General features: G+C 40.0%; 1 protein-coding gene across 1 annotated transcript; it reads right to left on the reverse strand.

Annotated features, from left to right (window-relative positions):
* Nucleotides 1–4,798: 4,798 nt before the first annotated feature.
* Nucleotides 4,799–58,495, reverse strand: DAP (death-associated protein). The gene is made up of 4 exons (XM_014941046.1): nt 58,302–58,495; nt 50,688–50,784; nt 10,784–10,826; nt 4,799–7,648 (listed from the first exon to the last, which is right to left on the reverse strand). Exons 1-4 carry the CDS (start codon nt 58,354–58,356, stop codon nt 7,529–7,531), a joined length of 315 nt encoding a protein of 104 aa, XP_014796532.1. The 5' UTR covers nt 58,357–58,495; the 3' UTR covers nt 4,799–7,528.
* Nucleotides 58,496–72,089: the final 13,594 nt, after the last annotated feature.

Raw genomic sequence — 72,089 nt, forward strand, 5'->3', positions numbered from 1 at the left:
CTGATGTAGAGCACTGCATAGACAGGTGCTCTTTCTTCCAAGGAGTTCTGAACTCCAGCCCCCTGTTTTGGAAATCACGGGACCTACACTACAAGAGGCTGGGGTCACATTTGGCATTGCACTCCCTGAAGCTAGGGCTTTGCAACACATTTGGGAGTCAGCAATAAGCCCACACGCAATGTTTAAAAAAGTGGCTTAGTAGCCACCAAGCTGCAGAACTGGAGACGGGACATTGTCATCTAACACTGCAGACATTCCTCTGCAGAGCTCCACAAACACAACTCACACAAAGAAAAGAATCTGCCTGCAAGTCTTCTCTTCCACCATTTTTCAGGTTGATATGCTTTACAGTGTTTGAGAAGAGAGACATTTGGAGGTCTCCATCTCATGAAATGTATCTAGTTTGATACTCCAGTCCTGCAAAATAAGTCTGAAGTTACCTTAATTCCTTGGAGAGTAACACTGAAGTTAACAGGACGCTGTAAACATAAAGTAGAAAACCTCTCTGAAAGACTGGTGGCCTGCATGGGATGGGAAAATAATCTGCCTTGAAGGAAGCCATGTCTGTATGAATCCTAAATCTCCCTGGACAGATCTGCTTACATGCCATTAGTAACATTTTCTGTACCTTTTGAGGTATAGACTCTGCCTGTTAACCTGCTCCCACTGAACAAAGCCATACCTGTTGTGAAGGACCAGCCATCAGAGTGACGCACGCTGCGCACAACGTCAGTCAGGAAAAAAACTGTGTCTGTAATCAAGCTGAACATACAAACCTAGGAGAGGGCAATATTTTGAGTCATGATAAATAGTCAGATCATGCTCTACACTTTCCGTAAATATTTATCTTAGCAACAATTGGCTAATGGTGAACTGGCTATTAGCATGCAAAGCAGAGCTCTCATACTAGGAAGTGTAGGTTTCCAGCCTGTATGTTGCAGGAGCTATTTGGCCTGGTGAAAAGCGAGGCTGGGTTTAACAAACATCCTCATAATAAGCTCAATTGAAAAGGTTATTTAAGGCTTCAGCCTTTCATTCCAGACCCCTCCAGCTGTCACAATTGTCACATTAGCAGTGGGCTAATGTTTATTCTGTTCTGGGTGATAAATCAGGCTCTAAAAGAGAATGCTTGCACTTGCTATGCATTATCTTTTATCCCGAGTGTAGGAATTAGGTAAGGAATCAGCTTCTAATGTGGGGGTTTTTTATTACCAAGCCAGATTTACACAGTGAAAAGCTACCTGCAAAAAGAATGTGAAAGGTGTTCACCCAAACTGTGTGTTCCAAGGAATCTGATCTCAAATTGCTTAATGTCTCTGAGATGAATAAAATTGTAGATTTTAGATTCTAAGATTGACTGTTTCCCCTCTTTGTAGGGACACACACATGAATATTAATTAGGTCTCAGTTCAGCTAGAATACGTCTCAGTTCCACATCCTACATGCACATCCACCCAGTGCTGCCTTTTGCAGCAGAGAGATAATATATATTTCTTTATGCTAAACCTTGTAGGTTAAAAGAACCAGAAGCATGTTAAAATACGTTTGCATTTGCAGATTTTCCTCATCCAAAGCTCTCCCCCATGCAAAAAAGATCCAAGGACATGTAGATTTACAAATGAATGAATTGTACTTTCAGTATATAATTAGGCAGTGGAAATTGAAGTCACTGAGCAGCGTAAGAAACGGTCAGTATCCAGTTCTGAAATGAAATGACAGCTCAGTTTCTTTTCTTTCATCTTCTAACAACAGTTATACAGAGCACAACTGGATCCACTTCTGTGCTGATCCACTTACTATTCTAGTTCTAATACTTGAGGGTTTACTGCTTCAGTCACAGCTCCTGTTCACTGCAGACTTAAATACATCAAAAAACAAAAGGAAGCGCACAACATTCCACCAGCACTTGCTTCAGTCTGCTGCTCTTCAAGAGACAAAGCTACGAGACCTTTAGCTTCCTCAGAGTTCCCCATAACCATGTCACAAAGTGAGCTGACCCATCCTGCTGCTGGGCACAGACCTGCTTGGAGCAGCAGCTTGGAGCTGAGAGCCAAAGCTCCACTCAGCCCATGCTTCTACAATACTTCGATAACTGACACCAGGACAACAGAGGGAGGTGGAAAAGACCAGGTCCATAGGTCTGCTCTGTCCTGCTGGCTCAGGACTACTATCTCTGACATTGTCCCCCACCTCCTGGGCCTTGCCTGGCAGCTGAAGGCTCACCTCCCTCCCTCCTGACACACTTCTGTGGGCTCTCCCTTTACTCCTTGGCCTCCATCAGCATTAGGAGTCTCTTAGCAGGAACCCGCTGCCCATGGCTGCTGTTTGTGAAAATCAGCTCCGAGTTCACAGAAACAATCACAGATTAGAACAGCTTTTTAAGATTAACCCTCTCTGCTGTGTGATACATCACTTGAAAAATGAAATGAAGCCTCAGATTATGGGTACATGATTTTAGAAACAAGGCTTTTTGAAAAAAAAAAAAACATTAAGAAAAGTTTTCAGATAAATATAGTAGGTTCTCAAGTAAAACAAGGCGAAAACTGATTGCCTCTCTTCCTTCAGACCCGAACACTGGCACGCTGGTGCAATTTTACTCAGAAAGGTGTTGAACATACCTGTGGGTTCAGTCATGCCTGAAACACGATGAGATACTAGTTATTTCAGTCGCTGGTAGCACACAGAGACTAGTCACTAACTTTTTCTTTCCATTTTAACTAAATCCACCCTTGTGCATTTCAAGAGACACTTGTGGCTACAGAGGGAAGCCAGGTGAGTTGCTGTGCTCTCCAAAGTGATGTCGTTATCCTTCCTAACATGGTGTCAGACACCCACTGACACCTGAGACAGCCCACCAAAGCCAGCTTGTAAGAAGTTATTTTACCTACTTTCATAACCTGCCACTTGTTTGTCAGCCATAAAGAAGGATGAGAAACATTTTGCAGAACCAGCTTTAGCCACAACAATGTGAGAACGCACCAAAGGTAAGACGCGTGTCCTCATCGCTGGCCGTAGAGAGCTCACAGCTCGTTAACAGCTAAACAATTTTTATAATCCTTAAAATCACTGTGGATTACAAATGCTTTCCTTTTCCTAAAGCCTCGAGTGACCTACAGGACGCCAGCCACTCGAGTTTTCTAAAAATATCTCCAACGCAAGCTGGGCAGCAGAGATTATATTACAGGGCTTCTTTCAAGGTCACTTGCAAGATCTGCGCTTGCAATGGCTTTAGTATCAGTGTCTCCACTTGGTCCCTGGCGGCGCTGGGAGTGCATTTTGCAAGAAGTCATCAGCATCCATGCATGCCTGTCAGCGCCAAGCAGTAATAAATCATACTCTCAGAAAATAGTATTGTGTTCTTGTCAGCATCCTGAGGGGAAGGGAAACGGTCTTTGCAACTGAACTGACTTCATTCATAGAGAGCTTTGTCAGATACAACCCATCCCACCTCTCCTCGCAGGCTTCCCAGCTAAATGCCAGTGCTACCATTTTATGGAGAGACTCAAAAAATAGCACACACTAGAGGCAGTCTCTTCTCTGATGGGGGGTAAGGAAAGCAAGTAAATACACATTCCTGAAGGAGACCCAAGAACACAGCAACAAGCAAAATGCAAACTTCTACCTTCCTAAGAAAAAAGCCTGCATGCCAGAGATGGGATAGAGAAATTCTGAGGAAAAAAGGAATTCCTTAGCAAAGCAAATTAGGTACTTAGTAATTACCTTTAGTAATTATCCATAATACAATCATTCACAGCACTTACCAAAGGCTACAGCTACAACGCAGATTTATTTTACTCATCTGTTGAAGTCAGATGAAGATTTACTCAGTTTTTCTTGACTCAGTTTCTTCTCATGAGGCTCCTCCAGTCACCATGACCTGCATTCCTCTTTTACTGACAGAGCAGCTGAAGGTAACTGGCTACAGCTGATATTAAGTGTCTTCATCTTCTGAGGGATGAGGTTGGTATGCAAAGAAGTTAAATTAAAATTAAAAATTTCTCTTCTTAATTCTTGACATCATTGCAGCATCTGAGCAGCAACATCTCTTCCTGCTGCAAAAGTACCTGTTCCCCCTACCGACATCCCTGCATTTTCTAAAATGCAATTAACATATATTAATCCTATAGCTGAAGGCATTGGCCTAGACAATATAGTGCATCGTTACGTGCCTGCAGAGCCTAAGGACGTAACTTTGCAGGTGGCCCAGAGCTACAAATCAATCATTTGCACTGTGAGGTAGCACATATATTTGTTGTATTGTATACACACTACACATGTACTAAACATAAAATACCCTAGGATACCAAAAGTAGCAGAAAACATTCAAAAACACTGCAGCCATTTCTTCAAACTCTTTTGTGAATTACTATAACACAGTATCACACACTGTAATGTTAATGGCAGTGGTACGAGAAGCTTGCCACCCCTTCTGATTACAGAACTTTCTTTTTTGGAAAGAAGATTAGGGGGGGAAAAAAAGGCAATGAAAAGTGTTACATTTCACTTCCTTTAACATAGTGATTTATTACCAGGCTTAGATTCCAAACCTTCACAGAGATCTAGTGGGGATCGCCAGTTTCATAGTGGAAAACAGTAAATCCCATTCCAGTTGGTAGTGTCTAGTTTTATTTTAATGAGATCAGACTATCCAAAACAGCTCATCCACTGTATCATAAAACTTTCTAATAAATTTTGCTAGCTATAAAATGTTGATTAGTTATGTGACATTCTGTAATAAAATTCCATAAACCCCAACCCTGCTGATTTACATTGTACTTACAGAAAAATGAGCCCAATATCCAACTTCATGCTTTATTGTTGCATTATTGCCACATATTGACAATTACAGAAAATTTCTTTTGCCATCATTTCAAGTTAACATTTGAACATCTTCTGTGTTTGTATGTTATTGTAACATATTTCCAAAGTATCAATAACCATCAATTGGCAATCCAGATCACCAGTTATAATTCGTTATTTTGGGCAAGGTAACGCTTTGGTAAGGACACCTGTGTATAAACATGGATACCTCCCAACAATATAGAATATGCTTTTAAACAGAGACATTTTCTAACCATATAGGAATTCCCGCACTCTAAAAGCCACTAAAGCTATCCTGAGAGTTGTACTCGATTGTACAAACTTACATATCCATCTAAGAAATCAAAGACAAAACTCAGGTCTATATATGCTGTATATATTGCATTAACAACCAGGAGCAGCAGTTTGTAATTCAAAAGCGCTCACATTCCTAACTTTTAGTATTTGAACGGAAATGTGGTGTTGCTTGAAGATAGAAATATGCATTTCTACCAGCCATCCCTAGACACAGAGTAGAGGTACCCACCTAATTGTGTGGTTCTACACTGAGGTACATTTAGTTTTCCACAGCTGTCAAATGGAGTCAAGAGTGATCCAGCTCATCTTGAAAGACAGTTCCATTTGGTCAAAAACGCGATACCTAAACTCTACTGCTGTCTTGACTACCCCATTGTCTACCGTTGGGGTTCTAGATACTACTTCAGCTGTAGGCAGAAGAGTAGGAGAGCTGAATCCCACCCTTCCCAGTACCAAGTGACTACGATGATCTGCTTCATCGCTGACGCAGCTCATTGACAGCTACTGGCTGCACCATCAATGAGATGCCACCACTTTCTGTCCTCAATCTGCAAATGCTCCTGCCAGCAAATTACCTCATGCAAATATTCCACGAGGATCAACAATGCTACCCTTATGAATGAGTTACTCATGTGTGAATCACTTGTACACTCATGAGTGGCTATGAACAAGGCCTCAGACGTACCGACATCAGAAACAGAAAGCATTTTTAAAAATTATACATATTCTAAGAGAATAATTTTTATAAACAACGCTTGTTTCTTAAGGCAAGTACGGTTATCTAATTAACTTGAAAATAAGGACTACATATATAGGTTGTACATTCTTTCTTGGGTGTAGAGTAAATATATCTGTGCATATCCCTTGCGAAACATCATTTCCATTTCAAGCCTATGAAGAGACAGAAATGCCAGGTCCTTCTCACCCATATGAAGTGAGTTATTCCACTTGTGAAATGGGCCATATTTCACGTGATTTTGTTGGTTGTTGTTGCTTTAAACCAGCTGCTCAGGGAATAATTATTTAATCTGCAGAAATTTTAAAAAATAAAACTTAAAAAAAATTAATTTTTTAAACTCTCCTCACTGATTTTTCCATACTATTTGATTTTAAACATCAATGAACAAATAAAGCCCCAGTGATCCCAAACCTTCACTGATTTGCCAGGTGAATGTTTGCAGTACTAGCTCCAGTACCCACTTTTTTTTTTGAGGTTATTAGAAGTTTTATATACCTAGAGGGTACTAAAGCCTGTACTGTATTTGTAGTCAGTTAAAAGCAGAGTACACTTTAAAAATGTAGGTGGAATGTTTAAAAAAAGTATTTTCCTGGGTTTTATAGAGATGAGTTGTAGAAGGAAGATCACAGAGCTAAATGATTTTGAACTGCATAATCAAAGGATTTCATTATGTGGCCAAAACTAATTCAATTGTTCTATTTGAAAACTAACTTTTTTTATTCCCTCATATCCCTTATTTGCAATAAGATGACTATGAAAAAAGATATGATATGGAACAGAGATTAGGTCATGAAGTTAAACACATTTACTAATGGTATCTTAATTTTCAACAGTGATCTTAAACGGAAAGTCAAAAAAGAAAGACAGGTTTTTCTCCAGTTTAAGTTCAATTCTGTCAGGTCCTGAGCTCCTTCAGCTTGCTATTGGAATAAAAAAAAATTTTCATAAAAATAAAGGCCCCAGTGAGATCCATGAGATCACAAATCAGTTGCCTACAGCAGCAGTGTTCTTGTGACTCTGATTTCTCTCCCTTCTCCATACCCAGAGATTTCCAAATGGAAGAACCTCTGCAAGACTGTGTGTGTGGAAAAGGGTGTAAAGAAGCTTCAGTTGGACTTCTGCCCACTGGGCAATGTTTTTGGGCCCATTTGTTATCTCACTAGTTGAAATCAGAGGGCACAGCCACTGTGGTGACACTGTAGGATACTGAAGACTGCAAAGGTTCTACATAATCAAGACAACCACCAATTTCGGTCTCACCACAAACGACAAACTTCCTCCAGGTAGTAAAGGTACCAGTACAAAAGGGCTATTCTTCTTACCAGCTTAGCATAAAAACTACATTAACTATCTGCTATTGCGATGCCACAGCTAAAAGTACAAGTTTTAAGCTTATTAATCACATTATTCATACTAAAGTTTTATCTTGGCAGTAAGAAAATCTTATAAAAAACCCACCCTTAATCAGCAAATACTTAATAGAGAATTTTCCATCTGGGATAAAACTGAACAATGTCTTCATTCTTATAACCCTTGAGAATTAAAGTAAAAGAAACAGCTTATTATTTTAGAGGTCAATTTTACTGATTCGACAGTGTGAATCCTAAAGGGTTGTCTTCTCTTGAAAACTTATTCACCGATGGCAGTTTGGCTGAGATTTCGATGGGGAGCTCACTTGCGAGGCTGGTGGATGTGCTGTTTGACATGTTGCGGGTGAGGAAGCTTTTCCACAGAAGGATGTGGTTTCTGATGAGCCACCTGAGCCGCAGCTGGAGGGAAGTCCTTATCACCCTGTGCAAAGAACACATCAGGAAAAATTTAAAAAATCTTAAAAGCATACTTTCCAGTTCAAGCGGACGTAAGTTTTTAAAAGTGTGAAGAGCAGATGGAAAACAGCGATGCGTGTTACTCTGAAGTCCCCCTGTATACATCTGATCTTGCCATTCTTTTAGCCAGCTTCAAAATTTCACTTATGTTTGTTTCATTTCTTCCAATTACACACACCATCCAAGAATGTAGTATCTTAAAGTGACCCAAGGGGAAAAAACCCACATTCCTATCTTCAGTGCTTAATGGCTTCTCATGCTACACCAGTTTCACTGCCTTTGTACGGTCAGTTCTAGTACACCTAGTTGGTTTTCACAAAGTAGCCACAAAGAGGAGACTACTTTACAAATAAGGTAAGGCAGAACGAAAAACTGCGTGCACAAGAAAATCTACTGTAGGAATGCCAGTTCTGTGGAAAGAAAGGCAGCATCTAAAACTACTTTTGACTCAAATCTTAGCTGTGGGTGGCTTCTAAGTTTAACGTACTCTTTTAGCCAGGTCTGCTAGTGTTAGTTCTCACGTGCTGCTGTTGGGCAGGCTCAGCTCAGGTGTAACCCTTATGCCACCCTTTTACATCTGTCATTTCTAAGGTCAGTCCCATGAGGTTTTCAAAAGGCAATGGGAAACAGCTACTACCAGTGCTCAGTGACAGGGGGAGGGGAATAGCACCACAACTTCCCTCTTCAGAAACCAAGACAAGCATATCATAAACCAGAAACTCCCTGAATTTCATTGGCTCACGGGGTGACAACCCTACATGGAGGTATTTTATATAAAGCTGATGTCTCAGATGGCCTGTTTCACACCTGACCCTGTTTCAATATACTCCAAATTTACTTTCTGTTCTGACATAACTTTTTTTTAAAATCTTGATCACTAGTTTAACTTTTTACATTTTTCCACTTTTCTCTGTACTCCAAGTGGCTTCCAGTTATCAAAGAGCTTATCTTCTCAGACTTGACGTGATGCTGCTGTTTGCCTTTTCCAAAACTGTCTCACCCCTCTCACCTTGTTGTCTCAAACGGGTGATGTGAATGCAGCTCTATGACTTGTGGGTACTGTAATGGTTGAGCAGATGACAGAGTCAATCTGTGTTAGCAGGAAATGCCTATCTTCACATCAAAATATGAAGGGACCTCAGAATGTCTCTAGACCAACCAGAGCTAGCTATGAGATCAGAGCAACTTACTCAAGGTTTTTATCTGGTCTGGTCTTGAAAACCTCTAAGGACAGAGACTGAATAGCCCCTCCAGGCAACCCGCTCCAATGCCCGAGTGTCCTCACAGTGAAAAAGTCGTGGGGTTTTTTTCTGTCTAGTCAGGCCCTTCCAATTCAATTTGTGTCTGTTGTCTCCTGTCTGCCTGCCACACACCACTACAAACAGACTAGTTCCATTTTCTTGATAACTTCCTTGTAGATGTGGAAAGGCTCCTGTTGGGTCCTCCCAAACCCACCTCGTCTCCTTCCTAAAAAAGGCCTGTTCCCACAGCCTGTCCTCCCAGGCCATGTGCTCCAGCCCCCAACCACCTCGGTGGCCCTCCAGTGGTTTATCAACACTTTCCATACACTGGGGTGTCCAAAACTGGATGAACTACTCATACGTGGTATAAAGTGTGCTGAGTAGAGGGGGATAATACCCTCCTTTGATCTACCAGCCACCTTCCTGCTAACGCAGCCCAGGGTGTTGGCCTTCTTGCTGTCCCGTGTGTGCCTGCCTTGTGTCCAGCTGCTGCTTGCCATTCTCTCAGCCTGTCCAGATCCCTCTGAGTAGCAGCCCTGCCCTCAAACTTACTAACTTCTCCTCTCAATTTGTGCTGTCTCCAAACGTGATGAGGAATCTTCAATCTGATCAAGGTATTAACCAGGAAATGTCATGGCATATAAATCTCCACTTGACACCCATAAGAACTATCAGGAAACTTAAAAATATAATTAAAAATTACTCTGGGTTCAAGAACGCATTGCTATGCTTTGTTTTATTACATAGAGAAGAAATTTTGATACGTATTTTGGAATTACAAAGTATCAGAAAATGATAGAATAATTTTGCTCTTCATACCTTAATAAAGTAACCTGGAGCTGACAGCTTACTGAGGATAAGTATCAAGTAACTGATTAGCTAAAGAAGAGAGGAGTTACAAAATCAAGAAAATAATTTCTTTCCATTTTGAATCTTTTGCATGGCTACTAAACTGGGAGCGTGCGGTGGTGGTTTTTTTTAAGTGCTGTAGGAAACCTCAGACATACAATATGTCTACCCTACAATTGTTGAAGTGCTATCAAAATTACTAAATATTAACGCAATAATTAGTTAGAAGTAATTAGGAATCTAAATGACTAAATAGGTATCCACCTTGGTGCAGATGGAGATCCAGGAAAAACAGCAGTGCCTGTCTACTGGCACTACTTCCCTGTGAGCTGGGAAAAATTGCATCAGCTTCCTCTTTCCACCTCTGGGATCTGACCCAACCACAGCACCGTACAGGTAAACCAGCCCATCACACACCCCAGTGATGTAAGGCCATCATGGTAAAGGTACCCATCACGTTAAGCCAGGGTAAAAACCCTGTCACGACACACAAGGCATGAATACGATTAATGTCTAGTTAATACTTATGATTTAGCTTATGGATTTCCAGGTCCTGCCTGCTGTTAAAATCCAGGGAATAGTGCCTTCAATCCCAAGTACTTCAAGGCACACATTGCAGCTGAAACATGTATCTTCAAAGACGTAACCTCACAGGCAGGAGTGTCGCTCCTCATCACTGATCAAGCTACAGCAGCAGTCTTACATGCAACCACTTTCAAAAGAAAATGAACGCAGTAATATCTAGCTTAGAAAAGAAAAGAAGATGCAATAAACTTGGAGTGCTAAAATTCAAAGTAAAATGGTGGAAGTAATTTCAATAAATAATTTCAATTTCACACAAAACTAAAAAGAATGTTCAAAGGGACTTACACAAATATACAAAACATAAAGCCTGTTCTCATAAAAAAGGAAGGGGAATGAAAAAGATTAATTTTGCTCTGATCAGTGATAATTCTGAAAAGCCTACAATCATTTTTCTATGACTAAAAGAAATTTAATGGTAATCTTACCCTAGCAATGACGCCAGAGATGAACACCGTTGGTTTAGGTGGGCTGAAAAAAAAAAGAGAGGTTACTTGTACAAATTATTTAGAAGGTAAACGTGAAAAGTACATCACACATACAATGCAAAAAAAAAAAAAAAAAAATTAGCATTTTTGGCAATTAATGAATGTTGCAAACAGACAAGACAAATTTTCTCTTCAGGTAAGTATTGCCTTATTAGTACTTATTGCAGCCAAGAACAGACCCGTAGGTTTTGTCTGTTACCACTTCACAGTAATTGTGACGGCAGTAAAAGGCTACTCCAACAACACTCTGTTCCTTACAAAGAGTCTTTGTTTGCATTGGTTTCTTAATCCTCAAATTTTATATATAAGCTGCCAGCAGTACTTTAGGCTTAGTGTATTTGTATTGCAACAATGAAAATTGTAGTTGGACTAAACTTACTGGTGTGACGGAGAATAAAATAAAATTCAAGTTTATATCTGCCAATCAAACGGATTAAGAGTCTGTCTCAGAAAAAACAACACCCAGTACTTTAAACAATAGATTTCCAAGCAGGCATTTATCTGCTCTGTTACACAGAAGGACAATCATGTCTGCAATAAACAAATGTTAAAAAACATAAAGCAAAGTCTGTCCTGCTTTTTCATTTTCAAACCTCCACCCATGCCAATAGGAACACTCTCCACAGGTAGAATTAGACTCTGAAGCTTGGTCAGCACGAGGAGTCAGTTTCTCTGGGCCACCGATCAGTTTCCCTGGGCCTACTCAACTGACCATCTCTACACAGAGGCCAAATCACAGCCATGTCTAACAGTTCACCCCTGGTGGTGGCTGTTGCCACAGTGTCTAAATTATAAATACTCAGCAACTTCAGTGGTCTCCTGGGCCAGTAAAACCACACATCCATATGGAGTCTGCAGAAGGATTGAGCCCAAGTGCTCCAGAAAATCTCCATAATAGAAGTAATACTTCTGTAAGAAACCCGTGTGACCTGAGGCATTGCAAAGGGAAGGAGGGTGTGAAGTTGTGCCTCCCTCTGAACATGTCCGTAACTGAGGGCTCGGAGCAGGTGGTTCATTAATTGGACCATGAGTAGGGCCCCCACCCTGTGATGTTATGGTTGACAAGGTTGGAACAACACAAAGCAAACACAAATCAAGTGATTTATTAGATGAACGATACTGATTATTACGATGCGCTTTACAACTACACAGCTTGTAAAGATTTATTAATATGATGTTATGTGAAGTTAAATTAACAAGCAGCACAGTATTAGACCTTGATATAAGGGTCTAATAATTATTGTCTGAGCCCTGCTTAAGTCATGGAATTGCTATATAGTCTCTGAACACCCTAGTTCTTTAACAAGACTCATCATTCCTTCAAAAAAAGTCAGAAAGACATGATTAGGAAAAAAAAGGAGAAAGGGAGGAAGTTCTGCTCTAAAATACCTCCATTTAAGAATACTAGTGATACTTCCTGAAACGAGAAAGGATATTTTAATACCATATTAGACTTCTTCAATCTAATTTTCTGTTAGTATGAATTAATAACAAGCCAAGATCAATAGCAAACCACTTTCATTTTATCCTAATTGTACCAAGCCAATTAGTATGTTACAGTCTACATAAGATTTCTTGGATGCTGAGTAACAAACTCAAAGAAATAACTCTGACTGAGAGAACACAGATGTACCGCAGTCGTTCAAGGTACCATTCATAAACTAACACCATGACATTCTAAAGGAAATTAACAGTAAATGGAAAAAAAAATGTGTGGCAAGTAATTCTTCAACTATACATAGAATCTGGCATTAGTCACACTCAGAGAAACAGTTATTTGTTTGACATTGTATTATTAACAATATTGGACAGTGAGAAATCCAAATCAGATGGATTTTTTCCTTATATTCTTACTATGACCTTTCAGTGTTCATTATGCTTGGATGATGCATGAAATTCAAATCAACATTTCCCAAAAAGAGCCTGAATTTGCTGAACTTGTCTGCCTACCACCAGAGTGTATTATCTGCTCTCTGTTCCTTACTTCTTGCTTTAAAAACAGGTTAAATGCTCCGTGGCTTTGGCCAAAAATGACAACTGGAAGGGATCTCTAGCATAATGGCTGTTTCAAAAACAGCTTTTCTTGCTGCAAATCATAAAAGTCTTCTCAGAAACTCTGGTCTCCTGTTCAAAATGTCATGCTATTCATGTTCAAAGGACCCAAGCTTGCAACTGCCAAGTTCCCTGGGTACACAGTAAAGCTGGATAAAGTTAGAATATTTGGTACACTTTTGTGCTTGTTTTTACTTAGTTGTATGTTCTTTTGTCTAAGCAACTAGGCTGAAGATCCTGCAAGGATAATTTTCAAGAACAGTTAAGCTAAAGATCCAGTCTGAAGTTTGTGTTTCAACTAGTACTGCAGAATTAGCTAACGTATCTTTAGAAAGATGACAAAAATCAGCAATCCTATTTTACTGGTAAAATTATGCCCTCCAGAAATAACATATTTAGCCTTGTTTGTATGAATTTTATTCTGGGACTGTCTTCAGTTGCACTGTTTTAGGAACATGACACTAATGAGGTCTATCCCATGGGTGTGTGGGAGGCACCAAAACGCCTCACACTAACTCGCCTAAGGTTAACATGGAACATTTTAGGATAGCACAGCGCAATTCACTGATACATACGGAAGAACCTAATGAAAAAACAGAATTGTAAAAACTATCTACATCCAGATGCAGCTAGAAAAGATCAGTCCTCAACTTTCACCCTTGTTTGTCCTCTCCATGGCTTTTTGATTGGACTCTTCTTGCGTTATGCTAGATTTCCAGCTGCTGGAAATGGAAGAACTAATGGGAACACTGGTGTGGCTTCTAGCTTGAGCACCTCCACCCTCCATTCGCAAAGATCTTTTACAGAAATCCTGGCATTCATTTCTGGCTGACCTGAGTTCCCCCACTCTGCAGGCACGCACTGTAATGAGGCTTCACTAGACTACATTGTCCCAGAAAAGATGTTGAAAAATTTGGTATTACCAGTCATCTTTGATGATCTATAGAACCAGAATCAGGCCAGAGCAGATATAATCATACATCTATACTATGAAGAATTCAAGATCAGAGAAAGGCCTGGATAATCACTCACTGATTTCACGCTTTGATTTAATTCTTAAATGAGAGAAATCTTTTTACAGATTAACTTTTTCGCAATAAATTCAATCTCTACTGCCAGACTGTCAAAGCATTGGCTTTTGCAGACCCAGATTAGCTGCCAGGACCATAACTCCATAATTACACTCTGGGACATCTACTGGGATTGCAGTGTTGCAACACCACTCATTATCTTTCCCAGGAATCTACCAAAATTAGAAACAAAAATGGAGAATATGCATAGGCTATCATCGCTACATTTGTAAAACACTTTCAAGTGCTTTAAATTCTACTGGTATTTTATGCAAAGCACAACCTACGTTTCCAGTATTTTGTAAGCTGTGATGGTTGCTTCGAGGATATACTTAATCTGATGAAAATCGGTTTGACAGATGTTGTTTTGAAGATGCAGCACTCCTTTGTCTAGGCGACAGTAAACAAGAAAGCGAAAAAATGCTACTTTCTGACAAAAACTGGTTTTGTTTATACATGTATGTGCTTTACAGCTATTTAATGCACGTATTTATTTAAAGTAAATAATAGCCACAGCCAACATTGTGTAAGGAATACAACAGTGTGTTTGCCAAAAGCGCTTAGTGTATATGTCAATACTTTCAGAGCAAATCCTTATTTTATTATAACATATGGAGAAAAGGAACACATCTGTTAAGATCTGAGTGTTCAAAGAACTTACCCTGATTTTACATGTGCAATGCTGCTAAGAACTGCACCTGTTTAACATCAGACTCTCTACTGGATTCATTTATGCTGACTGTATTCAAATAAAATAAAGATTTCTATTATTTCATAATACTTAGCTTAAGTAAGATCTTTATCTGACATTGCAAGTAAATCACAAGCAAGACCAAATAGTGGAAAAGATCATTAGCTAGATAAAATGAGGCATTAATAATACTAAAATCTTATGCCTTCACCTTAGAGGGACTGGTTGAACTGAAGTCTGAGAGACATACCGTAAGGACAAACGCAGTGACATTGGAATTACTGTGAAATCTCCTACAGGCCACAGAACATACATGGGGCTGGTGAGTATTTAACCAACTCCATTTAAAACAGAGAAACTGAATAAATTAGTTTTCTAAGTCAACCGGGAATTTTAGAGTTATTAACTATATCTATCTGCACATGCAGTGTTAGGTGCACACACACGTGCAGAGGCTATGCATGTATACACATAGAGATACACATTCACAGCTGCTTAAGAGTGGTCCCAAATGCAGGAGAGAGCACAGCACATTCACAGACACGTGGAGGATGGATGCCTGCAGCCATTCTCCTGTTTGCAGCATCTGAATTGCCATCATCTGATGGGATGGATCTGAATCTGATGCTGGTCTCCAGTGGCAGGTTGAATGGCAGATCTAGTCTGGAGGAAGGACTACGTGCATTGTTCACAGTGTGGTTCGAAACAAAAGCCTATGTTCAGAGCTGATTAACCAGGAAATAGAAACATGCATATGCATCATTCTTTTCCACTAAAAAAGCTCCTGAAATGGGTCTTACTGCAGCCAGCTGGTATAAAAAGCTAGTACTCTGTGTTCACTGGTTATTAGAAAAAACAAAACAACATGCTAAGACAAAAGAAGAATGAGAAAAAGCAACGGTAAAAATAGTATCAAAGTACCAAAGCAATGGTAAAAATAGACCTCAGTATACCTCATTTAAAATACTGTATTCAGTCCAGGAACACCATAAGTAAAGAACTAGAGCAGAAATAAAGATAGAAAAAAACAGCTGAGAGAGCACGGAGAACCTTCTATATGAGGAAAGAACTAAGAACTACTCTCATACAGTATACAGAAGAGTGAATAATATTGCTCCCATTTACATTCTTTATACTATAAAGTAGAAAATGATATATGAAGAAAGTAAAAGACATACCTTTAAAACTAATAATAACAGATACTTTTAAAATACCATAGAATTGCAGAAATGAAATACTATAGAAATGCAAAATCTCCTGAAAAGAAGGCAATACCAAGATCAAGACTTTAGTGAGATTCAGAACCAGACTTAGACATTTATATGACACAAACCCATTCACATCAGTTAGATTAGAAATGCGTTTAAGTTATATGAATGCTGATGCTCCAGGCTCAAGTTATTCTTAAACTGATCAGGACTACAAAGAAATATCTTCTCTGCAGAAGTTAAACCTTGGTATGTCATTACCCTTTCTGCCTTCAAGTAATCATAAGACATTATTTCCAGATAGATCTGATCCATCCAAAATTCACCTACATACTATAAATCAGGGTACAACCACAGTCTCAACACTCCCAATATGCCAACATTTAAAACAGGTTAGCCTACTCTCAAGAGGACAGAACTACATGGGTGCAAGGCTTTTCTCAAGATCGGTTAAAAAATGTCAAATACTTTAAATTAAACTAATCTTCTAAATGATAATGGTGCATATTTTTCTTTTCATACTCATGGGAATTAATGATATGTCTTATCCCCTCTTGCCGTTTGAGTGGGCCTGGCAAGCAGACACATGAAATATATAAATAATAACATGATATGTTTTTCGAAGACGTAGGAACCACAAATCATGTCACAATTTTTAATGTAACGGTGAAACCTGTAATATGGCATTTCCTTCTTTCAATCGAGTCATCCAGCAGCATGTACCACGACTCGTGGTTGGTGTCTAGCGGTGGAAAGCAAAGGAGAACTTTCAGCGCCAGGCTGAGAACTGAAGAGGCACCTTCACAGCACCCGGAGCTGCGCCCACCTCCCTGAAGCACCTCGCTCTCCAGCACCCCGAAACAGCAGGGACTTGGAAAAGGAGCAGAACCTTCTACTGAGCAGCTTGCCTTTTATTTCCTTCATCATTTCCAAATAAACATACCATTCACAAGTTGCTAAGGCCAGCAAAATGAAAAGTACGTATGAACTAGTATGGTCTGCAGTTACCCATTGATCCCCCAACTGTTCCCTAATTAGAGCAAGCTTTGCTATTTTCTACCTTGTCCTCGCATGATGTCCCCTCCATGAACAGAAAGTTCTCCAAATATTCTGAGCAGAATTTCATCTTCTGTCAATAAAACTTCAGACTTTAATCCTGCCCTTATAATTTTGGATTTAAAAGCATTGTGGGCAGTTGTTCAAACCATCCAGCTTAATCTTCAAGGTCGCTTGGGAATTCATGTTTTCTGGTTATGAAACATGAAAGCTAACTAGTCTTAGTTTCAGTCTAATGCCTCTTTAAAGATGTCCAGATACTTCTTTATAGGGGTGCATATTTGAATTTACATAGTTGCCTTTGATTTTGGCATTGTCTGCGAAAATAAATTCCAAGATGATTAAAAACACACAGATGATTAAAAACACATTTCTCGGCAACAGAGTAAAACTAACAAGCACACTGCTCATCAGCTTGCCTGAGATACTTTCCCATTGGTTATAATACATTTAGGTTATTAATTTTCTGGACAGAAAAGTAATAATTAGTTTGACTGACTACCAGAGGGAAATATTCTAGCTGATTGCATGGGGACATACAGTATCTGATATTCTATGACAATTTATCCTGTTGAGGTCATTTATCTGCCATGTCTGTCAAACCTTGAAGATCCCCCACAGGATGGCACTGTTGAACCTCTGAGTATCACGTACAGTAAGCAAGGAACAATCTCAAAGAAATCCAGGTGCTGTGGCAAATATTAAAACAAGTAAAAAGCAATACTTCCCCTTGATGCCAAACCTTGATGAAATGCACCATGTATATACACACACACACCCAAATTCATACACGTGTCTATAGACAGTTTTTACAGACAACAGTTTTCTTGTCCCTGTTTATTAATAGCCTGTGCCCTGATAAACCCCATGAGATAGCTTCCACGCTGCTAAATTATTCTTCTTCCTATGCAGGCAAAATTAATGTGTTTGAAGGAAGAACTCAATGCCCCATCAGAAATTTTAATGACTATTTGTTTTGCTATTCACATACAAGCAAATTGGGTGTCATGATCTTTTAATGAGGTGGTAAATCACTGGCCATTATATTTAATAGCAACTGATTCACATTCATTGTTCTTACATTCACTGTCAACGTATTGCAGCATATGGCCTGATTAATCTCACCAGCCTCTCATTCATCTTTGTTTTTAGTGCATGCGTTAGCCATAAAATAAAATTATTTAAGAAAGATATACACCATCTCTTATCTGTATTGCTGTGTGTGACATTGCTATCAGAGAGTAAATTTCTCTTTTGTGCCTTCTTCTGATCACAAAATGAAGATTTAAGTATTTCACCTTTTCTATAGACTCAGAGGGCTTAGAAATAGTCCACAATTCTCTAACTGCACGTTCATTTATCAGGGTTCAACCCTGTTATTGCAGTATGTACATTAGCTCTTAGTGAACATCAATGACAAACTTCTCACAGCCAGCGACTGCAGCATTACCCCACTTAATATCTGTAGCCTCTTAACTGTGGAAAAATGAGCACTATGAAAACTGACATAAAGCAAGCATTACTTAAATGGTGACACAACTCAAAGGAAACTCTAAAATAAGCAATGAAGTAGGGTAGACTCTAAGCATTTGCAAAATGGCCAAAGACCACAGTGCAAAGGGGAGAGAGGACCAAGTCTTCCATGTGTTAGTCAAGTGCTGAAGTCTGTCCCGGTGCATGTTCTCACGACAGTAACACACTTCCACACTGAGAATCTCAGGACCGTGGGTCTGATCTGCAGTGTCGCAGCTACAGAGACACATCAGCCAGTTGCAGCGCTGCTGTAGCTCCTTCATCTCCCAGCAGATGAAAGATGGAGGGGAACGGGAAAAAGGGCACTACGCTGCACTAGGAACACACAATGTCAGTGAGATGAAGGAGACGTGGAAGCTAATGAGAAGGCAAAAACCTTCTCGCTCCTGCCCAGGTGAATCTGCGTTTGTCTCAGAGACATACAGCAGTGGCGCAGACCTTCCCAACCTTTCCTGTTAAAGTTCATACCCAATTCTTGCTTTCCAACATCTCAAGCCATGAATCATTCAGTAAATGAGCACCTTTCACTCTCCTACTGCTTTGAACAATTGCAGTATCACTTATTATCCCAAACTACTCTGCAGACACAAAGTCAAATGTGCATGCCTGTGTCTGCACATGCATAAATACCACAGCATCTTCCACAGCCACAGCACTATTGCAAGGAGTCTTCTCCACCCAATTTTACACCATGAGTTCTGCATGGTTTCCATTCTCAAGTCACATCCTCCTGCTATGTGAAGCTCTCCAAAGTAAACGCAGACTAAAATCATATCATAGACTAAAAGCGTATTTTCACTTCTGTGACTGTTCATGGCTCCACCACAGCAGAACAGACCATAATGAACTTCTTGCCCATTTCAATAGGCCATTCCTGGGAAAGCTCTGAACACAATAAAGGGCATTGTGGAAGGTCATGAAGACACTCTGGTAGTATCAGATCCCATGCCGAAGACTGTGTGAGCTGGCTGTATTGGCCAGGAACTTGCTTTAGTTCAAACCCTGCCAAAGTTACCAACACAATTCTCCCTATTCTCCAGTGGCAAGCAGCCTTTCTAGAGGCATAAATCTTGTCACAGGAATAAGAGACCAGTAAATCCTGGAACCTGGAGAAGTAAGAGCTTACTTTTAATGGTTAAAAAACCCTCTAACCCCTAATAAACTTAGCCAAGCTATTTTTTTAATGTGACAAAAGACAAGGAACAAAGTTCTCTAAAAGGGATTCAGACAAATGTTCATCTTTGTCTAAATGAACTTGGAGAAATTTAATTTCTCCAGAGAAACTGACCTCCATTGACCTGAGAGGAAACAACCACTTTTACCATTACTACACCTGCTGCTGAGCTGTGGCCTTTGGAAAGACAGCATCTTCATTTTCCAACTAGAAACATCCAGCCACCTGAACACAATCAGAACAGGTTGTTCCTTCTTTCCATATTTATCTTAGGCATTTTATCTAGAAGGTCAACTTCAGATACCACTACAATTATCTGCAAAACTTCCACTGTCAATGTGACTGGAACTTAGTACCAACAAAATACACAGAAAATGACCCTGAAGAAATCAATAGAAATGGGATTCAAAGCATTACCATCTGAAGAATTTCAAGAGGAGTTCTTAGATGGTAAGCTTTCAGTGTGAAATAAATGTCTAGCTTTTTAAAGTGGTAATAAAACTCATGACAATGCAAATGGGTAACAGATCAACATGCTGTTAAATCTGAATATAATCCTACAGTGGAACCCATTCATTTCAATGGGATGTAGAAATCAAAGCAACTACAAACTCCTGAATGTCAATACCACTAGTGATTTTTCTGTTAATCTAACAAAAACCAACTGCTAATGTTCTAATTCATTCTGTTAGATCTGTCACATCCTGGTGCTCCATTTGTTTGAAAGGCTTTTAATTGCTTTAATAATATAGCTCAAGCAGTTAATTTCCTTAAAGAAGTACTATAGCACCTGCAAGATGGCAGCTAACCACTTGGTAACATCACCTGCTACCATATAGAACATGGCTAGATTACATTTTTTTCTGTTTGTGGTGCACAGGTAGTTTTGTTTCTTCTTCACGAAAACAGATCACTCTCTTTGAGGAATGAAAACGAAACAAGCATTCACAGTCTCAGCTGAGTTTACATTTATTAAACAGCAGCCATACTGTTGGTACTTTATACTGGCAATTTGTACTGTTATTTTATATTGGTCATTTCCACACAGAGCACAACAGAAAGAAAAAAAAGACACTAAAAAGGACTCATTTTACTTTATCCGCTACCTGGCACAGTTCTGTGCTTAGAGTGTCTAAAGTTATGTTTCTGTAGTTGTAGCTGAAGGGTGTCCTCAGAAAGAACGGTTTTTCCAGAAGAGCTGCCTAGAGGCAGTACCTCTGGCCCCTGTCTGGATGTTATAACAAGTGACAATATAATAATGGCAGCTGACTTAAGAAATCATTAACCTACTCACCTTTGAAATCATGTACAATGGACATAAGTAAAAAGTACTTCTTATTTAAAAAAATAAAGTGCACCTATCTAAGTATCAATTTAGGTTGATCATTTCTGTCATCCTGTGTGTACTTAGACATATAAACATTTTAATTAATAGCTTTCTATTTCCTAATGAACCAGTATATACCTTTTGTAGAAGTCTATTAACATGCAAATACAGAGGTATCCCCTCATTGAGTAGGGCACGTTTATGTAGCTCAACAGAGTAAAGGATTCCCAGCATATCAGTGTGAAAATTAATGAAAACGTATGACACTGCAATCAGATTTTCAAACAATTAAAAAGTGGAAATAGTAGTTGTCACAATAAGTGTACCTTTTGTCATACACACAACCAAGTGTGCACATTTGTAAATGCTATACTACATGCCTTTTCATAATGTGGTATGATTTGCAGGCAGCTTCTTTGTTTCAAGTTTTTACACTTTGAAGAAAGATTTTGCAAATATGAGACCTTTCCACTACAAAAATGTATTTCTCATTATTTGTTTCTTGGTTACATTACATTTTCTTATTTCCCTTCCCAACCTTTAAGACTCCCTAATCCGCTGGGACATACAACTAAACATTTGTGTAATGCTGACACTTTATTTTAAGAATTCGGTATAAAACACATCCCCATTTAGTTTTCTTTACAAAAGCAAGTGGTTAGAGGGAGCTCAAGATCTGCGGGAGCAGGAACCAGAGGAAAGTTTAAAAGGTAATTTTTGACAGAGGGTACAGGGGAGGTAATGATCCCATCCTTCTCTCCATCTCCTCCACCTCTAGTTACCTCTAACAACCTCTTAGCTCCAAAGGGCCAGTTCCCAAACCAATAGGTTTTTGGGTTGTTTTCAATAACACCTTAACTGTGCACAATGGCAAGTTAATCACCAAATTGTTTACTTTCTGAGGAGTGATTACTTTAGCTAAGGTATCTCCAAAGCCGACTCTCTCCTGAGAAAATGTCTTTGTAACTTACAGCATAATCACTTCACATGTAAATGGAGAAGATCAGGAATTTGGAACTTGTAGCAACCAAATTCTACTGCAGGATGGAGTAAAAGATGATGCACTGCCTGATTCAGCTGAAGTCTCCTGAATTCAAATGATGTTAGAAGCAGCTGCAACCTCTGCAAGGAGAAGTCTTAAAAATACTTTAGAGGAACCACACTATTTTGCATCAAAGACTTAGGGAGAAAATTAAAAGATATACCAGCGTGAGATTGCTAAATCAAAGAACACCAAGAAAGGATTCAAATGCCTACTCTGTTCGCATCAGGAAAGCAAATGAAAAAAAAAGAGTGTGAACAGTGAGAGAAAGAGACAGTAGAAATCATACTGATAAAAATACATGTATCTGAGAAAGGTCTCACACTCCATTTAGGCTCTAAATTCCGGTTTGGTAACTTACAATACAGACAAATCTTAAAAACTGGGTACCAAAAAAAAAATAATCCAAGTTTGCATTTAACTGAAAATTAGAGATATTATTTGAAATTTTTATTCAGATAAGACAAAATTCTGAAACATAAAATAGAGAAATGGAAAGTAACAAAGCTAGTTAAAACTATAACGTATTTTGGGAAATGGTGCTTATCTGTGGTCACTTTTCCTCAGTCTCATAGTGATTCCCAGAGCAGCTACCACACACTAGGTGTGGTGAGGATGGACTACAAATGAGGCTGCTCCCAGACATGTAAAGCTAGGGTTCTGTGAATATCTAGTCTCTGATGGGGGCTGAAAAAAAACAATCATATGGATTACTACAGATTTTTGGTCACAACCAGACAGTTATACTTAAGAAGACAAGAAGTCAAATTAATGCACAACACATTTACTCATTTACTGTTTGTACCTGTACTCACTTATAATCCTTTTACATTATTTCCTGATATTACATTTTATAATCTGATACGTGTAAACTTTTGACTAGCAAACGACTTTGCACGCTCTTTTCATGTCAAACACCTACCCATTCATTCTGAGTTTATCACCATGGAAAAAGCAGAAAGAGCAGGTGTAAAGAGAGCGTCCTTAATTTATCAAAAGGCCAAACCATTTTGTAATTTTCATCCTCTACATTTATAGCAAAACTTTGTATTAACCAATGTGGCATTCCTATTATTAACCTGCACTTTCAAGAGAGAAGACAGACCTCTTGTGTATACTTGCTCGGAATACTTGCTGCTATGACATTAAAATTGACAGAAGGGTATTGGGCTCCTGTCATATTTATTTAAAATCTTTATACAGAAGAAGTCCATGGAGACATACCCTAGGCACCCAGATGACAGCAATGCTATTGCTGCAACATAATGGCCAGCTGCAAAACTGAAGTTTAATTTCATTTTTGTCTATCAGAGGGATCTCTTCTAGCCACTTTCAGTTGCAAAGAAAGAAATTTCCACAAATTTTACAGCAGCGATCCTCATTCATAACTGTAACACATCAAGAGAAGTAGAAAGTAAAAAAGTCTACAGGAGCTTTAACCAAGAAAAGCAAGCTTTGTTATGAAGCTCTGCTGGGAAGAATGGTAACGTTTCCTGATGCAATACAGAGAGGATAATAGCATAACCCACAGTTCAGAAAAAACACAGTGCAATCATGCTACTTGATCTGTGAGTGGAAGTCAGAAGAGAAGGGCCCATTCTTTCCAAGGACAGATAATGCATGAATTTTGTGTGTACTGGGCATGAGTGCAGTACTAGAGGAAACTTAGAGGCAAAGGGAGGGAAAGGATGGCTAAGGGGAGGGAAAAGAAAAAAAAAAAAAAAAAAAAAAAAAAAAAAAAAAAAAAAAAACAGAAAGAAGAAAGGGGATCCTCTCCTTTGGCAGTACTGCTGAATATGTATCAGGAAAAATTTCCTAAAACACAGTGGAAGTATGAGCTGTTGAGACAGGCCTAGATGATAGGGCAGAAGAGACATGCAGGGATATGTTTCATGTTTCAAGAACTAGATATTTTGTTTTGTAGACAATAGTAATACTAGAGAAAGCACACAAAATGACAATGCAAAAATGCCATTGACCATTGATTTGCCCATGAAGTTCTTTGACGAAGATACTGCAGGATATCAGTAGCAGGCATGTTGCCATGGGATTACCACCTAACGCAGCCAAAGAGCTCAGCTTTATGCATAGAAAGGGTGACAATACTGGTGCACAAATATTCTCTCTCCTCCCCCTTTTCTGTGTGGCTGGGCTAACTAACGTCACATGTATGCGATTCCCCCCAACAGATTTTATTGATGTCACATGCAGAAGCGATCCAAGTGCTTTGTAGGCTATGCAGAGACTGAGAGGAGCACTCTCATTCTCTTGAAAGAGAGCATCAAAAGACAGATTTACAACTCCTATGAAAGGCACTAACTTGCCATCAGCAGTAGTGAACCACCAGGCAAGTAACTCTGCTATTTCCAAGCCCTAGTTTCCATATAATCCACTGGAGATTCTCTCAATCTTTTATGAGTCAAAGGGTGATGACTTGAGCATTTCTAATAGGAAGCCCACAACTGTCCAGAGCAGAAGGAAAATGCATGGGAAATTGCCCACTCTTTGTATTAGCTCCAGATCACCTGTGGAAGTAACAGAAGTCATGCTGATTTTAATCTGCATTCGCTTTGCAGAGCTTCAAGCAACAAAAGGGTGTTAAAGCAGAACAGAAACACTAGAAAAAACATGAGCTAACCCAATTCACTATTAAGAAAGTCTACCCTGAAGTAATTCCTGTCTCTTACTCTAGGTCTCAGAGACTGGCAAGCAGCCTCTCCTCAACCAATCAATGTCCAGAAAGTCTCATTTTGATTTCACTTAGTGTTATCTCACTGTCACTCTTGGCATATGAAGCAATTTGATCAGCTGTTACTATTTCTTTTAGGTATGGTAATCTTGAGGAACAAATTAATTAAAACCTTAAACCAGACTGACAGGTGTGACTATTCAGTGGTGGTTTTTTAATGGAAATGCATATTTAGAACTTCAGAAAGGCTTGTAATTATTTCAGGTAGGTCAGGTTTTAGATTAGATCAAAATATTAACATAGCAATGTGAAGGTGTAATTTGGTGGTGTTTATGTCCTTGGAAAATCTAAGGAAAAATCTTTCCAGTATCTGAGCTATTGTGCACATAATAGAACAGTTTCAAAAGCCGTTTGTAAACCTGAAGTCTGGGTATTTTCATTAATATACCCTGATGCAATTTCCAAAGGGGTCAGGCATTCACAATTTCACTTAATTTAAACAGGAACATTGTACCTCTGAAAATTGAATGAAGAGTATCAAGTAGGGTACTTGCACTTGAGAAATCACCTCGGAATTTTCAGCAGAATGTGTAGCTTAGCCTGCATAACCACTGTCAAAGAAGCATGACAAAATGGAAGCATCTGATACGATCCTTGGGGAAAAACGTGAGAAGAATTTAAGCATGAATGCACAGATTAAACAGGACAGAGCAAGAGAGCTGGTTGTTCACGACATCACACACAATCTTGATTTTCAGTCTATATAGTCTAGTTTTTAATAGCTAACCCATATTTTTCTATAAACAGCTTGGTTGCAATGATAAGGAAATATAATATTGTGCAAAATGTGGACTTCACAGTCCAAAAGATCATAGTCCTTTCAGGCACAGAACAAGCAATGGAAGCAGAGGCCAACTCAAACACCATTGCTGGTGTGACCTTGTCCCTGGACCTGCACTTCCGTACCTGCCCTCATGGTTTACCTGACTGCAGCTCAGGCAGTGAGCAGTGCCCATAAGCAGACACGAGGCCACAGACAGCTCTCTCTTCAGCCCATACTTCGTCATATCCTCTCTATGAAGATCTTTTGGTAGACAGCATTGAAAAACTTCTTGAAGTCTAGGCAGACAATATCCAAGGCTCTCCTGTTGTCTACCAAGCCAGTATTTTTCATCATAGAACCTTATCAAGTCTGTCAAGTATGACTTCCCTTTGGTGAATCCATGCTGACTACTCCTACCACCTTCTTGTCCTTCTAGTGCCTGGAAATGGTTTCTAGGATTAGCTGCTCTATCACCTTCCAAGAGACTGAGATGAGGCTGACCAGCCTATATTTCTCTGGCCCCTCCTGACTGCCTTTTCTGAAGTGCTTATAGACATTGGAAATTTTCTTCTTTCCTTTGTTGACAGAAACACAATTCTTACTCTAAGACTCTCTCTTAGGTGCTTCAAGGAAACAAAAAAGCTACTGTAAGGGTGGGACTGAAATGTCAGAATTATGAATATTTTCTTCAAAAGATTTTATTTTCTTTTAGTTTTTAACTTACCTGAATCTTTTAATTACAAATGTAGTTCCATATAAACCAATTAAAACTTTTTAAGTTGACACATACATCAGACTATGCAGTGATTATTCTGCAATAAATACCAAAGATAATTACTGAAATAGGAACTCATGATATGATCATGATATCCACATTTACTCTTTTATGGTTTAGAACTATGTATATACATGTACACTCCTCTATGAAAAGCATCAGAATACAGAATTTCAGCAGTATTACATTTGCCCTGATAAAGAAACTTTTTATATAGACGTGGTCTTATAAGTTATTATCTACAAAAACAGTTTTTACATAGTGCTATTTGCACCATAGAATTCGATTTCCTCCTTCCTTTCATTTATGAACTCAACTTCTGTGTTAAACAATTCAACCATTGTAATTTCCTCATCTAACAGACGAGTGGCTTCTGGGGTATGGAAACTTCAGAAATTATTATATGGAGACATATTTGAAGTAGTGGGTACATGTAGCAGTAAAAAAGTACTGTGTCATTGATACAAGGTCTAGACAAATCTTAAACTCCTGAAACAGCCTGGGGAAGATTCATGTAAATTTCCTGGAAAGCAAACAAATTGGGAAGCATGGACCTCCACAGTCAACAAGGTCCATCTTCACAAAAACCACGTGCATTAAGAGACATAAAAAACTTAACAGAAGACTGGTGAACTTGTGACACACCAGCATCTTAATCAAGTCCCATGAAAATTAACTTGGAAACTGATTTATTTTTTTCTCATTACCTTTTTAACCCTAAAATGAATGACACAAAGCTGTCCAAAGGTTGGCTGGTTGCTGTTTAACCCCACTCTGTGGGAGACCAGAGTCACAACAGAGGAAGGGAAGTCTCTGTCAGAGTTACCACAGTAAATCGCCAATATAAAGACTTTAAAAATCCAGTTCTGAGAGCTGAGTTCTAGGGAACCACTGACAAAAGTGAAATAAAAATAATTCTAAACTGCAATAAATACACATAGGCAAACAAATGAAATTAGTGCCTAGGAATTGCCTTTGTCTTTAATTGGCGTGAGGAGCTTCATCCTGTTTATAGCTTGGGCACAGGAACCTGCAACATCCCCTTAAAAAGGAATACATAACACCCTTCACATCAAAGCTTCCTCTGGCTGAGATGATTTCCATAGCCAGGAAAAAAACCCGCACATTTCCTAAATTAGACTGATATCAACACTTTAAATAAAAAGTTCTCTTACTGTAAGACACAGGGCGAACTTTTTTCTAGTGGAAACAGAAAGCTTGAATTAAAATTTCTGTCCATGACAAGTTATCCTTACGTTCACACAGCACTCCAGATCTTTAGACTTTATTATCTGAAGAAAAACATACACTAATGTAACCTCAGGCCTTCTACTGTTCTGTGTGTTCAGGTCTATTAATCCAATGCAAAAAAAAAAGCTGGGCAGTTAGACAGTTATTCCTGTGGTGTACTTTGGCAGCATTAGTTCATGCACTGCCGATGACTTTAACTATGTCTGTCTCACCCAATAATGTCTGTCTCAGTGAGAATGAATCCCTTATCCATGGCAAGAAGTGCTCTCTGAGATGCTGAACTGTTTGGTTGCAACAGATGGATGATAATCTCACATATTCTATATTACTATCTTCTGAATTTCAAAAATCCCAAGAAAAGGTATCTGTAAGAAACAGAGGTAATTTAAGGTCAGTGGATTGATTAGCGAAGGGTTGTTTTCTGGAATCAATTGGTTCTTGGAATTCATCAGCTAAGGGAAAATAAAGGCAAAAAAGATTAAGACCTTGAAGAGATGTACAGCAAAAGTCACGGGGTGGGACTCATATGACACTACTCAATGGAACACCTCTAGCTATATAGAAGTCAGCGTATATTACCTCTTAACATTTTAAAAATTCATCCCAATATTTCTTGAAATATTCATGCATGACTGACAGGAGAACCGAGGCAGTTCCCACCAGGACTCTACCCCAGATGCTGATCCCCTGGAACCCAGCTGTTCGAATAACTAGCTTCAAGGGAAGGTAAGTTGTTCCACCACGCTGAGAGTGAAAGCACATTTCAGAAGCAGGATCATTGCCACAGCTTATAGGAGAGCCTCAACTGCTTTCTTTGTCAAGAACATTGCCTCCAGCATTTGTGGCTGTGGCAAAGAACCAGGAGGTGTTGAGGTGACAGCATTGTTCCCATGACAGCCAAAAGGCACAGGCAAGGCAAGGTGTGTAGGCATCTTCAGGTGTGAAGCAGAAGTCAGGATATTTCAAATATAAAGGTTCATGAGACCAAAAGCTCATCTAAATATCCAGCTATGTTAGGAGGTCTAATGAGATGCCACCTGTGCTTGTACATAAAGCATTTGTGCTTGTGTGTATCTGCCATGCACTTGCTAAGGCAGAGCGAATACAGTTCACCCTGTAGAAGATTCCTCAAAGCTTCATGGGCCAAATAGGACTGTTCTGCAATTTCAGCAGACAGCAATATGCCCCCAAACACCACATAAAACACCATCTATGCTTTATCATCAAAGTTTCTATGTGTTGTCCCTACTATACACTGTCACAGAGGAAAATCCCAGGAGATCTGAGTGCAGAAAATGAGCTTCACAGGCCAGGCAGGAACAGATGAAGGCAAAAAGACAAAAGACTGGGGTTTGTGAAAGAGAGATAGACACTTGAAACTAAAGTGAAGAGAAACCTAACAGGGAGTGATGAAACACTGGCTACAGATGATGAGGCTGAAGAAGAGATTGGACTAGGTTTTACAACTAATACACTACATTTCTCTCACGGAGTCCTGGCGAACAGCAAGGTGAAGATGAGCCAGAAGTCTTCCCTGGCAGCATATAAAGCCGGTAGTATTTTGTGCTGAAGATTATCCCCCTCTGCTAAACACTCACTAGACCACATCTGGAACACTGCATCCACTTCTGGGCCCCCAACATAAGACATTAATAAAGTGGAGTGAGCTCAGTGAGGGCCATCAGGATGCTCAGGGTGTTGGAGCATGAAGCCTGTGAGGAAAGGCTGAGGGAAACTGAGTTTGCAGAATGAAGGCTTTGGAGAAACCCAACAGCAGCCTGTCAGTGCCTACAAGGAGGTTATCAAGAGGACAGAGCCAGGCTCTGAACAGTGGTACGTGGTTGCAGGACAAGAGACACTAAGTGTAAATTGAAACAAGGGAGGTTCAGACTGGCTGTGAGGAGAAACTTACCATGAGGGCAGTCGAGCAGTAGAAGAGGTTACTCACAGGGACTGTGTAAGCCTTCATCTTTGGAGGTTTTCAAGACCTGGCTAAATAAAGCTTGAGTATTCATTCTGGTCTGACTTTATCGTTAACCCCACTTTAAGCCTAGGGTAGAGATCTCTTGTGGTCCTCTCCAACCTGAATTATCCTATGATCCAGAGCCTGGACTGTGTTCATAAGGTGCTATGGTTTATAAGAAGGTTAGAAGTATACTACTTTACACCAGGCACATCCAAAGCTAAGTATTCTAATATGACTAAGTCTTAGGGTCAAGCTGGCCAGCCTATTAATTGTACTCTCTGCACTTTAACATTAAACTCATCCATTAAGAATGTTCTAAAAATAAATTCATGCTGGAAGTACCTCTTACAAACATCATGAAAAAGTCCACGAAGAATTTCTTCGGACTGCTCTGAAAGAAGATTTTTAAAGTGTAATAAATAGGAACCAGAGCCACAGGAAATTCAAAGGGGATTATAAAAGGTTGAGTAAATAGCTGCTTAATGGCATAAATTCTGTGAAATAAAACCTGATCATGCATCTAAAGTCTGTCAGTGAATATACAGACGGGAACAGATTTAACCCTAATTCTTAGTTCCGGGGAGTTTGTGGGATTTTTGTTTGTTTGAAGTCTAGTGTTACTTTAAAACAACCTTTGCATATATTAAGCTTCTGATTGGTACCATTTAAGTGTGGTCTAATAATTAAGTTAAGTCTGAAACAGTTATTATTGAATTCACAAAGATGTCTGAAAAAACAGACAGGTTTTCCACAGCTCCTGCTACTTTTAGAAGAAACCACCAAACCAAAGCTCAATGAAGATTGAGCAGATCTTTAATTGGATTTGGGTTTTTTTTTGGGGGGGTGGTTGGTTTTGATTTTGTTTTTGTTTTTTTTTTTAAGCTTAGCTTAGCCTGAATAATATTACTAAGTTATCTGAAATCTTTCTCGCAGCAAGGTAAGGAAAAGGAAGATAACTTTTTTTGTTCTTCTCAAGAGATCACTTTCACAGGGGGTACACAGAGCTGCACACAGCTCATTAGATGGTAAGCCCGCATGGGATGAAATCTTCTGCAAGTTTCTTTTAAAAAGCGAAGTGGGGAACCAAATTTAATGACAGAGCATCATACTGACCATCACATTGATGAAAATTTGTAGGTCATTATATTCACTGAGAATATTAGTTACTTAAGCCAGAAGGGCAAGTGATAGTAGTAATGAGCTGTCATCCTCTGCGCTGGCCAGCACTGCATGAGGTAAGGACACTCTGCTAATATCTTGGATCTAGTTCCTAGCCACAAAGGAGTCACAGAATTAGAAGCAAATGTATTTTTCTGCATTCCCTTCTCAAGTTTAATCCCTTCTGCCGTTCCACTTTGAATCTTGATTTTTGATCTCTTCCTTCCTCTCCCCCTTTCTACCTAGCTAATTTCACCAGGCCTCTCACTCACTGTCTAGCGCAGTCCAAGTCTCTCTCTCACACTTGACAACTCCACCTTCCCATTATTTTTTCAGACAATTACAATTTTTTCTTCCAAAAGCCTTCTCCTACTCTCTGAACCTCCCTTCTTTGTCCTAGAAAGATATTCATCCCCGCAGGATCTTTAATTCTTCCCCTTGTTACCTAGCTCCGATAAATTACTGCTTGGAGACATTAGTCCCTGGATATTTCTACAGTCGGGATCCTCGGCTGATTTACTTCTTGTTGCAGGATCAAAACGGAACTTCAGCAAATGGAATATTTCCCTGCTGCCGCCAACCAGTATCACTTCAGAGCTGACAGCAGATTGCAAAGAGGAAAAAAAGCAATTCTTCAGGAAAGAAGCAAATGCCTGCATATATTTAAGTGTCAACTTAACTTGAAAGTTTTGCTAAAAATCTTTCTGGTACTGTTGTGCAGTTTTGGCTGTTGTCTAAAGGAACAAGCTGATAAAGTAACGTCACTTCTTCGGAAAATCTAAACAACTGGTGGAACAAAGCAAAGATAAGAAACTGGTGGCAGCAGTAAAGACAGCTGCCTACAAAGACAGCATTTAATCCAGATTGGTGCCTAAAATCTTACCTTCCTGAGAAACTGTTGTCTTTTCTATTTCAAAGCCACTCTCACAGTAGTGTTTGGCAAATGTCTTTTCATTTTGGAGAGAACCCACTGTATTCTGTGACTGCCTAAAAGGTAATGCCTAATTGCACTAGTTTGAAGCGATAACAATAAAACTTTGATGATTCATACAATTGGTTCCAAGTTTATCTCTGCCAGTTGCCAAGCAGATCTTTTCAGTCTTCGCTTTGATCAGAGAAAGTGACCTTGCTGTCCTTTTAATACCAACTGTAAAATAAGCTTGCAATTAGTGCTTTAAAGTTCAAGTGATTCTAATGAAATCTCTTATGACCAAAAATGCAAATTAATGCTTTAGTTCTACATCTTGATAGTTCAGGGAATTTGGATTGTTCTCTGTCCCAGATACACTACAGTAGGGAAGAAAACACTACCAGGACCAAAAACATTGGGATAAACATACTAACATGTTGCCAGGACTAGCAATATTTTTATGCCTATGCTAATTACCAAAGATTAGGAAACAAGAATACAACAGTTTTTTAAAGTATTTGATGAAAACAGCACAAAAGCTTTCATTAATTCTAGGTAAGCAAAATTTATAGGTAGTTCTTCCTAAAAACATGCATGTTTCAGCTCTTCCTTTCTCATTAAGGCAAACAACAGTTAGATAATAGAGCTGAAAACGATTTTGGTACCAACGTATTTATCGCGTTTCCCAGCACATCAAGCTGTCAGACTAACCATTAGTTTAATTTCAAATTAAAGCTGACAGACAGTCCCTTGGTGAAAGAACATGTGTTAATTTAACTAAAACACATACCTCTTCTCTTTCAAAATACCTCCTCCACCAAGCACACAGCTTTTGCGATACTCTCTTCCTGCGAGGTGGTACTGCTCTTCCTGTCATCCCACAAACTCTTACTGTGAGCACAGCAAGCCTCTAACTTACCCTCAGGTGGTGCACAAAATGAAGATTTTCTCCCCTCCCTAAAGAAGCAGACATGAAATCTGGAGGTAGGTGTTCCCACCATTAACTGGTGTAACCACTAATAATGTATAAAAACAGAACGGGAGAGAATTCCTCCTACATTAGCCTGTTAAATGAGGATGACAACACCCTCTGAGGAACTGACACTTAATAAACACAGTACCCTCTTTACTTTATTGCTTATCCTCAAAAAAGATTCTTCATCTATCCATGCTCTTACACTTTCGCAACTGAGGTCTACAAAGTGGCTCCAGGATTGAGCAACAATAACCAAAGTAACACAGTGAGGACACTTGATGTTTAGCTACCAGAAACCAAGGACACTGAAGGACAGCTGTCTTCCTGTATCTAAGTGAAAAGAAACACTCGAAACAAGTGCCAGCAACATTAGCCTTGAAGACTTGGGATTTTTAGTTCAGTATCAGCTAGTGTTCCCTCTCATTCCCAGGCTCATCTTGCCTCAGGAAGAGGTGTCAGACATACAACAGTAAGAAAACTATACCAGAATCTGATTATATAAAATTTCTTCCTACTATGTCACATGGAGGCTTGCATTTTTTGAAAAAGACTGTTTATACATAAATGAGACCATAAATGTTGTTATTGTAAGTCTTTCTTTTTAAACTCTCTAAAGCACTTGTTTGCAACGATATCACATTTCTAGGTCAAATGTGCTTCAGCTAAACATACTTTTATTGCTTGGACTTGAAAAGACAGTTACAGGCTATCCAGCAGTCTGAATTTTCACCCCATAAAGTAGAAAAAAATACAATTAAAATACTACCCATAGACATAGATCACAGAATGTTTTGGGTTGGAAGGGACCTTTAAACATCATCTAGTCCAACCCCCCCCTACCACAGGCAAGGCCATCTTTAAGGTTGCTTTGATCACATTGCTCAAAGCCCTGTCTAACCTGATTCTGTACACTTCCAACGATGGGGCACCCACAGCTTTTCTGGGCAATCTGTTCCAATGTTTCACCACCTTCATCATAAAAAATTTCTTCCTTATATCTAGTTTAAATCTTTCCTCTTTTAGTTTAAAGCCATTATCCCTTGTCCTATCACAACAGGCCCTACTAAAAAGTTTGTCCCCATCTTTCTTATAAGCCCCATTTAAGTACTGGAAGGCCACTATAAGGTCTCCACGGAGCCTTCTCTTCTCCAGGCTGAACAACTCCAACTCTCTCAGCCTGTCTTCATAGGAGAGGTGCTTCAGTGCTCTGGTCATCTTCATGGCCCTCCTCTGGACTTGCTCCAACAGGTCCATGTCCTTCTTATGTTAGGGGCTCCAGAGCTGGATGCAGTACTCCAGGTGGGATCTCACCAGAGTGGAGTAGAAGGGCAGAATCACCTCCCTCGACCTGCTGGCCACGTTTCTTTTGATATAGACCGGGCTTTCTGGACTGGGAGCACACACTGCCAGCTCGCATCAATCGTTTCATCTACCAGCATCCCCAAATCCCTCTCTGCAGGGCTGCTCTCAATCCTTTCATCCCCCTGCCTGTACTAACACTGGCAATTGCCCTGACCAGGTGGAGGACCCTGCACTTGCACTTATTGCACTTCACGAGGTTCACATTGACCCACTTCTCCAGGCTGTCAAGCCTGCCAATCAACTTCAACTCAGCCCTTCTGCTCTCTTAGACAGGAAGTGCAAAAAGTATCTGGCAAGTTTGATCTTTCTCTTTTGAACAGACACAGAGAATGTCAGACAGATTTTCATAACCTCCTCAAAGCACTCCTGCAGCATGTTTTATTGAGGAAACTCAAACGTAGCAGTTATGTTTACCGCATGCCAGGTAGTGAAGAACACCACCATTCAGGATTTACAGATTAAAACCAAAACTCCACATTTGGTTTGTGAACTTCAGTAAGAACCAACACAGATCTCCACAGAGCAGCAGTACAGTTAAACTTAAGCTGCAGAAGTTTACGTCCCAAATAAGTGTTTAAAGCTAGTACCTCCACACCTCTGCTTACCCTAAGAGCATAACAGCAACCTGATCACCTTGCAGGGCTCCTCAATAACATCTCATCTCACCAGGGCTGAGTTGAAGCCAGCTCGCTGTCCTTAAAACATGCCTGAGTCCCTGAAGAATTTGTTCATATATATTACCCAGAGCAGGAGACACAGCAGATAACTCTGGATAAAATCTAAACTGGTGCCTGGGGCAAAAGAACAATTGCCTGCAATTTCTCTTGGATGATCACAGACAGGTAGAATCAAAATCCAACAGTATTTCGCAACCAGTTTTTTTTAAGAGGCTGCTTATAGAAGTAAACATTGATGCTGCTTTTGTTTACTATGACAAGTTCATAAATTAACACAGCTGCAGTTTCTAACTCACAATCGGGCTCATATAAACTGAATTATTCAATTATTCACCTCTACAGAAATGTGAAGGGAGAAAAAGAAGTCAGCTTTGTCCTCCCACAAGGCTCTTAATTCTTTTCACTTCAAGAAGGTATCTCAAATTGGAATTAGAGGGTCTAGTCTGCAAATCCAAAAGTACTACAAGCTGGTTCCCAGCTGGCCTGGAGAGTAAACACAGGGCTCAAACGCTGTCAATAACCTCAGGCAACAAATTCCTCCGGCTGGTGAAAGTGGGAGAAGGAGGTTAATTCACATTCTGGCTGCAGCCTAGACTTCACTCATTTATCTGTTAACCAGCACAAAACTGTGTTAGCCCACAGCCAGGGCTCCAAGGTGAAGCTTGCAACACAGGGAGAGCTACCGTGACAGAAAAGAGATTTAAGTGTTCTACCAGTTGTCTGACTCCACTGACAGCACGCTGCCTCTACCCTCTACCCTTCTTTCTCTCCCCACTACCACGCCAGAGATACAGGAATCTCACCAGGATGGCAAGGCACCACCTGAGTATTTCAGACAGTAACCAGACTGCCAGCCTCTCGGAAGCGTTTCAATGTGTGAGGCAAAGCAGAGACTACACTGCAACTGATGGAATCTGTATCAGTTTTTCACATCGCTGTGCTATTTGATCATTTAAAAAACCCTCTCTACATACACACAAACCAGTCAGTTTGCTAGGAGACCTACCACCAAAATGTCATTGATGTGTTTGTAGTTCATCTGAGAAAGGCCACATGATAAATATTTCATTACCTTGTATTTTCACTGGATGGTCCTATCTTGCGTTATGGAACTGTGTAAGTAGAAACATCCCGCAGCACCTCTCTACGTCATTTACTGATAGTTCTATTAGATCCTTCTTATTTCACTGTGCATGCGCACGTGACAGAGGTCAGTTCTGACCATTTCAGGATTGTTTGTAATTACCAGCTGATGAGCCCTACCACAGAAGTCAATATTTACGCTGCCAATACTACTTGTACCAAATGTGAACTCTTCCAGGCCATTGTCTCCACAGCATCGCTTCCAAATTATTTCAAGATGCCTAGCAGCAGAAGGATTGCAGACTTGCAACCAAAATGAAAATTATCACACCAGGAGTGCAGGGGTGGGGAGGTGAAGAGAAGCTCATTACTGGGTATGAAAAGTCATGAACATCAAGTACTACACACTGAATTAAAGCAGCTGTACTCTGCATAAAGATTTTTTCAGTCTTCTTCCCATACAGTGATATTTCATCCCTTCCAACAGTTTACTTTAGGGAAGTGACAGTGATGATGTAGAGAACCAAATGAAACTTTTAGATCAAAACCATCTATGTCTTGACATCTACCCAAAGACCGACTAGTCTCGCTGTAGAATTTATTTGCAGACAGTTACACTAGTCTACGCTAGTTAGACTAGCACGTGGCATTTAAATTTTTCATCTATATTTATCAGGTTGTTTTCTCAATTTTCAAGTGGAAAAACACACACATCTCTCTAGAAAATCTCTGCTGGGTTTGTGGTAAAATTATTTTTTCAGACAACTCTTATATTTTCTTCCTTTTCCATATTTCAAAAGCTAAAACATGTTTCTGTGGTGGAGGGGGTTCTTTTCCCCTTTTAGACAAACTGATTTTGGCAGATCATGAATCATCAACTAACACTGCAGCTCTTATCTCCCTTCATTTAAGAAAGAGGAAATCAAACTGAAAAATGTATAAATCAAGGCTCTTCTCCTCTCTTTGCTTTTCATTCTCCTCTTTTTTCTGCTCGAAAAGCTCAGTCTACATTTATGCCTATGACTATAGTCTGAAGAAACCAGGAAAGAATTAATCATATCCAATTTATGCCATATATTAAAGATAATGGATACAAATTTAAGCAAAGCTGAGGAGAATTAAGGTGTTAATTCATATACTGCTATGCCAAAACTGAACTCCTGAAAGCATTCCTTGGCAATCAAATCATAAAAAACAAACCAAAACAAACAAACTTATGTCTTAAAATTCCTACCCCTGCCCCTGACTACTTCTCAAAATCTAGCCAGAAGAGATTTCCTGAGGTACTGTAAACACTATCAAGGTTATTTCAAGCAATCAGATTTACATTTTCTCTAGCCCTTTTGCCTAGTGAATCTTGCAAGACTAAAGGTGTTAATAATACCTTGTGCAACAGTGGTTGCAATCCAGAGAATAACACTGCTTTTGAGGTGCTCCCTGAATTTGCTATAGAGCCTACAGGTATGCCATATAGACTAAATAGGTGTAGGAAGGAGAGACCAGATCCTCATCTAAGACTAAGGGGTCAGGTCTGCTGACACCAGCTGAAGATGGTTATAAGTAGCTACTTACAATAGGGCTAAAGAAGCAAGCAATTTGTTAGAATAATTTAGAAGACAGTTTTAAAATGCCTTCCTAGAAGGTGCTCTGATACAGGTTTCCAACTTTTCAAGTTCCTAAAATCAACCATACATGTTCTAGAAACTACTGCAGCAGTACTACTGTACTGCCCCCAAAATCAACTAATGACACCATGGCCACTGAGAAGCCAAATTCCCAAGTACTTCTCTTACTCAGTATCGATACATACATATTTCATAAGGTCACCATTTCCTGCCAACACACGTATATCTCTATTGAAATGGGAATTGACCTCAACATTAAGTCAGCCTACAACTAGCCATACAGTGTTAGACCACATATTCACCTTGCTGACTCTCAGAGGGCGGCACTGAATATGGGGGGAAGGAGTTGAAGTTGGAGCGTGTAGAAGAGTGCTCCTGAGAGCACCCTCCAGAAATCTGCTGCTCAGGAACTTTCCAAGCCAGAGGCTACAACTTTGTATTTAGTAGCCCTCCACAAACTATTTTCCATGGATTTTCCAGGGGCTTTTTAAATCCAAAACTTCTTTTTGCAGAGTTCAGTGATGTTCTTCTGGAGTTCCTCACTATTGGTAGGGTATTTAAGTAAGCAAAACAGCTCTGTATCACCTGTAGTCTTGAAAATTTCACTGTTTACTTCCTTGTTGAGGTCATTGGCAACAATCAGTACTTCCACTGTTTGCATATATGAAGTCATATGTCTACTAGTTCCATAAATATAGCTTTTGTTTATTCGTTCAAATCCTAATGCATGAATATTTGCCCAGTAGCTTAGCTCAACACTGCCTTTTCTACTAAAAGGTGAGATGGATGGAATCTCATGGCAGTAAACATCCACTGAAATTACCGCAGACTAAACATAAACTGTGAAGATTCAATAACTCCAGCGTTAGCAAACATCATTATAAAAGCTGTAAAGATCTGAGATGACTTCAGATGGAAATTTTGCTGTTAGGTTCCTTGTACAGACACTTTGTCCCATTTGATAATATTTCTTTTCCACTACATTTTGCAGTAACATAATTAAGTTAAAATAAAAACAAATGAATGCCACTTATCGCACAGAAGCTATTTACTTGCTTTCTCTCTTGAATAGGTACAAAGAAATAAACTTCGAAAAGGAAATATTAAAAACAAGTAAATAAAGAGTTAATTTGTTTCAGTAATCTGAATGCTTAACTAGATTCAGCATATGAATCTATCACTTAGTTCCTTTGCTTGCATATTTTCGCATGCCACCTAATGACTGTAACAGTGCTAGAAAACTTTAGCTCAGGATTTTCTAGAGAAAAAATGAGTGGGTGATATTCAAGGTAAAGTTACTGTAAAGTTACCCCAAAATAGAGTTTATATTTGTTGGATAAATATTTGTGAGACTAGTATTAAAATCTGAATGAATGATAAAGCGAAGAAAAAAACTTACAGTCCATCTGGTATGTGCAGAATTCCAAAAAAATATAAAAGGTTTCCTCATTAAATAAACTTAGTTACCAAGGGATAGGGCAGAAGGCTCCCTCGAGAACCAGAAACTGGAAATAAAGGACAGGAATAAATCAAATATCATAGCGATAGAGATTAACAGTGGGATCCTACAAGAATCTCAAAAAGAAGTCTAAATAACAAGATGACAATATATGCTAATGTTAGTGAATTATTCAGGATAAAAAAAACCCAACCCTGAATGTATACAGTTACAAGGGATCTCAGAGGAACAATAACATGAAAGAAGACACCTTGATAAATACAGAATACATGTACTGGGAAAAACAATCCTTTTGTACATTGTACATACATAATGATGGGCTCTAGAACAGCTATTAAACTCAAAAACAAATGTTGGAATCACCATGGAAAGATTTTTGAAACCAGCAGCTTAATACCCTAAAGGCAGTTAAAAAGGCAACTGGAGCACAAGAACAATTAAGAAAAGGAAAATAAGCAGAAAAAAATAGAACTATGCCAGTGTGTAAGTCTGTGGCATGCTTTTAGGTGAGAAACGTACGCATGCTCAGGAGGACTAGAGAAATACGAACTCGGTCCAACAACAGTAATTTAATATGATTAGCAAGTTTCTAAGCAATAATTTGGATTGCTAGGTGCTGGGAGAGGTCATCGGGCTCATTCTACACCATCCCTTCTTGTCCACTGCCCCGAAGTATCATATGTTGGGGAACGCTGCACAGGCAGGGAAAGAGAGTGAGCTTTGTGCTGGCCCCTGCATAGCCATTCATGTTCTTTAAAACAGAAAAGAAAGAGATTATAATGAGGTTATAACTTCCTTTCCTTCATTATATTAATAGTTCTTTATTGTAAAAGATATGGCAACAGTCAGGGAGAAGTATGAAATATACAGTGTCTTTAAAAGCCATTAGCTAATAACCTACATAAATTTTAAACATGCTGGAGAGGAAGACAAAAATCTGGTGCATTAATTGTGAGCAGTTCTCTTCCCTTTCCTTATCCTACTGGCAGGGAAAACCAGTGTGCATTAGTTTGGTGAATTTTCTCTTCCCAGTAAGGGTATTAAAACCTGAAAGAATTATCAAAGCAATAAAAATAAATAAATAAATATTCTAGCCCATTTGGTATGCACAGATTTCCAAAAAATGCCAACAAGAGCCCTCATTAAACTGAGTTACCATGGGATACGGTAGAAAACACTCTCGAGAATCAGAAACAGTAATAGCCAAACACAAAAATGACACATCCCTGCTTTAAAACATATGACTGCTACATATCTATTAGAACTATGCAGCTCCTAAACACCATTTCTATTTATTTCTCAGTCTGACACAAAAAATATAAAAGAGCCAAGTCCTGATCATCAGACCAGCAATGTTGTTAGTAGGCTCTGCATAGAAGGAGGAATGAGTACACAGAGGTCTCTCTACATTGGAGCTCTTCACAAAAAAAAAAAGGGGGGGATTTTAGGAAAATGAAGAGGACAACTGACAATCCCTAACTAATACAGAAATAGTTTCAAGGGTAAGATACAACATGAAATAAGAACATGGCGACTGTGAAAAAAGGTGTCATAAAGGGAGAACCTCCAAAGGGCACAGCAGTACTGCAAGTTTTCTGTAATTGTGCTTGCTTACAAGATACGAAGGAAAAACACAGTATTAACTTCAAAGCCATCTAGAGGTCATCCAAACCATCCCAATCTGGGGAAGGAACCAGAGCAGGCAGTGTTATCAGCCAGAAGGCACATGTTTGGAGAAAACAGCAGAACACGAAGCTCTACTCCTTAGCAGCTTTTGCGGTTCTGGCATTTCCCTGACCCTCCCATTGTAAACTGGAACAAGAATAAAATCTTTCAAACACACCAGCAGAAACAGAACTGTGTAATGTCTGGAAACAGGAAATTAATTCTACAGCAGTTTTCAAAGCAATAAGAACGGTAAATTTCATTTAATCAAAACCTTCTATGTAGCCTTATGTGGAAGAATTTGTGGTAATGTTATTAGTGTCACTGTTGATATAAAACAGCATACATATGGCTACATACACTTCTCCTCTAGAATCACAAGTTAGCATGATTCCAGAAATAAAAGAATAACAGAAGTGTGAAAATACTCAGTTCAGTTTACTGACATTTCAGTCCATCACCTCCAATAAAAAAGCAACATTTTAACAAGCAAGCCAATGTCAAAAGTCTAATACATTGCATGTAAATAAGTTGCTTATTAGTAATAACATGTTGCATATTAGCAAATATGATAATATGTTGCATGCAAAAACAAGAGATTTTAAAAAAATAATAAATAGAGCAATGGCAGCTTTCATAAGTAAAGTAATTCAAAGTACTCTTCATCATCCTAACAACCACCAAACTGTAAATACGGTTTATCAACATATGTTCTAAATACTAATACAAGGTTACAGTCTCAGGAGAGTGACCATCAGGACTGCAGGATAATCAAGCTCATTATCAATGTTTAAGGTGTACAAGAATGCACACAGTCAGTAATGAAATCTTGTTTACTGAATTATTTTGAAGACTTTCAGTAGTTCCAAATGCTCTCAAAATAGATACTATAACTTAAGCTGTTCGGGCAAAACAGTCTAGCCCTGCCATTGTAATACCTGGAGCTTTGCACTTATGTGGAGTAGGCTTTGGAAAGCAGTAACAAACAATCAGCACTGCAAAGGACAAGAAAGTGTTTGTCTTAAATACAGTAATTCACCATGCTGTGCTGTTTAACATCTGTTTTGTCACGTGGTGCTGTTTAACATCTTTATTGGTGACACGGACAGTGGGATAGAGCACACCCTCATCAAGTTTGCCAACGACACCAAGCTGTGTGGCGCGGTCGACATGCTGGAGGGAAAGGTAAGACCCTGGAACAGGTTGCCCAGGCAAGTTGTGGAGGCTCCTTCCCTGGAAATATTCAAGGCCAGGCTGGATGGGGCTTTGAGCAACCTGGTCTAGTGGGAGGTGTCCCTGCCCATGGCAGGGGGGCTGGAACTAGATGATCTTTAAGGTCCCTTCCAACCCTAACCATTCTATGATTCTATGTTCCTAGAGTGAAATTTATCATTTGAGAAGATACCTACAGAGATGCACCTTCAGCACATCAACATTTGCAAGCTTAATGATAGTTCCCCCCACCCCGGACAGAATCCCAAGGCAAGAGCCAGGAGCTCAGTGTGAATCGCCACCTTGAGACTGGGGAGAGTCCACCTGCTGCAAAAGACACCAGTGAAACCAGACACGCTGAGACTCTGGGACTCTCTGATACAGTACTGCAGGACAGGGTGCTAGAGGAAGCATGCCATGGGTCTCTCCATAATTGAGAGGTAGCCTAATATTTAATTATGGCTCTAACAATCTGAAAAAAAAACAACAACAAACCAACAAAGAAGTTAAATTTCGAGATCATTAGGGAAAAGAAAAAACAAAAACACTTTGGCTGTACCCTGCAGCAACAAAACCAGCTCCTCTTTGAACATGTTAACAGCCCCAGGCTCACCGTGTCATATATATTCTAAGCAATGAGTCCCAAAGAAACTGAAACTTGTCAGAACTAAGATTTGTGTGAATGTTGCTAAAGTATTTTTTCCTAATTGCCTTTTATTTAACAGGATGCCTGTGACCAAGATGGAATCATTGAAATGTTACAATAAAATCATAAGACAGCAAGCCTACAGCAGTGAACACCTTCCCATCAAGTAATGTGCTGCAATGAACAGCTCTATCAACTGCTACAGCAGACTAAATAAAACTTTGATGATAATACAACAAACGTTTTCAGTGCTGTCTTTAATTACCTCATGTGTATCTCCTGCTAATAGTACCAGTGTCCTGGGAGCAGCCAATTCTGTTCGGCCCAGCGATGGTTAACAAATGATAATTTTAAGTTTATTTTAATATTAAACTGCTTCAAAGTTTGGTGCTTGATGCAGCTGAGGCAGAAGAAACTTAAGGGAGAGGAAGGTGCTACTTGAAAAAGTAGATCCCCCTCCTCGGCACACATGGTGTCAAACTCACACGCCTCCTACTCATTTTCATCTCATGATGACTTCACTTCAAACATAGGTTTTTGATTCTAAATAAATGAGTAGCATCTGGTCCCCTGGCAGCTTTTTCTAGTAGAAATTCATACCTTTAGCTTTAGAAATGCTCAGTGTTGCTGAAGACTTAAATAATAGAGATTTGGATTCAGTTGGCATAATGAAAAGGATTTGATTATATTTTTGGGGTTTGGAAATTTTTAAATTTTTGTGCTTTATAATGCCTATGTAATATCTGTTTCAACCCTGTCTGTGCCTTCAAACTGGCATGGTGACCTTCATCCTATGCATTTCAATACTTCAGAAAGGTATCAACTGAAAAGCACAAAGCAAAATGCCACCGCTGCAGCTACTAGCTTAAGACATTTTACTTTTCCATACAGAGGTGGAACGCCATGCTAACTAAGCTGTGCCACTCACAGGATACTACTTCCCATCCCTTTTCCTCTCACGTATGACTAAGCTTTTCTCACTTCCCTCATCACACAGAATACAAATTACAGACTTTCATTCTTATAAAATCCTTTTTCTTACACCAGCTTGGCTGACAATTCAACTCAGCTTTACAGCTAATTTCATCAGACAGCGTATGTTTCTTTGGGATCAAACCCAGCTCTCGCTGAGCTGGATGGTGTATCTTCTATTCACTTGGAAATTGGAAAGTATCGGATCTTTTTTAGTTCTTTCATACACGCACACAGTACTTCAGGAATATGAAAAGAGCTATCCATATGATGTCACAACTAGCACTTACACTGATGGATTTATCAACTTACTACTTCAATCATCAAGAAATACTGGAAGCATGAAACAGTCTTTCAGCAGACTCATCTTCCTGTATGAGAATGCTTCATTCATAATCCTGTCTAGCTTTTTCTCCATTCCCTACATTGATTTTTAAGAAGTGAAGATACTCTCACATCTTAAATGGAGATATTCACAATCTCTTTTCTATCCTTACAGTAGTTCTTCATGTAAAAAAATCAGCATTACATACTTTGTTCTCTGTACTTACAGTTAACTCTATAACTGTATATGCATTTGATATAGTTCAACACAGGTCACCACAATTACTTTGCTACTTCTCCAAGTAACTGGTCATCTGCAGAAGGTATTGTCCTGAAAATCACATGAAAACTGTTAATGTTGGGGTTTGGTTTAGAATTAAACAAATTATGCATTTATAAACTTTTGCAGACTTGAGCATCTACTAATCATAAAAACTCTATGCAAAAGATTAAGACACAAGGATGAATAATGAGGCAGGAAAATGCACTGAAGGCAGTGTCACTTATGTAAAGGAGTGTGACACTATTAAGAAGCCATTCTCTTAATTGTGAAGTGAATTTAAGTCCAAAATAAAAAAAAGGTAAGAACGAGGAAGGGAAGAAAATAAAGCGCCAAGCACAGAATCTTTTTAGAAAATAAAGATGTTTTGGAGAAAGTAGGAAGCTATTTCCCTCACTGTGCTATGTTCTGTATTCTGCTTAATAACATTACAAAATTATAGTTGCAAATTTTTTACAGCTCTTTTGCCAGCAGAAATTCCTCTTAGCCTTTGGAATATTTACCCAAGTAAAGAAAAAGTTACAGTAACACTAAACTCTGGTATGACAATGGGGTAATGTCCAATGTTTGCTGCAGTTAGCATCTTTCCCAATAACTGCAAACCTGGTGTTCACAGCCAGGTTGTTTTTTCCATTGCATTGCCCCCAAACATTTCATCCTCTAAGAGCAACTGCCTCCAAAGCTCCACATCTGAGTAAGGAGAGCTCAAATGCCAAAGACATGAATAAAACCCCTCAAGAGTCATACCCATTATATGCATACATTTAATCAAGTTTCAGTTTTTATATGGTCAAGCATAAAATGGCAATATAGTCTGTGAATATGATCTTTGTGTGTAGCTGTATCAGCTCGCAGAGGTAACAGAATCAGGCCGCAAAAAGAGGGGGGAAAAGAGGCGTTTTGAAAAGTGAAAGAAGAAATGTGGATTCTGCTAAAGAAGAGGATCAAGATGTTGATGACAGATGCTTGTACAAGATATCAGTTCACTCCAGAGCTGCCTCCACTGACACAACAGCTCAAGGAACCTTTTAAGCCAACACTTAAGTGGCTCTGCTGCCAGAAAGGACACGCAGTCAATCCTCTACTATACCAAAGTTGAGCATTTTCTCTCCAAAAACTTAAGCAGAAGATGTAGCAGCTTATCTGTGCTGACCTGTCTCTTTCTTTTAATCTCAAATATTCACCACGCCGAGTCGACGCCTGCTTGCTTTTCCAATATTTTAGTGTTACAGATGCATGAACACAGGTAAAGAGGTCTCCTTTCAGCTGCGTGTTGGTGAACTACATGGGAGGAACACTAGTGGGCTATTCACCCTATTTACGGGAGTACAATACTACCTGTTCACAGGGGTTTAGGCCTCCCATGTCTTACAAGCTGTAAAGCATCTGATGATGGTTTTTTTTTTTTGTCCTTAGAACTCCCAAGATTTTCCTCTGTCAAACATCTGTTCACACTACAACAGACAACGTTAGAACTAACTGGACTGAAACATCTTCACCCATGACAGAAACTACATGGGTGCAAGCAAGTGGAACACTGGACATCATTTCCCAGGTCTTAGCTGTGCTGAAGGACAGCTATTCCCAAGTTAAAGGGTCCAGACTTTGACTTTACAGTTCCTGCCCCAGCTAAATAACAAGAACAGGGTGAAATACATGGAAGAGAAACAGAAGCATTTCCATATTTAGGGTGTAAATAAACATACAAACCGGCTCTAATGCCTTAGTTGTATAATCTACTTTACATTTTTTTAAATTGTGCCAGAAGTTTGGACAACATGGGTTATTAGAGGGCAAAAATAAATATATTACAATGACAGCAAAACATTCAGTGGTAAATGAAAAATGGAAATCATGCCTGTGGCTCACTTCTTGTCACAGTTGCAACGGAGCAAAGTGAGGGAAAGGAAAAACAAATTTAGTCTGGAAGGAAAGTATATACCCACAGCCTGAATTCTTGGGATTTCCACCACACTTTTAAAAGAAAAAAGCAGGCACAGCTTAATTAGCATATTCAGACTTAACAAATAACACAGAGATACCTGAAGGACGACAGAGGCCTTTGACAACTCCTCTCTTACTGTGGAACTGCAAAAGTACTGAGACCAGCTTTTAGACATACAGACACTCATATGCTCCATTAGTATGATTTTGCTTTTGAGTAATCACATTCTAAATTATCCTCTTAATTTTATTTTTCTTTTGTCCAATGAATACAGCTGAGGCCAATATCCACACCCTAAACTGAATTAAAATCCAGGCTGCATAATTTGTTCTTTCTAGAACTAATGGGAAAATCAGACATAATGCTGGATTCACAATCTCCAGGTAAGTTTAAGATACAAAACACATACAATTTACAATGTATACTTAGAAACCACTCTACTGCATTTATGTTCATTAATTAAATCACAGTAATTACCCACTTTGTTTCAGAAATATAACAAAAGAGAAGGAAACAGTCTCTAGACATGAAAGCTTTTGCAGTTTACCCTGTATGTTAGAAGATAAAATGAGCCAGATATTTGCTTTAACTTTTGTTTTTAAATCCAGATGCTGATATATATAATTATAGTTTCTTTTTCTTGAGGTCCCAGACTGACAATTAATGAAGCTCTTGTGCAATGAGCAGCTCTTACTTAAAATTACCTGTCTTTCAGGAGCATTTATTATGGCTAGTCAGATGCTGGCACAGGAGTGAGTGCAATATTGCAGATCTCAGTTATACAAGCATTCTAATAAAGCCGAGGACTATGAGTAGCCTACTTATTCCAAATATTTTCTATGACAATATGCAGTCCTGAAAAATGACGGTTTCTATTCATAACCCTACATCTAATTATATGTTTCACCTTCATTTAGCATCACACACACAAAAAAAAAAAAGCCACAACAACTTCTGGCGGCAATCAGTATGACTGACAATCAATCAAAACTGCAACCATATCCAAAAAAACAAATCAATGCAAGTCTTAAGCAATTAGAAAAACATAAGAGAATCAATAATGGATCAGACCACAAGTTCATCTAGCCAGTATCCTATCTCCAACCAGGCTGATCAAAATCACTGTTGCTCTGAAAAATACATGGGCTGAGGACCCCAAGTCACAGTCAAGTTTACCACTGACATCTTGACCAGCGGTGTCACTGTCTTTGGATACCGCACACATTTTTTTAGTTTACCTAAGCCAAATGATACAATCCCTCCCTTCTTTCACTGAGTCTTCTCCATATAATCATATCCAGCCATACCTCTCTAAGTAAAACTATATTTATAACAGACATATAAAGTAATTTCCATTACCATTCAAGGCTGAGAACTGCCTTGTAGGAAAAGTTGAAATACGTATAAAATCATCTTACCACATATTGTTTTAAGGGATCACAAATTACCATTATGACAAGTCAGTCTACCATTTCATGAAATTGTAAGCTGTCATTACAATTTCATTTTAGGAACCAGAATTGAATAAAATACTTTGCAGAGTAAATTATAGTAACTGGATAGCGACTTGCTAAACAGCTGAGGAAAAAAAAAAAGGTCAAAGAATACATAGCTGGTGAATGTTACTTTAAAGTCACGTTTATCACAGTACAGTGAGCTACTTCAGGAGTGTTTACCTATATCAGCTTTGTTTACATTACGACTAGAAACACTGACCCAATGTCTTTTTCTGCTAGCACACTGCAAAAACAATGCCAGTTGCCTCCAAACCCTAAATACTTCTATGAACACTAACCCAAAGCTTTCTTGCTGAGCAGCTGCTCAGATTCATGCCATCATAGGGAGAATGTGTGCTCTCGGACCTCCTAGGGAACTCTGGGAGACCTCAAAGTCTATTTACTGTCAATTCCACTAATCTGTCCTCAACTAAGCCTGCAATGAGATTTTAAACAATCACTCAATCATCCTAGCCTTCCTCTTCACACACACACACAGATTACTCTTCTCTGTTTTATTATTTTCTCTCACATCACTGTCAGCTGCCCCTATCACCTGATAAGAATTGCCTGAAGGGCTGTTTGCTTCTTTTGACTTTTAATGCAATAGGGAGTAGAGATTGCATCATATCAACGATACTACCTTAAGGAGGCACTAAAAACATGAGAGTAGAAAGTCAAAAACACAGATGTCTCTGCATCTGCTCAGCAAAGGGACATTAAAAAAAACAGCAAAGACTAAATTGGTGCCGGAGAATGCAGAACAGGATGCTAGTGGCCTCTTCTCCCCCTCCTGATAAACCCAACCCCATCTCCTGATAAACCTCCCTCCACAGGCGTCAGAAATCCCAATGTTCTAGAAGGGCATCATGAGTTACCAGGAGCAGACAGAGACTCCAGGGGACTGCACCTTCCAGCACAAAAGCAGTTGACATGCTGTAAACATAATTTTCACAAGCAACAACCTTCTGTACTCTCGCCTGTGGAGTTTGCTTATTCTGTCTATGGCTAAATAACTTCTTGCTCACATCTATAGCTTGTACAGCCACCAGCTGCAGAAGTATTCCCACAGGAGCCTACATGAGGCACATTAAGCCCTTTCCCTCACAGTTCTACCAGGAAACAGCTTCTTTCAGACTTGTAAACCAACTTACAGTTTTGTTTTATAATTCATGTTGGTTCCCATCTAACTATGCTCCTTATGTCCCTCCTGCCCCTTTCTTTCTCAAGAGGATTAAATCAAAGAAATAAAAGTTCAGACTAATGCTTTTTGTATTAATATACAGGCTCAAGTAACATTGTATGCACAAGTGCCTAATATGGACCGATAACAATTCCTCTACAAGAAAACCAAAGCAAAGAGCGTATTCTGACAATAAACTGATCCAGTGCCAAGGCAAAAGAATTTAAGGTGCAACATCTAACTGTTCCCTAGTTAACAAGGTAGCTCTAGAGGTCATTAAACTTTCTTCTCTGCCTTTAAGACACAAAAATTGCTCCCGGACCTGCTTTACAATATTAATATAGAGTGTGTAATTGTCTGCATTTTAAGATCAGGACTACGCCCCTCCTCCTGATCATTCTGTTGACCAGGCGTTGTTTTGCACTCTGGACTGGTCTCAGGGCACCTAACCTGGAGTCCTTGCAGATAAAGCTGAACTGGAACATGCAGTCCAAGGAAACACCTAACACCCACCAGCTAGGATTGGTCCTTCAGTCCAGAAGACCAGACTAAGTCATTTCCAAAATATACACAATGTGAACACAAAGTCCTCAGCATCAACTGTTTCCCCCTCCAGATCTGCTTCTGCTGTGCCACCACGTGCTAGAGTGGATGTAGCCACAAATACCAAGATTAAGTTCTAACTTTTCGCTATACCATTTGAGTGAGAGGGGAAAATCATAACCTTGTTTGAAGAAAGGAATAAAGCAGATAGCTATATTGTAACAGAGGTTTAGGTCTGTGAACAGCCATAAGAAGTATTCTCATTTGGATCCTAATGAGATTCCCTTACCATGAGGCTGGCATGCCAAGGAAATGCAAGAATAAGCAGGTTTATAACAGACTTTAAATACAAAGATGTATCCCCAAGCAAGGTTTAAATTAACCACAAGATATGACTTCTTCCTTTGGACAAAACCTGACTGCAATATAAACTCCATCTGAACTTAAATTCCACTGAACAGAAATACAAGATGACCAATTTGCTTAATGAAGAAATGGCATAAAGTTTTGTTTTCCTGCCTTTCATTTGAATATATTCACTAAAATTACTTTTCCCTTTTCATAATTGTGTTTCCTAGTCAAGTTGTGATTTAGTAAATAGACACATTTGTTGTTATTTTACCGATATGTTCACAATGCCTATTTATTACCATTGTTTTACATGTAAAATAAACATCATATAAGTCAGTCAACTTACTAAAGCACAACAATGGCTCTCTTTTTTTTTTTTTTTTTTTTCCTTTCCTAGTCAAGTTGTGATTTAGTAAATAGACACATTTGTTGTTATTTTACCGATATGTTCACAATGCCTATTTATTACCATTGTTTTACATGTAAAATAAACATCATATAAGTCAGTCAACTTACTAAAGCACAAAAATGGCTTTTTTTTTTTTTTTTTTTTTTTGCCTTGAGCAAATAGCAAGGACAAACCCATGCAATAAGCTGGTACATAAAGATTTCAGGTAAATATAGTCTTGCCACAATGAAAAACAGCTGGCCAAGGAAAGCAGTACAAAACCAGGTGGCTCTTGTATGAACAGAAACTCAGTAACAGTCCACTGAACCTCCCTCTTTCATTCCTACACAGCAGTTGCTAACAGTTTTAAGCAGTTTTATTAATTTATAGTAACAACTGTTTGTTTTGGTATCCTCCAGCACTAAAATTGCTAAATTCCCACCTAAAATAAAAGCAAATACTACTAATAGCATTTACTTTTACTTTTCTTCTAAAAAATCACCATATTGTCAAATACCTTGCAGAGACAGGAATAAGGGCCAAAGGGTAGAAGGAATCAAACCTAGCACACAGCAAGACACCTCATATGTAGATTGACAGCGTAATGCTTATGACCAAATGTGCCTTCCCTCTATATTTCTGCACAGTGTGAAATGATGTTCAGAGATTTAGGAGGCTGTTGCCTTACTTTAACTGCACTTTTTTCTCTAACTTCCTCTTACCTGGCAAAATCATTTAAGGGAGACTCAGCAAAGTAAAAATTCCCAAATTCCCCAGTTCTCTCGAAGGAGCATATAACTTGCTACCACTTTAAATCAATTTTATGCTACAAGAACAACTGTATCTTTGGTGTGCCAGGAAAATAAAACTGCTGATAAGGTTCAAGGTGATGGAAATTCGCTGCAGCACATGCACCGAATCAAAATACTCACCTGCTGGTTTCCCAGTCTTGGTCATCCTTGTCTTTTTCTTCTTTGGCATCAGAATTGTGTGGGTGTTTCTGTACGATCCGCATCCCACCAGCTTTCACTGGAATGAAAGTTAGAGAGACACAACAAACCTCAGTCAAATCAGCGTAAGAGAAGAAAATTTTAAGGATGAGTCTGTCCTCCCTCCCCCACCAATATCTTACAGAATAGTTTAGTAGTAATTACAGTTTGAAAAAGGGGCCCAAAGTGTTTAGAAGTGGCAAGCATGAGGAAGAGCAACTTCAGGACTGCATCTGCTATTCTCTTTCACATCATGCCATCTTTGCTCATCCTGAGAGCTTGCAGCTCACTTTACCACCTGCTTCCAATACCATTTTAGAAAACCCAACTCTGTTTTAACTCTCCCCCATCCCTGTAAACTTGCAGCAGTCAGAAGAAATGGAGGTGATGGCTTGCATAACACTATGCAAAAGGCCACAAATGTGAATGTTAAATACACCCATAAAACAAGAAGGGATAAAGAATTTCACTTGTCATTTCAAGTTAAAAGCTACAGCTATGATAACAGCATTTATACAAGGAAGTACTTAATGGGCTGTATAATAAAAAGCAAAGGTTAGGAGGACTCTTAACCTACATTTAGAACAGAGCTTTTTGTTTTGCAAAACATAAGCATTTAGCGTATTTCAAATCCTTGTCATGACTTAGTTTTAGAAATTATGCAAACATGAAAGCATCCCTTTGAAACACAAAACTAGAAGTGAAAGCAAATCCACTTAGGCTCATCATTTATCCCCTCCAAAGTGAAAAGTATGCCAGGCCTAATACTGCAGCTACTAAGCAGAGCAACAGGCAGGCTGCTCTTGGTCTGCTTTATCTTTTAATATTGTACCTTTCTTTATTTAATTCTTTTGTTGTTGTTGTTGCTTCAAACATTGCTCTGTACACGCTTACAGGACAGCACAAGACAAGATGATGCATCTCGTTAGCTAATTGGATGGGTTACACAGCTATCAGCAACCACATCAGAAAACCTCTATAGCAGTCAGGAGACAATGAAACCACCTACAGACGCGTTTGGTTTGTGTTTCACACGTCAGTGACACAGTAAGTCCGTGGACAGCCTCGACAGAGATGTCACAGCCCGGAGCCAGCAGGGTGCCAGAGCAGCCCTCAGATGGAGCCAAAGGGGTTTGCCAGGACAGGCTGTGCTTCTGAGAGTGCCCAGCCACAGAAGGACCAGGGCACCTCACAGCAGTTCCTTGCTAATCCCCGAAACAGGTTTTGGTCCCAGGACAGCAATGGAAAGGACACTCCTGCGCATATATTAGTCTGGGTGAAGACAAGCCATAAAGAGAAAGTGACCTAAGAGAAAGTGACAAGTCTTTGGCCCCAGGATTTTTTAAATAGATTTTAAGCTTTGTGTGATATTTGGATTCTGATTCAATGATGAACATTAACTAGAGAGGCGATCAGCAGGCAAAACCAAAGAAATAGGTCTTAAAACCTATCAAAACTGTATCCCCTTATCATACATTAAAAAAACCCAAACACTAACCACTTTGTGCCCTCTCTTCAGCACAAAACTTACAATACTGACATTCGTGAGAAGTGTTTCACCAGTGTAGGACATAGAAAGACAGAAAGGTTTAGGGAACAAAGAAAAAAAACAAAAATTAAAATTCGTATTCATTTTTCTTGATGCAAACTCCTTAGAAATTTAAGTTTGTTTGCAAAAGCAAACATTCTGAGTTCTATCAAGTGCTGTCGTCTTCTAGCATCTCAGTTAATCAAAGTGATTGGTATGTTTTATTTACATTAATTTATGAATTTAACATCATTGCACAATCAAATCTTATTAGTTCCCTTTCAAATTACTTCTTGTGGAAGATGCTGTCTCCACAGCAACATCTGCCAGGTTACAAACAGCACTTCTGAGCAATGCACACACGCTTCCACATTCTTCAACATCTAACAGAAAAATAAAGAAAACAATACTCGAAAATTTAGTGCTAATTTAGGTGGTCTAAAATCTCTCCCCTCTCATATATCACCAGGCCACCAGCCACTTGTTTTCTCTTCATCTGTCACTGGCAAAGGTATGCAGCTAACACGTTAAGATTTGTTTGTATGTAGAACTAGCAGGGATTAAAAAATAAATAACCAGACAATTAAAAGGTATAATAGTGACTGACCAATGAAGTAACTTAATAATTTTAAAAATCAGATTTTTTGCACTAATATCAACAGGCATAGTATAGACAGCTAAAAGAACACTGGTGCATAATTGAATAATCTTTAGTAACCCAGGGTTACTGTGCAGATGTAGGAAACCAAAAGAAGAATCCAGCAAACAACTGCAGTAATGACATGTATTTCTAAGACCAAAAGTGAAATAATTAGACCAGCATCCTAAACATATAGCTGATGTACATCTCTGCCACCCATGACGCAGCATGCTCATATGCAATATAGTTTCAAGAGATTTAGCTTAAGCAGTGAAATACCCTTGGAACATCATTCACCTTCCTTTTGAAAAGGTTTCAACTGAGCTACACTACCTCAGGGTTAGACAGAGAGAAGAAATGATGATTACCTCCACCAAGCTAAAGAAAAACCCACTCCATTTGTGAGATTTTTCTGGGATTTAGGAGGATTCATTTACTTACTTGCCTAGCATTTACTACATAATTTGACAGATGCTTACCATGGTGATTTTGTCACTTAAAAGTCATTCTTAAAAGAGCAAGGGCTCAGATTTCCTTATAGTAAATCCTGCACAGAACAGAGAGAGGATTTAAACAACTGATAAACCACCTTCCAGAATGCTGCCATAAATCGGTGCCCAGAAGAGGACAGTGTCAATGACACAGTGTTGGGATTAGGAAGAAAGCCCTTCCTGTGCAGAAGAGGGACCTCGGGCTGCAGTTGCCCAGGAGAGGTCTGGTGGCACCTGTGCTAAGGCAGGAGGGGACTGGGAGCAGCTGCCCGTAGTGGTGATGGCCCAGTGGCCACCAGCCTCTGAAGCGTGAAATGGGGAGGGGATCATCTGCCAGAACGCTCTGAGAAGAGCAGCAGCACAAGTGTGTTTGCCTCACTGCTGAATAAGAGCTGAGTTTGGGATTTTAATTTATTATCTGCCACGTTCTCCTCCCCAAGAGGCAGGCGGGACTGTCTTGTTTGTGCTGTGAATGCCAGCCTGTGTTCCTCTTAAGTGTATGACTACTCCTTTTGGAAATGTATTAAACAACTGTGTTAATCAATTACTGCTCAAGATGACGTGGAGTCAGTAAACACTCTCAGTCTGTTTACCCTTTTTCCACCCCCCCCTCACTGCCATGCTTTTTTCAGACTGCGCCCAGTTTCCAAGACTGAATTCTGAAAGAAATCCCACCGTTGTCACAGCCACACCAAGTACCTAGAGAAGCACTGCAGCTGCTCTAACCAGGAGCTTTAGCGGCTCCCCTTTTTCCTTGAGCACAGTATTAAATATTAACACAAAATTTATTTCTTATGTACTCTATAATAACGGATTCCATTATATTGATAAGATATACGAAGAGCCAGGACTGAGGGAAACACAAAATAAGCCATTCTGCAAGCTTAAGGGAAGCATACATTAGTGTCTGACAAAACAAGAATGGAAGTAAGAGTTATTATATATCTTTGTTTCACAGAAACCTGGGCCCAGAGCTGTATTTTTTTAATGTAGGAAAAATCACATAACTATTTTCACAAACCTACTGTAAAGCTTCATAAATAAACTATTAACACAATCACCTCGCCTTATTCCTCCACAGTATCTACAATAAGAAATGAACAGCTAAAAGCATAATTATGGAACCCTCTTTAGAAGGCTGCAAGATGTACAAACTGACTCAGCAATGGATTATCGATGCATTGATCTCACTGACAGATATTTAATAAAGCTGAAGTTAAGCCCTCCTATGTTTCAGAAAGGAGTTCAAAGTTGCTTCGTGCACCCTGTTACCAGCCTGAGGTCTTGAGGTTTCCTTCCATTTCATTATCTGTTGTCTTTTCAAGTGCTTTTCTTGCCTTTTTTTCCCCACCCCATGTGAAAGATCAATGCAGAGAGGAGGCTAACAGGCTGCATGCAGGCAGTAAGCGAGGGCTAACAGTGTGCATGAGAAACAATGCATTTGTCAATTCGGCTTTAATTTGATGATCCATATCCTTCCTAACTTTTACATCTCTAAGTCATACTCAGCAGGGTAGGATACATCTGCAATTACAGGTAGGTATTTATACAACTGTACACAGCAAACCCAGAGCTTTGAAGCTCCATTAGTCAAAAAAGATGCCCTCTTCACATCTTTGCCTTGCTAGTCATGAACACAATTTATTCAATTAGGGTTAGGGTTAACCACAATTTATTTTACTCTATTTATGTAGTCATCTTTTATTATTATTTTTTTTTTAGGAATTTTTTACTTTCATTTTATTAAAACTTGTTTGCAAACTGCCCTGTTGCATTATATTATTATTCAAGGATCTAAACCAGCTTGAGATAAAGGATTAAAACCAAGCTTCAGCCCCTATAGCCAGCACAGTCACTGTGGATTTTTCCAAGTGTTAAAAGACCACAGGGCCACTTTCCTCTGCCAAACAGCTCAGAACCACCTTCTTCCAGAGATGACATAAAGATGACTTGGTGATCGCCTTCCTTCCTTCCTTCCAAAGCTGAATTGGTGCATACCCATTAAAAAAACCCTCAGGGATGCTAACGATCTTATAAGGCACATGGCTGAAAAAGTTCTTCAGTTCATATGTGGATGTATGTTTTACAAATGAAAAAAATAATACTGAAATACTCAGCAAGGAAAACATGCACTGTACTCCAGTTATATGTTTGCACTGTGCATCGCTAGTTTCTCATATGGCCTATGGAGGTGTTTAAAAAAAACAAAACACTTCAGGTGTTTAAAAATAAATTCCACCTTTTTCAAGAGGCAGATTTTGAAGCAAAACCCTAAAACATGCAACACCACCAGAAAATACAGTTGCAAAGCGTCTAAATAAAAATATCCCCCAGTTATCCCATTATTCCCGTTCCATCGATGGTGGCTCAGGAAAACACAGCTAAACCAGGTCTTGAGGTTTCCTTCCATTTCATTATCTGTTGTCTTTTCAAGTGCTTTTCTTGCCTTTTTTTCCCCACCCCATGTGAAAGATCAATGCAGAGAGGAGGCTAACAGGCTGCATGCAGGCAGTAAGCGAGGGCTAACAGTGTGCATGAGAAACAATGCATTTGTCAATTCGGCTTTAATTTGATGATCCATATCCTTCCTAACTTTTACATCTCTAAGTCATACTCAGCAGGGTAGGATACATCTGCAATTACAGGTAGGTATTTATACAACTGTACACAGCAAACCCAGAGCTTTGAAGCTCCATTAGTCAAAAAAGATGCCCTCTTCACATCTTTGCCTTGCTAGTCATGAACACAATTTATTCAATTAGGGTTAGGGTTAACCACAATTTATTTTACTCTATTTATGTAGTCATCTTTTATTATTATTTTTTTTTTTAGGAATTTTTTACTTTCATTTTATTAAAACTTGTTTGCAAACTGCCCTGTTGCATTATATTATTATTCAAGGATCTAAACCAGCTTGAGATAAAGGATTAAAACCAAGCTTCAGCCCCTATAGCCAGCACAGTCACTGTGGATTTTTCCAAGTGTTAAAAGACCACAGGGCCACTTTCCTCTGCCAAACAGCTCAGAACCACCTTCTTCCAGAGATGACATAAAGATGACTTGGTGATCGCCTTCCTTCCTTCCTTCCAAAGCTGAATTGGTGCATACCCATTAAAAAAACCCTCAGGGATGCTAACGATCTTATAAGGCACATGGCTGAAAAAGTTCTTCAGTTCATATGTGGATGTATGTTTTACAAATGAAAAAAATAATACTGAAATACTCAGCAAGGAAAACATGCACTGTACTCCAGTTATATGTTTGCACTGTGCATCGCTAGTTTCTCATATGGCCTATGGAGGTGTTTAAAAAAAACAAAACACTTCAGGTGTTTAAAAATAAATTCCACCTTTTTCAAGAGGCAGATTTTGAAGCAAAACCCTAAAACATGCAACACCACCAGAAAATACAGTTGCAAAGCGTCTAAATAAAAATATCCCCCATTTATCCCATTATTCCCTTTCCATCGATGGTGGCTCAGGAAAACACAGCTAAACCAACCTAAGGTCTTAACCATCTCTTCACACTGAAACTGACGTTTACCTGGCCCGAAGGTGAGCCAGCTCAAGGAGCTACAGCAGCAAAAGCTATCGACTTCGGGAAGGGGGCTTTGGTTTGGTTCCCTGAACCAGCTCACCAGTAAGAGCTGATGCCATGACAAGGGAGGCTGCAGAACTGGGACTCTGCTCAGCTTAACTGTCCTGCAGAACTGTATTTGCCGTGCAAAGCAAACCCATTACTTCTCACTTCTATTATCTATTTAAAGGAATTTCAGGTCCTTATTACAAAAGGAGCAGAATTCAATTAGGGTTCAAAACCTGTTTTCAAATTTAGATTAAAATCTCATCGGGTGATCTGAATATGAAACTAACCACCCTGTGAATTAAGAATTTCAGCATCTTTTGACTGAAACAAAAAAAAACTATTCCACCAAGAAACAGTAGAAGACATGTGAGAAGTCGCTGGCGCAGGGACCGAAGTTCCCTTTTTTTAAAGAAAACTGTAATAAAGAAGAAGAAAAACTAACGGCACATGAAGACAAGTTGGGACACTGCGAGCAGCCGAACCCCAGCAGCGAGAGGAGCTGCTGCCTATGGTGGGGGGCAGCTCAGTGCCTGACCGAAGGTGGGACACGGCTCTGACCCCAACCAGGAGCAGGGTAGAGGTGTTGGAGCTCCTTCCCTGGGCAGCTGGCGAGCAGGGAACTACCTTGCCAGCCTCTGGCATTAAAGCCGGGGGCCCGCAGCCTGCTCTGGCACCGTAAGGCCCACAGGCAAAATGGATGCGGGGAGGACCATTAACTCCCAGTCTCCCCGCTCGGCAGGGCGCTGCCAGCGGCCAGGCAGGCTGCCGGGTGGCCCAAACCACCCCTTCTCCCTTCCCACCCTCACCAGGCCCCCCTCGGGCGGTGGCTTCGCAAGCCCCTACCCGCCTTTCCGAGGATGGGGGGGACAAGGGCCGACGAAGACAACGCTGCCCATCTCCCGGGAGAGAGGGGGCTGGAGATGCCGAAGGGCACAAACCCCACAGAGAGCTGCGCCTGCCAGCGGGGAAGAGGGAGGCGGGGAGCACCGGCCCCCGTTACCCGAGGGCGGGATAGCAGAGGGAGAGCAGGCCGGTGCCAGAAAGCGGGACCAGGCGCCGGTTGGAGCAAAAGGAGCGCGGGGGAAACCCACCCGGGGCGCGCAACCCCTTCTCCCGGGGCAGTGGCGGCGGGACCCGCCGGAGGCCGCCCATCGCCCTCCTCAGCCGCAGGCAGCGCCCCGCCACCACCGACCGGGGGGCTTCGCCTCCCCCAGTGGAGGCGCTCGGCCTCCCCCCTCACTGGCAGCCCCCCCCCGCCACGCCACGTCCACAGGGTGAGAAAGAAGCGGAGAGACGGAAACCGGCGGCCGTACCAGCAGGAGGGTGTCCGGCCCGCGTCTCTGCTTTCTCTTTGGGAGGCGAAGACATTTTTGCGGGGGAGGGGGGGGAACCCGGACCCCCACGGCCAGTCAGACTACCAGCCCGCCCGGTGCGCTGCACTACGCTACGTCGCGCTACGCTACGCTACGCGGGCGCGGCACCGCTCCCGCCCTGTCAACGTGGCCGCCGGGACGCGCCCACTCGAGGGGGGCGTGGAGCGGGGACGCGCCGCCGCCAGCCCACGGACAGACGCGGGGGGGGGCGGAACGGACCGTGCCACGCCCCGCCCCGGTCCGTCTGTGGGCTCATTCCCGTCATCCCCTTCAGTGCCAAACCATGTCACGCGTGACTGTATTAAATTAGATAAGTGTGTGATGGTTGGAGGTGCAGTCCCTCCCTCCCTCCGTCTCCCCCAGGCCAAGGAAGCCCTTACGGCGAAATTAAGGCCTCCTTAAGGCCTCCACTTTTGAATTATTTGCTGTAGGGCTCGGTGCTGTGTGCAGGTCAATAGAAAAAGGATGTGGACCTGATGGAGCAGGTCCTGAGGAGGGCCACGGGGATGGTCAGGGGGTTGGAGCACCTCTGCTAACGAGGACAGGCTGAGGGAGCTGGGGTTGTTCAGCCTGGAGAAGAGGAGGCTCCAGGGAGACCTCATAGTACCTGAGGGGGGCCTACAGGAAGGCTGGGGAGAGCCTGTTTACAGAGGCCTGTAGTGACAGGACAAGGGGCAAAGGCTTTAAACTGGAGAAGAGCAGATTTAGGTTGGAGATAAGGAACAAGTTCTTTACTGTGAGGGTTAGAACAGGTTGCCCAGGGAGGTGGTTGAGGCCCCATCCCTGGAGATACTCAAGTGAGGCCCGACGATGCCCTGGTGAACCTGGTCTATTTGGGGGTGTCCCTGCTGACAGCGTGGAGGTCGGACTAGATGGCCTTTGGAGGTCCCTTCCGGCCTGGACAATTCTATGATTCTATGATATTACCATTGTCCCAATGTAAGCGATGGGTAGATATATGGGGGTTTGGGTTTTTTTTGTCTTTTTTTGGCGACGGTCCAAAATACAGGGATGTCGTCATCATCATTGTATCTGTAACGATCCTGCACAAGCCACGGTTATAAAAACCCAAGTCCACAGCGTTGTGCTGCTGGGCAGTTTCAATTTGTGACACCCACGGCAATTTTAGTCTCAGGGTATGTTTTCAGCACCCTAATCTTCTGGTGTAGCCCGACACAAACAACTCCCAAACGACTAGATGACTTCTCCCAGACCAGGAAGGGGAGTCAGGGAAAAACAAAGAAACACAAGTGTTGAAATTTAAATAGATTCACCAGGCTAAGACTAAAGGATTAACGTTAATAACACTAAAGAGCCAATATTGATTCTGATACCAATATAAAATATACAGGAATTATACTCAGCCTATTCTATCAGCAGGAAACTGTGAACTGGCAGTGGACAGCCAATGTCAGATGCTGCAAGAGCTTCAAGAGGAAGGGAAGGGCTTAGGGGTCCAGCACCAGGGGAAGAAGTTCTCTGCACCACCACTGTCGAGGGAGAGAGAGAACTATGCAGCAAGTTTTCTAATTTATATTGAATGTGACGTTCATGGTATGAAATAATCCTGTTGACCAGCTTGGGTCAAGTGTCCAGGTCTCGCTTCGCATCCCTGCACCTGGCTAAGCTCAATAACATTGAGACCTTGAAACCCAAATACCATAGCTGGCTATAAAATAAATGTTTTTACAAATTCAGACACTACAGTCTTCTAAAAGTACAGTTTTCCCAAGCATTAGAAGAGAAATTACTCCCGTGTTGCTCAAACCAGGACAGCATGTCACCACTAGCACAAGTAGTTGTACGAAGCAAAGCTATGTCTTCACTGCTAAAATATGACACCCATCCTGAGTGTGTCTCAGAAACGCAGCGCTGAAATGGGGCATTTCCTGCACATGCAGCTGTGCATTGGGTTTGGAAGCTGTGATCCCCAGGCAAGGCATTCTGATGCAGAAAGAGCAAGGATTGAAGAGGGGAAGAGAGATGGAAGCAGGAAAAAACAAGGTGCAGGAGGTCATGGCCTGAGTGGACAAGGACATGAGGACAAAAAGTTGAGTAGGGGTCAGTGGAGAGGTGACACAAGAATTGGGGAAGCCAAGCAAGCATCTCAGGCAGAGATAAGAAACGTCTCTCCTCAAGCACTGAAGCGGAAGCCAGGGCTGGTTGGGTGAGATGAGGATGAGAAGCCCAGAGGGAGGGAGGACAGATCAAGGGCAGGTCAGGCAGGAGCGATCGGGCAGAGGATCAGGCTTGCGGGAGGGAGAGGGAAGGATCTTCACTACTTTCCAGAGCCTAGAGGTTCTCAGACCTTTCTATACTTGTCAGTACATATAATTACTCCTTTGCTCAAGCGACAGGGGCCTGTGCAAATGCTAGGTTTCTGTGCTTGCAGAAGAATTATATAGGTGTCAGTATGATACCATAGGATAGAATTTCGTTTTCAGTTATTTAATCCATTATTGTTTTTAAAATGTTGCAAGAAGAGCAAAAAGGAGACAAAAATACCAAATAAAAAAAAAATTACATTTGTAAAATCAGGCATCTAAATGAGGAGATGCCATAAAGGTTGCAAGTGAGATTTCACTTTTGTGAAGCAGCATGATTGCTTCTTCGGCAGATCTGAGGCAATATGCATTTCTCCAGCTAGCAGCCATGCCATCATATTAGTAGCAATGTCCTTTCTCGATTATGCCAATGTGCAAGAAATACAGAGCTATTCTTAACTAATGGCAGGCATTAAAATGCCAGGAGTTGTCAGTCACTTTGTCTTTTCCAGCAGTCCACTTGTTTGTACCAGCTTACGAGAGTGGGAGCAACTGTGGGAAACTTCCAACGGAAAACAGGCAGAGTTTTTGCAAAAAGTTGGCCGTGGAGTCACTTCCTTTGCCAAATCAACCACGCCTGGTGCTGACATCCCTTTCCCAGAGCTTGTAGCAAAGGCAAGTCCCTACTGGAAAATGAGTGAATGTCAGCATCACAAAGGCAGAGCACTGAAATGCAGCAGCACTGTGAGGGAGTAGTAAATTGATCAGGCTGCTTAGAATGTTTTTATTCCATGTTTTAATGTGTTTTGAAGACCGCTGGATGTTTCAGAATAGGAGCATTTTTGTGAAGGGTTCCACAGCACACCTCTTCAATTAGTAGCCCGTAATAGACATCTCAAGTATCTGTGACATTGTCCAGCACAACCAAGGAGTACTCTTCAGCTACTACTAATTTAAGCTAAAATAGCAAGCAGAAAGAAGCTACGTCTTTTGTGGTGACGGTGCAGGCAAAAACCCAGCTCCCACATTCAAAAAAATAACCAACCAAAAATAGGAAAAAAACCCTTTACAGATCCTAAAGGCTAAGTTAAAAAATAAATGTGAAGAGAACAGATAGGATGCATATAAAAACTACTTGCAGCGGCAGTTGGCCCTTCACAGCACTTTTGACAGTAATACTAGGTTCTTATTTTTCGGCTTTATAGCCCAAAGTATGTTCAGTAAGCAGTCTATTTTAAAAATAGGCAGTCTGTTGAACTATGATTAGGACACCATTTTTGTCTGTTTTGAAAATACTCCCCAGTACTTACCAGACAGCTGCAGTTTTGGTGCTTTCACTCAGGGTCTGCAGTAAAGCTTTGTGTTCTTTCTGAAAATATTGAAGCATATATAAACGCCATTTTTGGGTTTAAGTCAGGGGGAAATTATAACAGTGCAACCTAAGGTCGCTCAACACATGAAAGGCAGCTACATATTTTGCCACTCGACTTTTGCTGTCATTTCCAGCACACACATGCACATGCATGTTGTAAATCCTGGGGAGGAGGATAAACTGCTCTGTATTTAGCTATAGGGTGGACAAACTCCCTCAGTGAACAGATTTTTTGCCAAGTTTATAGATAAGCATGAAGTCAATGAAAACTATTAATAACACATCCAAAATAATTTCACCTGAAAACAATTTACTAATTTGAAAGTTGGGCTATTTTGTTTCAACAACATATTTTAAGATTTTGCTGTTTTTAAAGATTAAAAAACACTGAGAAACTAATATATTTTTTTTCCAGACAGTTAATAAAATACCAGTTCTCCATGTAATTCTAACCCTTTGTGACATTTTTAGGGTAGCATGATAGTTTCTGAGAAACGAGAAACAAACCAAAGGGTTTTCTTTGGAATTTGATCTTTCACTTTGACTTTTTGAGTTTGCAGATTCTCACTTGCATATATCGTTACTCTCTGCTTAAAACAATGGGCTTACAGTCTGATACAGTCTCAAGATGGGAAAGTTCCCTGCTTTTCTACTTCCATAGGAATATGTAAAGCTTTTAGCAAAAGCCAAATAATGGTCATTTCGATTCTGTCCACTGCTACTCCAAATTAAGGAAAGGGTACCGTTTTTAAGACTACGGTTTGCTAGGAAATCTTCAGAGATCGTGTGGGCTGCCATGCGAAAATGTCTTTTTATTATAGTGTGCAGATCTGGGAAAACAGTTTATGTAAAAAAAAAATAAGCAGACAAATCAGGGGCAAGGAGTAACTGTGCTTTGGTAACAATTTTCCACCCTTCCCTTACTGACTGTTATTGCATTGACTCATTGAAGTCACTTGGGTTGCAGAGTTTGCTGGTTTCTCCATATCGTGCTGATCTGATTGATTCCATGTAGTTACTCTAACCACACTGTTATTCTGACAAGGAACAGAAATTTATTTGCTGCCTGGATTTACTAATTCAGTCTTCTAGGAAAACCTATGTAATTCATTTTTTTCTTTAGAATTAGAATAAGTTCCCACTGTGGCAAATATATATCTCTGTTGAGTGTTTAAAGTTACTGAATTGAATCACAATGCAATTATAAAACTCAAATGTTCTTTTATCTTAGCGTTTTATTAAATTTCTTTGGAAATGTTTCTGAAAAAAATTGTACAACTGGTCTATCTCATCAGAAAGGGGGAATGATGTTTTCCTAAAGAAATGTTGCAATCTTACATTGCCACTCTTACATTATACTGTCATAAAGTTCAGGCTTCTGATCTGTTATCAAACGTTAAATCAGCACAAAAAGCAATTTCTCAGTATGATGGATTACTGCTGAGATGTGAATCAGATTCAGGAGGTTTGTAGGAAATTAAGAAGTTGCTCTGTATGCCTTTTTCACAAAAGCATTCTGGTTTTCTGTTAATAGTTATCTTAGATGCAATTACTACATGAGTAATTACTATTACATTTGCCTCTCCCCACTGTTGCTTACAATATTATTTAAGCTGTTCAGTTTTAGACATGGCGCATGCTAGACTGACATACTTTGTAGTAGGTTTCTTTTCTTTCAAGAACAGTTACTGGTTGTTATTTGCCATGTGGCTGAAGTGGAAATTTATATTGACTTCATGGGAGAATTCTGCCTTTAAGGAAAACCCAAATGGAAACCACTATCACAATACAGCCTCACATTAAGCTAAAATTTAGTGCTTTTCATTAAAATCTTTATAAGTGTCTCTACCACTATATACTAAGAAAGAATATAAAGCAAAATTAAGTGAATAAACCCCTGTGAGTTTCCAGAGACCTTGCTCTACAAAATATCGTTCTTCCTCCAATTCAGTGCAATTCAGTTCTGCCTTAGGACACTACTCACAGTGATAACACTGCGGAAGTATTCTGATATGGAAGATTAGTAAAGCAATTTATAGATTCAAAGGATGGAAGGGAGGAAGGTGGGAGGAGGAGAGAGGGAAGAAGAAAGGGAGAGGGAACGAGAAAGAAGGAAGGAAAGTAGGAAGGGAGGGAGAGAGAGAGGAAGATGTCTAGTGCAACAGGGAAAGTAAAAGCCATCCTTTAGAGTTTTTTCATCCAAAGATCTCAATGTTCTGCATAAAGGCCATCATTTCATTATCCCCTGCCTTACCATGGGTAAATGGAAGTACAGAGAGGCAAATATAAGTTGCCAAAGCCAAAGTAGCAGCAGAGATGAAAACAGAAGCCAGGCCTCTTGAGGCACAGTTCTCTCTCCATTAAATCTCATTAGTCTGGGACTTACTAAAGACATTGAGTATTTTATCATTAGAGATAATGGGCACATTACTGCTGCTCAGCTAGAGGGTCTTATTCTTCTAGCTCTGTAGATGGCAAGGCTTCTCTCCACACGAGTGTGAGTGTGCACAGCCTCTTGGGGTTTTTGAGTCCCATGGAAGCTTCAGTGTGAGTGGGAATGGGGACCATGAATGCTCCTGGGAGCTACTGGTATGACTCCCAAATGAGGCTCAAGAGAATTAGGTGGTGTGCTTGTCTTTCAGTCTTACCACTTCTCTGTTCCTACGTTTTCCATCCCATTCTTTCCTTGAGATTGCAAGTGAGTTGGACCAGTGGAAGCTGTGCTATTTCAGTAGAGGAGGCAATTCGTGTTGGTTTAAAAGTGAAAATGATCAATTGTAAAATTAATTTAAATTATTAATGGTTCCAAGCTCATTGGGTTTGGGGTTTGTTTTTTTTTCTCTATATATATTTTATTTCTAGAAACAGTTAACATTAGTACTTTTCTTTGTGGTTCTGATGGGAACAGAGAACCTGGCTGACTGCAAGTCTTTAACTAAGCACTCATTACAGAAGTGATGGTTATTTAGTGTCCACATTTCATATTTAGGATCAGATGCCACATCCACGGTAAATAACGTTGAACTTGAATGATTTCAACATCTTCAGGTTCTTTTTATTTTTTCAAAGGGAGTTTTGTGTGTACCCATCTATAGACAGTTGGCCCTAGCTTTTAGAAAAACAACCGTTTAAGACTGTAGGGTTTGACTGTTACAGGTGCTGAACAGCTGCCGTTAACACAAGCTCATCATAAGTCAGCACCTTTCGGTACCTGCCAGGGTGGCTGTCTCAGAGTTTAGGCACAAGCAGCCACTTCTAAGACAAGAATGAAGTTGGTGTTTAGCTTCCCACAACACCTGACATTGGCTCTACCTGACCCTGCTTTATCCATCCAAGAGGTAGTCAGACCTGTTCTAAAAAACACTTTTTCTTCTGGAAGAGCCTTAGTTTCAGACCTTTGGTAGCTGACCAAAGACTTCTGTTAACTTTGCAGCAAACGTACAATTGCAAAGTTTATGGTTTAGTTATTTATGTTTCTTCCAGAGAACATTAAGTAATAGACAACAAGAAATTATATATTGTGGTGCATATTTAGTCCAAATATGTCTTTGTCTAGAGTAATGTAGTCATTTTTTAATCTTTGAACTGATCTTAACACATAACTCAGTTGTAAATCTACCCAATAATTTTCCTTTAGAAACATTACTTTACATTACAGAGAGAACTAATTGCTAAACAGCAAAAATCCATTTTCAGTTGAATTCTCAATTCCAGATTTCCAACTATAATTTTTCTTCATTCTTATTAGAAGGAGTCTGAGTGTGTCAACATTCTTATTGATGTTTTCTGCTGGATGCTTTGTTATAAACTGAACATAATTAAATGTAAGTAGACTGGTATTTCATCACAGCTCAAGGGTATAAGGCTAACACATTCTTTCTCCTGTTATCTCTCCAGTCCTCTTTTTTCTTACATGAAAAGAATGCAAAGTATCAGCATTCTTTGGGGTTGGGAAGTCTTATGACCTCTCCTTAGGAAATTGCAGCATTTGAACAATGGTGGAAGGGTTGTCTCGATTTTCAGTTGCGTTCCAGAATTATGTCAGTTTTAATGAGAATATTTTCAAAATACTTGCTGGCTCACAGCTAAAGGTTATAAGACATTTTTAAAATATGCATCTATATTTTATTTTTCTTTGCACAAAGATTCAGTTTGTTTACCAGTTTTCAATTTTTTCCACTTGTCCAGACTATAGAATTTAAATTCATTTTAGTTGCTAGTATTACAATTTTTATGCTTTTCACCAAAGTCTGGTTTTATGTTCAATAATTATCCTGTGTTAAGCATTTATCAAAATATCATTAGAAGGTTTTTCATGCTTGGGATGGAGGTCAGGTTGGGATAGAGGTCATTCTTGTCATGGCAGCCCGTGTGGTGCTGTGTTTTGGATTTGTGACCAAAACAGTGTTGATAACACGACAGTGTTTTGGCTATTGCTGAGCTGTGCTTGCAGGGCAATGGAGGCTTTCTCTTTTTCCCACTCTGTGCCCCCCAGTGGGTGGGAGAAAGGGAGGGAGTGAGCAGATATGTGCGTGCATGGATGTTGGCCTGGGTCAACCCACCACAGTGCTGTACTGTGGGAAGCTGAGTGGGAACATTTCACTCATGTTTCGAGAGTGGCTGCTTGTGCCTAAGCTCTGAGACGGCCACCCTGGCAGATACTGAAAGGTGCCAACCCATGATGAGCCCGTGTTAATGGCAGCTGTTTAGCACCTGTAACAGTCAACCCTACAATCCTAAATGGCTTCCAGGAAAATTTGATCCCCAGCTTTTCCATGCATGGCTGACTGGCCTGTATTTATTCAGATCTTCTTGTCCCTCTTGAAGAGGGATGTGATGTTTGCCTTCCCCAGTCTTCAGAAACCTACTTGTGATTGCCATGACCTTTCAAAAGTGATATGTACAATGCAGCACAATGACAGCAGCCAGCTGTCCCAGCCTAGTTGGAGGCACCCCATACAGACCGCTCATATATCCACCTGGCTTAAGTGATCCCTAACTCTGCTAGTTCTTCCCATGTCTAATGCTTCAGCTCCACAGACTGTTATTAGGTTCCTAGTACACAAGGAAAGAACATACTGGTAAAAACTGAGGCAAAAAAAGCACTGAGTATCTCACCTTGTCTGTGTCCTTTGTCACTAGGTCCCTTAGGTAGGGGTCCTACAGCAGACTTGACTTTTCCCTAGCCTTTATTTTGCTGCCAGTGTACCTAAAGAAGTCCTTCTTAACAGTCCTTCCTACCCCAGGCTAGATTCTCATCCAACTAAGCTCTAGCTTTACTAACTCCATCCCTATACAAAATATAACATATTACAGTGTATAAAGATGTAATTAGGTAGCATGCATATACACATACACAGCTATATCTAATAAAATATATTAAAAATACTATACTATACAAGGTGAAAAGCTAAATGCAGAGTGAATATATATATACCACAGTCCACTACCACATTGTTGTGTACTATTGTCCTTTCTTCCCTCCCTTTCCAGCAAAGTCCTGAGGACAGTAAACTGCCGGAGGCTTTCCACTTCCCTTTTCACTGCCTGTACTGCATTTTGATGAATTACCAAAGGCTGTACCAGCCACCAAGGAACCTATTGACATTGCTTTCTTGAAGAAATACTGTCCCTGGATCTTGAATCCCAGCAAACTGAAATCATGATGGTGAGCTGGTAATAGCTGAAATACCAATTTGGTGTCACAATTTGCAAGCCATGTTACAAGGCTGTGGGGAAGAATGACTGGTACTGCTAGGTCAAGGAAAATGTGTATCAAAGAACTAATCCAGGGTCACCACCATCATTTATGGATGGTCTGTGAGGATCAGAGGAGGACTGAATGGATTGTTCTGAATTCATCACATCCTTTTGTCAATATCTGTCCTAGAGGAGTAAAGGGTCCCATAATCCTCTTTGCAGCCATCTCATTTATTATTTTTTTTATAGGCAATTTCTTTTGAACCCTTTACTGATTTTAAATTCTTGGCTGCTACAGTACTCCTGGCACCCTCCTCAAGGACAACTCTGCTAGAAATATTGTCTCTTACGGTCATCTTGAAACAGAACCTGAAGTTCATACAGATTAACTGGGTAAATTCTGGCTCCCCAAACTACTTCATCCTTCTGCCCAAGGATTAGTCTTCCTTCCTTGCTTTTTTCATCTACTCTCTATCATCTTACTTGCCCTTTCCATGGCCCAAGCTTAATCTTAGTTTCCAAATCTACATCTGGCACAGCAGTATGAAAGTTTACAAGCTGTCTGAAAGACAGTGCTCTGTTGAAACTGAACTGCACTTTTGCTGTCGTTACCAACAACCCCAAGTCACACTTCACTCCATTGTCCCCTGTCCATCACTTAATTCTTGTCTAACTTCAATTACAGGTTAAAAGTGCACCCTTCAAAAGACTCAAATGGCTTCCCTCTGCTTCTGTAATGCTTGTTGTTGGCTCTGGCTTCTCTACTGTATTGATATCTTTTCCCAATGTGGCAATGAAAATACCTCCATATGGTCCTGTTTTAAATGTCTTTCTGGAAAATTAGCTGGTCCTCCACATTGTTACCAACTCTGAACACCTGATGGAAATCCCTTTACCAATAGATTGTTCAGGAAGAAATGCTCTGTTTCTTTGCTCTACACAGTCCCATACGTCAGTTAAATACTGTTGTTTTGCCTGCCTTCTGTTCATACAATTTCTTGTCATTTGGAGACAATCCTGGAATAAAGTTCTGATGCATCAAACTCACCCTCAGCAAATGAAATATATCTGAAAACAACCCAGCTGCTTTTTAGCATCATGGGTACTTATCATATCTCATGACTCCCAAGTCTGTAGGGAAAAAATGAAATGAAAAATCCCAAACAAATAATCTCACATGATCCTCAAGCACTTCCACTCGATCAGTTGGAGTGGGTTTTGTGGCCGGTTTTCCACTCTTCTTGTCCCACCTGGGCATCACTGCTGTCCCCTCAGCTATGAGGGGTTTTACCCTGGACATCTGCTTGGTAAATGCTGGGACTCCTGCAAAGGTAGGCTGTGCCTGGAGGACTCGTCTGCTCCTGCAGTGGGCTTTGGGTGCTGCTGCAATGTCTGAGAAGTGCTGCATGAGAGAGAGCTTGCTTGCTGCACTGACCCCAATTAGCTGCGGCATAACCAAAAGTGAATCAAACCCTGTGCTATGGATGTAGCTGTCAGCTGGGGATACTTTTCAGACACCCTATGCCAGACTTACCCTGTGGGGTAGAGCTCAGTTAGGTCCAGTGATCGTATCTGATAGACAGATGTGGCACAGTCCATTGTTATGGAGCCTTATGTGAAATAAAACCTTCCAATTAAACAGATAATACACACTGACTTACAGAAGTATTTTATTTTCTGTTTTGATGAGGTAGGAAGAGAAGTGTACCAGTTGCTGGATAAACTGATTAACATTTTGCTAATACTTAAGCCAAGGAGATTACTATGTCTGGTTTGCTATAAAGAAAGCAGCATTTTCAAAGTGCCAAGGGTAAATGAAGGATCTAAAGTGAAGGATCACCTTTCACTTAAGGTGATCCTTAAGTGAAGGTTCCAAATTTTGTGGGAAGAGAAGTTTGATTTTGAACACATGCTTAAAATGTGTTTAAAGGAACGTATTATGAGGTAACATTCTTCCTTGAGCCAAGATCCCCTTCCATGAACCCAACCTGAGAATGTAGTTAATTCAAGAGTGGATCCTCAGTCAAGAGGATTTGAATTTCTAACAGTATCTCAGCTGTCTCATAATGGGTGAGAAGAAACTTTAGAGCCAACATAAGTAATGACCAAAGATCTGCGTGTGTCTGCGTGTTCCATTTCCTTTTGGCACTTTGACTTTAGAAAATTTTGCAACCACCTATTTTAAATTCTGTAGGCAAACATTTTGCTTCCCTTTTACTTTAGGCTGGCTTGAATTAAGGATGATTTCATGGTAAATAGCTAATGACTTAATCCCATAGGTACACCTAACCTTAGAACTAGTTAACTAGAATACCGGAATATTCTTGCAATGCCCAACATTCCAAAACATTTTTTTTTTCCCTGTCTGGAGCTTGTCAGATATAGGGTTTAAGTAGAAGATACATTTTCTGGTGCTGGTCAGGGAAGCAGCAGAATAGTGGAGGAGCATACTTAAGAATTCTGCCAGTTTGGGTGTCAAAGTATTTCCTAACACTGAATGAAAGGATTTTTTAAATGTCGAGTTTCATAAAGTGAAAGGCATGCAGCACTGTGAGAAGCAGTAGGAAAATGATCTGTTATAAATATTTGAACTCTTGCTGAGGTATCTTTTCTCCTTTGTCCTCCCTGGAATAGCTAAAACTAACATCTCTATTGAGCTTAAAGAACCAGGTCAATCAACTATTGAACACAGAGCATTTGTCGCCTAGAGGAATGAATAATTAATGTAGCCTCACTAATCTGATATCAAAGGGAAGGAAATGTAATAGCAAATATGCCTATGCATAAGGGGAAAAAAAAGACAATAGTAGCATCCTATCAGGTCTGCTTAAGTGGTTCACACACGTGAACCCGAGCTGAGGGTGCAAACTGAAATGCCTGGTGAAAATAGGCTGACTGAGAAACCACAATAATTTCTTTTGCCGAGAAGAGAAGCGAGATGAAGGCAGAAAAGATTTCTGAGCCTGCTGAAAAGGAAGCAAGGAAAGTATTTCCAGCTGAAGATTTTGGACTTAGAGATGAAATCACTGCTGCTAAGCTTGGTTATTCTCTAAGGTAATGAAAGATTCAGGCTTGTTGTATTTCTGTAACTTCTTCAGTATACCCTGCCTCTGAATATAACTTAGGCAAACCTAGAGGTAGAAATCCATTTCATTTTCTATTCACTGTCAGAATATTTCTTTTTAATGGTTCTTTCTCTATTAAAAGGTAAGAATGTGTCAGGGGAAAAAATATATATATTCTGAAGATATTCCTAGAAGCTTGGTTACATTTTTGAAGGGATATGCTGTAGTCTGAATGTTCAAAATTGCTCAAGAGCCAATCCACAGAGATGGTGTGGAAAAAACAGGGTAAAAAGGGAAACAGGAACTGGTGAATAGGAAGTGTAAGCACAAGAACATTTTTGGAGATCATTGAGGTCCCCAGAAGCTGCAGTGAAATTTATGCAAGTTTCTGTTTTGGGAAACAACTAAAAAACTGTGCTTGCACTCAGAGATAGAAGTGTAGAAAAGATGGGAAACTGACAGTATAGAAGAAAAAAATCCCCTAGGGGACTGTGTATACTTTTTGTTTAATCTTTCTATATATGGTTTAAAGCCTTTTCTATGAGAAATTTGCACCATTCTATTTAGGTATGCAACTTAAAATTAATAGTACAGACACTCTTATTTGAGCTTAACCAATTTATTTTATTTTTAATCCAGGACAATGAAAAACTTGCGTATGCCATACCCTGTAAAAAGGCCTACACAAGAATTTACATTAGTTAAACTAGATTGGTTTAAAACCTGGTTTAAATTAAAACAGCACATCTCTCTGTTGTAAAGAAAGCTTTCAGCATATACAGTGTCCTCATTAGACACAAACCTGACAAAGTATTTCACTGCTGAGGAGGTACAACTGTGGATTGACCATTTTTCAGAGAAGTACTTTGAAAAACAAGCTAGAATCAAGAAAAGTTGACTGCCACCACAAACAGGAAACTCCAAATACACAGCATGATATCGGACCACAAAATCAGGAATTAAAGACATCAAAAGACAGAAAGGCCTGTTAAACAAACAGCATTAAGGAAAGCCAAGATCACTGGTACAGGCAGAGAAACATCGCATTTAGCTTGGTGAAGAAACCAGTTGACAAATTCAGAGCATTTAAAGCATGTCATGTTTAACACTCCAAAAGATGAAGGAAGATTCAGTGACATGTCTTTCTTTTTAATGGATTGAAGAAAAGTTGGAAAGGCTGCTGGGTTTGCATGTCATAGGCAAAGAAGAGCAGACACAAAGTCACGTTCATCCCTGCTCTGTTCAGCAAGTAAGAGAACTGCAATCTGGACTTCAAAAAAAAATCAATGTCATCCTGCTGCGAGGTGGGTGGATCATTGAAAATCTG

This window comes from Calidris pugnax, unplaced genomic scaffold (genome assembly GCF_001431845.1).
Source record: "Calidris pugnax isolate Ruff unplaced genomic scaffold, ASM143184v1 scaffold8, whole genome shotgun sequence".
Classification (NCBI taxonomy): Eukaryota; Metazoa; Chordata; class Aves; order Charadriiformes; family Scolopacidae; genus Calidris; species Calidris pugnax.

Bases quoted from the DNA above. Each gene is read 5' to 3' on its own strand.
- DAP (XM_014941046.1), bottom strand. From the start codon at position 58,356: ATGTCTTCGCCTCCCAAAGAGAAAGCAGAGACGCGGGCCGGACACCCT. The intron at 10,827-50,687 runs GTGAGTATTTTG...TTTTTTTTTCAG, and splicing joins CAAGACTGGGAAACCAGCAG to CCCACCTAAACCAACGGTGT. The intron at 7,649-10,783 runs GTAAGATTACCA...TTCTTTGCACAG, and splicing joins TCTCTGGCGTCATTGCTAGG to GGTGATAAGGACTTCCCTCC.